The sequence below is a fragment of the Daucus carota genome, chromosome 1, assembly GCF_001625215.2.
Source record: "Daucus carota subsp. sativus chromosome 1, DH1 v3.0, whole genome shotgun sequence".
NCBI lineage: Eukaryota > Viridiplantae > Streptophyta > Magnoliopsida > Apiales > Apiaceae > Daucus > Daucus carota.
The window spans coordinates 18,640,356-18,700,153 of record NC_030381.2 but is presented as its reverse complement, the minus strand read 5'-3'; the positions used below and the strand labels follow the sequence as shown (position 1 = coordinate 18,700,153).

The 59,798-nt window shown below is 32.4% G+C and overlaps 3 protein-coding genes across 3 annotated transcripts; 2 read left to right on the top strand and 1 right to left on the bottom strand.

The window, feature by feature from the left end:
* The first annotated feature begins 26,828 nt into the window (after positions 1–26,828).
* Positions 26,829–29,126, top strand: LOC108218613 (protein FAR1-RELATED SEQUENCE 5-like). The gene is made up of 4 exons (XM_017391635.2): positions 26,829–27,100; positions 27,276–27,552; positions 27,628–28,191; positions 28,548–29,126. The coding sequence occupies exons 1-4, from the start codon at positions 26,829–26,831 to the stop codon at positions 29,124–29,126; spliced, it is 1,692 nt and encodes a 563-aa protein (XP_017247124.2).
* A 3,009-nt stretch (positions 29,127–32,135) lies between these two features.
* Positions 32,136–33,769, bottom strand: LOC135147265 (uncharacterized). The gene is made up of 4 exons (XM_064080182.1): positions 33,537–33,769; positions 33,222–33,425; positions 32,995–33,144; positions 32,136–32,747 (listed from the first exon to the last, which is right to left on the bottom strand). Exons 1-4 carry the CDS (start codon positions 33,726–33,728, stop codon positions 32,136–32,138), a joined length of 1,158 nt encoding a protein of 385 aa, XP_063936252.1. The 5' UTR covers positions 33,729–33,769.
* An 11,330-nt stretch (positions 33,770–45,099) lies between these two features.
* LOC108205120 (uncharacterized) lies at positions 45,100–54,005 on the top strand. Its single transcript, XM_017374919.2, has 3 exons — positions 45,100–45,467; positions 47,331–47,411; positions 53,267–54,005. Exons 1-3 carry the CDS (start codon positions 45,309–45,311, stop codon positions 53,627–53,629), a joined length of 603 nt encoding a protein of 200 aa, XP_017230408.1. The 5' UTR covers positions 45,100–45,308; the 3' UTR covers positions 53,630–54,005.
* Positions 54,006–59,798: the final 5,793 nt, after the last annotated feature.

The following is a 59,798-nucleotide window of genomic DNA, read 5'->3' as shown; positions in this document are numbered from 1 at the left end:
TTTATTATTGCATTTGAACAAAAAACTTTGTTTGATAAGAAACTCAAGTCGGATCGAGTTTTTTTTATTTAAAATAAATTGGGAGTCGAACCGGTGACCAAGAGGATATAAGTCCCCTCTTTAACGAGCTAAACCACAATTTGAACTTGACTCATACTAGAATCTAGCTCGACTTGTTAAACTCGAACTCGAATTAGCTAAAAATAAAATAAATGATGTTTATATATTTTTTCTACTTTATTTCTTGGACAGTCTTTTTCTTACATGTGCTAATATTAGATTAGAATTGATCTAGTCACGATTTTTTAAGTTTTTATAAAAAAAATTTAAATAAAATTAAACTAAGAAAATAAAATATTTTTTTTGAAATTGTTCGAGTTGTTCACAAGTGATTCGGACTCGACTCGTTTCATAACCAACTCGAATTCAAACAACATAAAAGATTAAACAAGATTAACACTAAATTTGATAATCGAAAATCCAACTCTGACTCATTTACATCTATTGATTATATGTTATAATATAAATTAATTTATATTATTTAAAAATTATAATTACATTTAAAAATATGATATGATGAGAGATGTTCCTTTATGTATTAAGATTTATATCTTATATATTTGAATTATAGTATTAAAAATTATAATAAAAAACAAAATTATAATATAATGAATGGTATTGTGTGATGTAAAAAGATTCCTACAACAACAATATTTATTCTATTTGTAGAAATAATTATAAAAAAGTGATAATTTTTTTTTTTAAATAATGACTCTTTTTGCCCATAGTCCTTTTTTAATATATACAAGAAAGATATATATAATATTAACCAGTATTATATTTTTTAAAAATTATAATAAAAAACAAGAGCATGTTACAAGATTTGTAGATTTATGTATTGAGATTTTGAAAATAATATCGCATATTAATTTTTAACTTAATGATTATAAATCAACTACCTTGATACTGTTTGTGTAAAAAAAATATTAGGCTTGTAAAAACTAACTTGTTATAGTGAATTATTCTTATTTCTGAAATTTGACTTTACAAAAATGAAGAAATAACTTCAAAAGATAATTTAAATAATTATTATACTTAATAAGTCATAAATATCAAATATGTATCCAAACACATAAATTAAAAATTACTTTTACTTATAATTAACTTCTCACTTGTGTATAAGTAATATACAAGTACTTCTTTTAAGCTAAGTCAAACGAACCTAAAGTCTTCCCCATCTTATAAATTATCAAAGCACCAACAAGATTAATGAGTAATGGGGTGTTTAGCTGAGTCTAAAAAATCCGATTTCTAAACTACACACCTCATAAGTATGCACATAGAAAAACTCGTATTAAGAGTGCAGTGTTAATCATTTTCCTGTAAATTACAACTTTACTATGCCTTATATGACAATCTTTATTTCCAAAACTCATATGTCTTTCATGTCTATTATGCCCAGTGTATCCTCCCAGCATTGCTAGTTCTTGGATGATTTTAGTGTTGGATTGAAGGGCGGATCCAGAATTTCTACCTCGCCCGGGCTAAAACACCGCAAGCCTGTCACCTATTTATCATACTTATATGTTATATATAACTAGCCTTAAACCGGGCGGCTATATAATTTTAAACTAATTATTAATTATCATATAATAATAATATATATTAATGATAGTAAATTTCTTTTTTTATTTTTTTAACTAATTATAAATTATATTTAAAAAAATAATGATGAAGTTTTTATCTTGTACTATATCAAATTGTTTAGAGATGTAAGACTATGGGAACTCTACGGGTAGCTAGTTATAAAGTAAATCATCAAACACTAAACCAAAGTTTTGTACGACGACAAATTATACCCATGTTGGCTTATTATAGTATAGTATTAGACATGTAAGACTATGAGAACTCTACGTGTAGCTAGCTATAAAATAAATCACCAAACACCAAACCAAAGTTTTGTACGACGACAAATTATACCCATGTTGGCTTATTATAGTATAGTATAGATAGATGCGTATATTTTTTTTTAAGGTTTGACTTTAGTTTCTGGTATAGTCAAATAGGTCTTATATTTGTTCTATGTTTTAATTTTATATTTGTTTTATGTTTTGATTTGTTTATATTTTGTTTGAAGCCCACTAATTTTGTTTGAAACCCGCTAATTATGAAAGTCCGTATAAAAGAATCAAATTTTTAATGTTTCGATTTTAGTAGTATAGTACTCCCTCCGTCCCCTTTTACATGTCCATTTTGGAATAAAAAACACACACCAAGGAATAATTGATTGTATAAACTTTTTCATTAAATACCTCTAATTAATATCTTGAAAATAGTGGAATATCCTTACTTTATGTCTTGAAAACATGAATTCAACCAAATTTTAAATAAGTCAAGCCTTGAAATTTGAAATTATGGGGATATATTTGAAAAACTATCATTAAATTAGTTTTGAAAGTATAAATAGACATTTAAATAGGGACAAAAAATATTTTGAAAATGGACATGTAAATGGGACGGAGGGAGTACTTTTTTAAGGTTTGACTTTAGTTTTGGTATAGTCAAATAGGTTTTATATTTGTTTTATGTTTTGATCGTATATTTGTTTTATATTTTGATTTGTTTATATTTTATTTGAAATCCACTAATTTTGTTTAAAGCCCACTAATTATAAAAGTCCGTATAAAAGCCCGCGTACCGACCGACCAAACTTTTAATGTTTCGGCTTTAATAGTATAGTATAGATAGATAGGTATGTGAAATTATTCATGTTATTTTTTACGGACACTTTGTGAAAATAAGTTTCGAGTTCATAATATTTATGTCACATGAACTACATAGATTATATATATATATATATATATATATATATATATATATATATATATATATATTCATTTATAAATGCTAAATCACAATTAATAATTTTATATTTAACATAAAATTATAAGAATAAATCATAAAAAAAATTACAAATAAAATACAAACATAAAATTAGTCCATTTTGTTGAATATAGTTCAGGTACATAAATAATAAGATTACATCCAACATCGTAGCTAACATATACGTTATCCTAGTCCAACATTGTTTTAGAAATCTGTGATTAATTATAATTAATCACCAGTTAGTCCCTATTTCGTACACTTCAAATTAATTAAATCTGTAATTATGTTTTTTTATTAATTATTGGTTAATTAGATTTTTTTTTCAAAAATAAATTAGATTATTTCTTATTTCATGTGCTCATCGATTAAGTACAGTTTTACAATCTCTATAATATTAGACTCCGCCATTAATATGACCTCAATTAAATAGAGTTATATTAAAATCACAAGATTAGATTATATATATAAAATAACATAAAAATATTAAAGTGAAGAGACTAACTTGAAATAGTGTAGTTGGAAACCCAAAACTGTGAAAGAGAGTTGGGCTTTTAAAGTTTTTGTACGGGGCTAAAGGTTAGTAAATTGGTATCATGACTAGTAAACTTTTAAATACCGAAAAATTTACCCAGGCTCCGCCCCTAATTGAAATTTTATATGTTTCTAACACTATACTATATATGCATGTGGAAGCAGGGGCGGATGCAGAAGGGGGGCTCAGGGGGCTTGAGCCCACCCCTGAGTCCATACCACCTTCATTTTATTTTTAAAATCTGTCTATTTATGCAATGAGCCCACCCCAACTGAAATGAGTGCATACATTTTCATATTGAGCCCAGCCCATTAACTAAAACTATTTACATTATATATACCAGACTTGGATGTCGTGAAGTGAAAAGATTAAAAAAAATTGCTCTCTCATTGTTCTGCTGCCTCCTGCTCTGCCTCCAAACCTCAGTCTTTAGTGTGCTTCCCCTTCGGCAATTTTTTTTAATACTAATTAAGCCCCCTCCTTAGTAAAATTCTGGATCCGCCACTGTGTGGAAGATATTAAAGAAAAACAAGCAAATATAAAATTTAAACTCAATATATACTGAATATAAAGATGTTATCGTCCGAGAAAAATTCAGAAATTTCTCCGCCACTCTTCTTGGAGAAATACAAAAGGATGTTTATTGAGCAATACAAACGTAAAATATAACTAATAAAATTAAATCAATGTGGTTTTATGTTAGGCTAAATCTATTGTAAAAAGCGGTTGAATTTAGTGATACAATCAATTTGATAGTCAAAACATAGTTATATCAAAAACAATTTTATATATCCGTCAAAAAAAAAAACAATTTCATATAGATTGATAAAAACTGGGTACATAGAAAACAACCACTCTCTCAAAGATGAACAAATACCTTTGAGAGCTGTTAGGTTACACAAATGATAACTATGTTGCTTAACACATATAGTGTAAACCCATTCTCTACTTCTATACTGCACAACTATAATATCAATTATAGATATAATAAACATGATTTATGCATTACAATACGTATCCTATAATTGATAAACGTAAATTCCCAGAACTAACATATCTCTACAAATATATTCTTTTGAATAGAATCAATCAGCTCACGAAAACTAGTCTTCTGACGATAAACTCTGATATAGTTTGCGCTTGACAAATGTTGATCTTAGATAACTGATCTTCATCTTTTAATAATAAATACTAATATCGTCAAATATCTTCAGTATATACAAGTTTCTTATTTGATGATGTCAAAAACTCAAAATATAGATGCAGAGTTGAAAATAACTTAAGTCACATATGTCAGTTTACCAGACTTAATTCTCAATCTTCAATCTCTAAATGACAAGGAACTTTGCCAATAAAATCAAGTAGGGAATTCCTTTCAGCAGTTGTAAGAGTTTGGATCATCCGAGTCTTGATTCTCTTTAGTTCATCATCACCCGTTTGATAGATGGCAGCCCTTAGATCATAAATTTTGTTTCTGCCAATGCTATCTCCTAGTTTGATGAGTCTAGTCTTCTTTCCATTCTCATTGAATACTAGATGCCTTATACCCACGAAGGATCTAATTTAGCATTGTCTTTAAATCTTTGTCATCATTTGATACATACTTAGAAATGTATGTACCATCAGACTTTACTCCAAACTCTGTTTTCTTTTCAGCAACAATTTTCTTCAAAATATCAGCCCATCTTCTGGTAGCATCATTCTTAACTTAAAGTAAATAAAGAATGTACTCAAGTTCTTTTCAGGATTTTCAGATAATATCCATATTAGTCATCTTGTACACTCTTCCATTCTCCAAAAAGTAAGTCAGCTTTTGCTTATTATCCTCACCATCAAAAGAATCTATTGGAATTTGAACAAAGATGACCCTATCAAGATGTTTCTATGGTATTTCCTCATCAAATCTATCAACATGAGGATAAGGGTCTCTGATGTAACTTCTTCTCCAATATAAACTCTGGCTCTGAAACATCCAAGACCATGTTTTTCCCAAAGTTTTCTAATTGTGGGCTTTTGCTTTAGAAATTCTTGTAAACTCACTTTCATTGACAAGGGTTGGATTTCTGAATAACAGCTTTATCTTCTGTCAAAATATGATACTTTCTCTAACTCCTTTTCTGCAGAAAGTGAAATTTTACCATTCAGTACCCATTCTAACATGATTATACAATTATATATTAGTCTAAATGTCTCAATCAAATATGAGCTTAGCAGGTTTATGTGTCTTTTGTGGTCTCCTAACAGCATGAGTAGTATCAGAGGTTGTTTTATCTGGTGTATCAGACTTTGCATTCTCTGATGGATGAGTAGTTGGAGATTCCTTAACTTGAGCGTTGTCGGAGGTTAAATTGATGCTTTTGTTATTTCCACATCCTTAGAGTCATGAATCCTTTTCCTTTTCTTAGTTGTTTCCATCAGCTCCTCTTTTTCAACATTTATATCATCAAAATTATAATTAACTGTCATGAGATGATCAATTATTACGTTTGTCAGTTTTGGGGCTGGTGGCTCTTCAAGCTTCCCTTTTCCTTTATTTTTTATGTCAGCATCTGTGATTGTCTGAGATCTGGTTCTTGGCCTTTCCACCTCAAATATGCTGACATCTTTAATCACAATCCCTTTTATTTTAGTTTGGGAGGCTTGGAAGAATTTTCAGACTTTGATTTTTCTTCAAGAGGAACAAATCTTCCTTCCTCTTTCGTTATATTTACCAGGTCAACTTCAGGAGATGAGAAACAATATCTTGTCCACTTCAGCATCAAATTCTTGAAGGTTTGGATATTTTTAGTATAGAGTAGCCTTTTTCCCTTTAAGCTTCAAGGTCTGGATATACTTGTCAGTTTCAGTACCAGTTTCAAGAATCTTCTCAGTCTGGTCATTAGCATTTGTATCAGAATTTGTAAGTAGCAAGACTTGTTTAACAGGAATCAGAGTTTGATTGTCAGATCTTGGTGTCTATCATTTCACCATTCTTTCCACCTTTGCTTTGGTTTGTAGGCTTATCAGAAGCTTTACCAAGGCTTATAAGTCCCCCCTTGTTACTCCCGGATGTATTGCCACCCTTATTTCCTCCATCACTAGCATCATCTCTTCTAGACAGCATAGTCTGAGGAGTGCATTTGTATTTTGGTACTATCTCCCCCTTTTAGGCATCATCACCAAGTAAGAGAGAGACTAGTAACTCCATAAATGATTGCATCCGTGTTAGTTGTGTCTTCATATCCTCATGTGTAAGTCTAAATGTAAAGACAACCCTATCTGTTACATAGGGATGATAACTCAACAATAGAACAGGACAAGTAAATAACACTACGCCTGCACCGGAATCGGAAGATACGAAGACAAAGGTTGAAGAAGCCATCTACAGTCTTGAAGGAATAAGTTCACTAGAAGAAGTTCATTAATATGTTCATGCCTCAGTGAAGAATAAAGATTGAAGTATTCAAGATTGTGGAAGCAATGAAGATGTTGTCCAAGTACTCGAAAGATTTCAGTGCAACCCCTGAAGCAAGATATGTCTATATCTTGGTTGGTTAATTATAATCAACAAACTGAAGCATAAACTAACCCGGAATCGACTGATCAATGTTTGCTGACAAAGACGGTACAATGTTTAACTTCAGTGTTAGTCGCTTGTGAACCAGACCAGTGCACTAAGCGTCAGCACGTACGGAGCTTTGCAAAGTATTTATCGATCGAAGAATTGATCCAGTCATATTAAGTCATTTGTTCCACAGCCAAGCCAAGCCAAATGCCAGCTATGCCAAAGCTTACTGCTCAAATGCCATATGTCAAAGCTTCCACAGAAAGCCATATCAGGAAGTGACATTTTATATATGTGTGCACTTATATATTTGTATATGTACAAATATAATTATATATGTATATATGTATATTTAATTAAATATAATATATATAATATATATGTATATGTTTTTAACATATGTATATGTATATTTATATGTATATATATTTAAATAAATATATATGTATACAGTATATGTATTTATATTTTACATAAACATTTATATATTTAAGTGTATATATATATATTATATTATGTGCATAAATATATGTATATTTATATCTATAGGTAATTATATATATGTCTATATATATATTTATATTTATTTTTACATATAATTATATGTATATTATATATATTTATATGTATATCTTTATTTATACATATATTTATATAATATTATGAATAATATATATATATATATATATATATATATATATATATATATATTATATATATATATATATAGGCAAGTGCTCAAATACAAACTCCTTAGTGTACAAACGTACAAACAATCACTAAATGACTTGAACACAATCACTAAATGATTGAACATAATCACTAAATCTACCAGGAGGGTCTGATGGAGAGATAAGGGGAGGGGAGCACTTACGGGGCGGCATAGCCGAGTGGTGGTGCAGCGCGGCCGGCGGCCGCCGCGACGCCGGCGCAAGGGCAGTGCTAGAAACACGATTGAGGGATAGAGACACGATTGAGGGAGATGAGAAAAGCAGTGGTGAATGTGTGTGTTTGTGTGTGTATAGCACTAATCAGTGAGGGAACAACCAGAGAGAGAGAGCCGCTAGCAGTGGTGGTGGTTGGTGGTGGTGGGTGGTGATAGGTGGTGGGTGGTGGTGAGAGAGAGAGAGGCGCTGGGCAGTGGTGGTTGGTGGTGGATGGTGGAGAGAGAGAGAGTGTGGCGCTGGGCAGTCGTGGTGGTGGTGGGTGGGGTGGTCGTGGTGGTGATGATTGGAGGTGATTGTGGTGGCGGTGGTGATGAATGTATGTATGTATTTGTTAAATTAAAATATGCTAATCACTAAATATTATTGTTATAATCACTGGTTTGTACGTTTGTACAGTAAGGAGTTTGTACTGGAGTAAGACCCTATATATATATATATATATATATATATATATATATATATATATATATGATTTGTGCCAACTCAAGATTTGAGCTAATTTGGCTAAGTAGGGAGAGGAGCAAACTCAAGTCAATCTCAGTCAAAGGAGTGATAACAAGGGAAGCATTACAATGGTGGAGCAAGTTCATATTTGCCTTAGAATTTCTCTAAGTCACCAAGTACCTCTTGTACACTCTGTGGCGCAACATTTGACCAGGGCGCAAGGTTTGACCCGGGCGCAACATTTGACCAAGGCGCAAGGTTTGACCCGGGCGCAACATTTGACCCAGGCGCAAGGTTTGACCTTGGCGCAACATTTGACCGGTCAAATGTTGCTCCTCTAACCAACAACTCTTGGCACAAACTCCTTGTAACTTAGAATAATTTCTAAGTCACAAACTCTACAAGGGAAGCACTATATTGGAACAACATTTGACCGGTCAAATGTTGCTCCTCTAACCAACAACTCAAGTCACAAACTCCTTGTAACTTAGAATAATTTTTAAGTCACAAACTCTACAAGGGAAGCACTATATTGGAACAACATTTGACCTGGTCAAATGTTGCTCCTCTAATCAACAGCTGTGGCGCAACTTTGTTTTGGAGTTAGATTTATTTTGGATATCTGAATCCGTCCAGGACGAACTCAAGTCGTCCAGGATGAACTCGTTAACCATGGTTAGTTTATGAAAGCCTATAAATATGTGATTGTGGTTCTCACAATTCACAACATCCTTCGGGATGGATGACCAAGTGCTATGCACAAACTCTCTCAAATATACACACACCCTAGCCTAGTTTTGTACCGTAAATATTTGTAGTGGATAAAGCTTGTAATATTTAGAGGAGTGGTCATTGTAGCCAACCTTCGGGTTTGGATTTATAGCACCCTTCGAGGTATTTATCAATATACAGATATACCTTGGAAAATATTGTGTGTTGGTTTAATATTTTCATATCCTCGGAAACCGACCCAATAAATATCTGGAACACGAAACCCATTACAGAACTGCAATTTGTTTATCCGCAAGATTCGAAAGAATTTTAAATTGTAGTGAGTATCGTATTCAACCCCCCTTTTACGATACTTTGGACCTAACAATTGGTATCAGAGCCAGGCTGATTGATATACAAATCAGGATCCTTATCATACGGAAAATCAAGAACCTAGCTTTTGATATTTGATTAGGGGAAATGTTCTTCCGGTTTGTTTTGCTGAATTTGTCCGTAGGCCTAAGCAAGGATTATCTGTCGGATACTGAACTTTGGACCGGGACTTATAAATTTTAAAAAGTTTATTTTATAAATTTGACTTAATTTATTTTAAACTTATTAATTGAGTTTATTATGAATTAATTAAATTTATCTTATAAACTTAATTAAATTTACTTTATAAACTTTACTAAATTCATTTAATAAATTTGCTTAAATTTATTTTAGACTTGTAAAGTTTACTCTTAGACTTTATCAAGTTTATCATAAATTTTTATAAATTTATTATTTAAATTTGTATAGTTTATGATTTAAATTTAAGTTAAAATATAAAATATAAATTTAAGAGAATTTAACTGATTATGGATATAAGTTCAAGTTCAAGGGTTCAATTTAGTTTGTTCTGGAAACAATGATTTAATTGGAGACGAGACACTTGAATATTTTCAAAAATTAAATTTATCTAATAAATTTTAATATATTTACTAAATGAATTTGAAATAAATTTATTCTAAACTTATTCAGTTTATTATAAATTTATTTGAATTTATTTTTTAAATATAATTAAATTTATTTTATAGATTTGACTAAGTTTATTTTATACTTTATTTTCTTTTATCTTTTAAAACTTATTTTTAAATTTATTTTCTCTATAATTTAAACTTAGTTTAAATAATCAAGTGTCCCGTAACTTTTTTAATTGCTCTACTCCAAGACAAATTAGATTGACATTTAGTTGAGACATATAAGACTGACAGATTACAAGACAAACACCGGCCTTTCAAAATACCAGAGTCTCAGAACCGGTAATGGAAGTACATTGATGACCCAATTCAACTGATTACTCAAAGGATTATTAGAGGCAGTTTTTCTATATTCAACAAAGATGATTGTGATTCGAAGAAGATTATATTGAAGACTGATTGGACACTACTAACAGTGGATTTTGAAGAAGGTACTTCAGGCCTTGATCTGAGTAATTACTCCGACTTGATTATCAGATCACCAGATCAGGATGGGAATTTGCTACATCTGCAATGAAGCATCTTTCCAGGGCTCGGAATGTCAACTTTGAATGGTACCACTAGATGTAGGAAAAGAGAAGTTTTTACGAACAAATCTTCAAGGGAATTCAATCTAACTCAGTGATTCAGGGATATACAATTACACAGTGAATTGTATCAATGCTAAATCCATCCAGAATCAACTGAACCAAAGACAGAGAACTGTGGAGGTTTAAGGATATAATTATCGAGTTACTACCGCACCAAATCAGTTTCGTGCATTTATGTCAGAACCTTAGGATTGAACAGAAGAGTTTGTAACTGCTGAATTTGAGGAAGCTCAAGTCGACGAAAGTTAACACTTTTGAAGAATGTGAGGACATAACTTCAAGGATTAGCATAACACTGTCTGAGAGGTTTAGTCATGGCAGATTCAGATGGAATCCATTGGTTTCAAGTGGTGACTCTTCGGGGTTCAGTTCGACAGGTTGTTTGAAAACTGAGTTGGTCTGTACACACAATATTGATTGGTATCTTTAGCAAAGAAGGGTTGCTATATATATTGAAGCCTCGACAAACAAGGATGATAAGGCTTGTCTGAAATTCAAATGGATGTTTTGAAAGAAACATCACAACAAGTTCTTATGCTATTTTAGGAAAGGTGTGAGCTGGATCAGTTGCTGATGAGAAGGATGATTATGGTTATCTGGCTATCCAAGCATTCTCTGAAGATGATTCACTTTGCACATCTCAGGTATGAATTCTTTCTAACTTTTCAATACTTATTTCATTATATTCAAAGCATGTTATAAATCTCTGAGTAGAATTGTTTAACACACAAGCACAAGCATGATAGCATCACAATAGATAATGTTAAACTAGTATGCTAGATGACTATTCTGGTAACTAGGATTGATGATAATCTTGTGCATGTGTCTTTAGCAGATTCTTAACATGTGTATGAATATTTAGGATATGATTATTTGCAATGGTGAGATTAGAAGCTTTCCTTTGGAACACGACTCTTAGTTTTAGGGGTTATGATCCTAGCATATATAACGTTGTTAAAACACTTACTTTCAGATTCCCTAGTACAATTAGATTTGCTTATCTAATCTGAATTGTTTGTTAAGGAATTTGTTTGTTCTATGATGGAATGTCTACCTTGTGTCAGTAGAACTTTTAGAACTTCATGTTAGATCTAAAACTGACTTAAGTAATAGAGATAGTATAATGCCATATATCAATAGAGTGGGATTAGTATGAATTGATAATGTGATTATTAATTTGTCTATGATCATTATGCTTTTAGGGGATTATTGAATATCTGTAATTCTGCTTTCTACCTGTTACACTTGTGTTAATTGGTTTAAGTAGAGAGTACTGAATCTTTTGAATTGCATAATTGCCTGTCTTGCTCTTGTCTTATCTTTGATTATTTGCCATGTGTATTCAACATCATGTCTGCTTATTTTCTTGTCATGAAGGCATGTCTTTGTACTTGCATTGATTTTAGAAAAGCATGTTTGGGAATCACATTAGGGCAATGTCTAGATAAGAATTAGCATGTTAAGGTTGCTTCTGTTGTTACCATTGTTAAAGAAAAATCTCTAATCCATCCGGACCCAGTTATGATTGGGGACCATAGAACTCTTTCCATTTGTGATTGCAGGTTACATATGATCCATTTGATTTTTGGTGCACTCTGTTTGCTGAGTAGCTGAAATCATATATTCACCAAAAGTACCCTGTTAGCAAATGTGATCATGTGAGTAGTTCCGTCAATAATCTTTGAAAGATGACAACAAAGATTCTCTTGTGGGACATGCCTATTTTCCTGGAATGTCATCATGGAAGCATATCTTTCTTGGAAGAGTCAAAGCACACAAATTCCTAGTATCAGACTGTTCTCTAACAAATGACGGTATGTCAGTTCATGGAATAGTGTTTTATCTCAAATCAGGAAGGATGTGAATTTTGGTCGTAGCTAATATGGAACTTCAACTGAAGATGGAGTGAGCTGTTTTGATAGTGACGCCTCATCGGATGAGTATTAGCTATGGCACTTGAAGCTCTCAAACTTGTATGTCAAAACAAGGAGCTCTTTTTATTAGTAAGAGAAGAATTGGTGAGAGGACTACCTCATCTGGAATTCATTATTGGATGAAGAATATGAGTTATGTCAAAATAGGGAAGTCGAAGGAGCATCGCACAGAAGCAAAGATATGATCAACATTACTGAGCCGCTTCAGATGATACGTATGGATTTCTACGGATCAGCTAATGTCATGTCTGCAAACAAAGCTAGATATCTTTTTGCGATGATCATTGACTACTCTAGATTCTTTCGTGTTGTTCGTATGTGTTCGAAGGACAAGACGTCACAAATGAGGGTTGATCAAGATGAACCCTGATCATTGATAAATCCAGAAAGACACCATTTTTGTAAGTGGCCAATCAGAAGCAAACACTAACTCTTGGTATGTGTTTGGAGGAAAATGCCTCTTTGCAACTCTTGCATTTGAAGCTCAAAGAATATTTTCCTCGGCTACTCTATGAAGTCTACAATCTACAGGGTGATTGTGATTGATCAATAGAAGGTGATTGTAAGTCTAGACGGAACATTGAACGACACTTTGCTCCAAGCTGTTAAAGGTGATAGTATTAGTTTAATAATGATTCAGATCCAAGCAGAATCTCTTTGCAAGGATAAGGATTATTAAAGAAATCCCAGCAACAGCTTAGGGGGAGCATTTGGTGGATCCACTAGTCAAACTCTACACCACGTTGGAGATGAACAGGACATATCAAGAACGTATCTGCTTAGACAAAGGGTTTGAAGTCAATATCATTCCCGGGTTCTAGCTCTTAAATGTTCCTAATGGTGAAGTGAAGACTGAGAGAGCTATTGTCAAAGAATGTTGTTTCTTTAGGTTTCAATCTGAAGTGAAACTTGAGGAATATTCAGAAGCTCTTAAAGGGATCCAGATTGAGTGATTGCACAGCAAGATGATCTCAATCAGTTTGAAAACATATTGTGCGGATTCTGATACCCTGACCTAAAGACAATTCAGTACTTAGTACTTGTCGGGTATTTAGATTCCAACTGGATGTTTTTGGCTATGTTACGAGGGACAAGCCAATTTGGTTGCTTAGAGTTACTTCAAAAGAGAAGGTTATGAAGATGATGGAAATGGAATCTTCAAGTTCAGGACTCTACATCTTAGGGTACTCAACGACCTTCATGATTGAACTAAAGCACCATTGACGAGACTCGGGTTCAGGATATTACAGTGAGCTAGAAGATGAATCTTCATGCAACATTTCAAGGACTTTGCAGTTGCAGATCCAACGGAATTTGTATATCTCTTTCTTCACCAGCTCTCTATGAGTTACTCTCCAACGCCTGATGATCGTCACGGACATGGTATGACTTCTGACTAGCATATTATTTTAATATCTGTTTGCTAGAGTCATATTTGGTATCCAAATTATTACCTCTCATGATATAAGGCACACACAATACAACTATCTGTGCTGTGATACCATGATTATATTATATGTGGACTAACGTCACTTGTGCAAGATAATTGCTAAGTGAATGCAGATTAGTGATATGATGAGTTTGTTGGAAAGTTGCAATTCTTTATGGTCTACTAGTTAGCCTAAAGAATGATGGCAATAAAAGGAAGTCAAGGATATTTTAAATATGCGCATTTTGGAAGATTTTAGACCTGCCAAGACTTATGCCAACAACCACTGGACTTGATCAGTACAAGAAAGGTACATCAACTGAAATGTCAATTCTCAGAGGCATTCAACTCATCACTTTACTCAACTGCAAGTGGATCACATACTATATTTTTCATAAGGTATTACTTCTTTCATGAGCATGTCTATCGTATTTCTTGAATGAATTCATGAGTATTAAATTGTCTATACATAGGACTTGTGAATTTATTTAAAATCCAGTACCTCGTGCTTTTTGCTATTATATATGATTGCCATGTTTATTGTTTTGCATGCTTTGATGGTGATCATATGTTTTAGCATGAGTATTTGTTATTTCAAATTATTTAAATTATGGTGCATGACAATTAAGTGACTTATTTGTTCATGATTTAAATGATTAGAGATGACATGAAGCATGACTTAATTATGTTATTTTTCTTGATCTATACCTCTTCAACAATTGGTATCTAGTAGAGAACTTTGTCATAATGTGGTCGTGATATATCTGTATTTGTGAACATACTTAGGATTATTTTCTAGGTCGAATTCACTTTTATAGGTATAAAATCTGAAGCATGACTTATTTGTTTCTAGACTTGTGACTTGTATCAGTAATTGGTATGTGGTTAGAATCTAGTTAGAATTTAGTCATGATATACTAGTATTCGTGGAGTTACTTAGATTCTCTCTAGGCTGAATCCATTTATATTAGTGTATATATGTGAAGCATAGCTATTTGTGTTAGATATTTGATGATTTATTAATTGGTATTTTATTTCATATCTAACTGCATATAGGTGTGATACTTTTAGTGTTAGTGATATTTTGCATGCTTATATGTAGATCACTAATATTAATTGTTAATATTTTCTGCGAGGAGTTGTGTGAGTTTACTTGTACTCAATGCTTACATGTATAGGACTTGTGAACTTTTCTTCAACTTTCCCTCGGGCTTGCGAATATCTTTGTATGATTGTCATGATTTTAGTTGTTATATGCTGATCTGATAATTATATGATATTGCGTAGGTAATTATTATTTTATCTTAGTTAAATTTTGATCCATGACAATTATATGCTTATTTGTTTCATGATTGACTTTGATAGAATAATAGATGCATGATTAATTCTTTTTTGAAATATTTAATTGGTACCTATTTTCGATGCTTTATTGATGTTTTATTTGTGAATTGATTGTGATGTATTGGCACTCGTGAAATATTGTTGCATATTTCTTAAAACCACTGGTGCTAATATATTTTAGGTGTTTAATATTCTGAGTACAAGGGAGACAACATAATCTTTATTCTGTCTCATATTTATGTTCTGGAGTGGTGAGTTTCTTCAAAGAAATTTTCTTATCAATTGATTTCAACAATTGGTATCCACTACTCTATTTCATAAATACTTCTTAGAATATTTTGCATCTATACATGTAGCGTCATAGGACGAGACATTGATTATCTTGTATTTGTGTACTTGGTGATCTTTGTCACTTGCAGCGTCTGTTTTGACGATGTGCTAGTATGAGGCCTTTTCACTAATTAGTGTGGCGAGTGCTTTATACACTATAGCGCATAAATTTTCTTGTTTCCTTTTTAAATTATAGTGAGAAACAGGAGTCTGTGTCTTTTTCAAAGACAAGTTCATTTAAACTTTTTATGCATAGATTCAGACTCTCGTACTCAAAATAGTTTGTAAAGAAAAATCTTGATTCTTTCATCGTTGTGATTGTCATTCTTTATGCAAATCATTTTTTTTACAACCACAACTGATTCATTCTTCCTCAAAAGATTAAATGCAATTACTTTCATTCAAAATCATAGATTTTCTAAAATGCATTACATCTCATTCTGTTCTTCGGAACTTAATCAGCCTCTTGGCTTTCCTAGATAGTCATAAGGTTGAAAAACCAACAATCTTTATCCCAGACTATAAAACCAAATTCAGAACACTTCCCAACTTTCCCCCTGGAGTGATAAGGAATAACTTATTAGACTAAAAGTCGATGAGGGAGAAACTGTACTCGTTGCAGCAAATAAGGATGTGAGGGATAGTGTACCCACAGCTCTACCTCTCAAGAAGAAAAGGTGTTTTTGAACTTGAGGTAACTGTTGCTCATCTATATTTTCTCAAAAGAATATAGAGCTGAAAAGGCAATAAAACAGTCTCTGGAATCATTCTCTCAACAGGATGAGTCCATTGAAATTCGCTCGTCAGCCAGAGCATCTTGTATTGAGTCAAGCACATCATCAGTAATCACTCAGATGAAGAGCCTAAACAAAAATCTTATGGACACAATACAAGAGAGTGCACAGTAAGGTTAAAGGTTTTGTTCTAGAAGCAACTTCTTCATTTACCATTTTACGGTAGATAAGATGGTTGATGCCTTTACAGGTGTAAGGAGGAAACGAGGATCTCAATTGCCAAATCTTCAGGATTCTCGTCTCCCTCCCCAGATAAGAACAGATCTGGATCCAATCGGAATGGATTTCCTATTTATAGGAGATCGGTAACTCTCTGACTATAAGTCAATTTATTGATGAGTCGGTTGAGGATCGGGGATTTACGAAACCCCATTGCACCGCCAGTGACCTCTCTTGAAGGGGCTATGGTGATTTTCTCATGCAGGTACAGAAGACCATACTTTGAGTGCTGAGAGAAACACTGTGAGCCAAACACTGAGAGTTAAACACTTGGTGGGCTTCTGAGAAGAACCAGTGAGATATCAGAATGAGAAATATGTGAGCATGAGTGAGTGCAAACACATAGGAAATTGAGAAGAGTGAAACACTTGTGAGGTACATATTATAATATTTAGTATCGAAAACTCACATGTTGTTGAAAGAATTGACGGAAGCAACTACGGTTCATTCCATTTCACGGTGTGAACTTATGGTTGATGATTCTCTTGAATCACAGACATTGAGGAGGACTTAGGCCTTTGCCATAATTAAGCCTTTGTCTAACCTTCCAGAGCAAACAACTCTGGATCCTTAACTGGATAAGCCACTTAGTGGTTGGCAACTTATGGACCATGATTCAGATTTATCTGATGAGTCTGCAAGGACTGGGAATTACGAACTCCCATTGCACCACCGGTGACCCCCTACAAGGGCGGCTAAGGTGATTTTCTTGCAGGTACTCAGCATTTTGGAAGCTCAGTATTTGTGTGGAGGGATACAGTTACAGAACTCGTGAGTGACACCCTTACCCAAAAATCGAGAGAAATTTGAGTGTTGAGTGATACACCTGCAGAACATTTTAGTGAGACACCTACTAATTATCAAATTTATACCTAAAGACAAAGTGGATGTTGTTACTAGAATGTCAATTTTACTCATTACTTTTCCGTTTGGAACCTATTCTTTCAGCATAGGGACCAACCCAATCAAAGTAAATCCTTCTTCTGAACTCTTTCTTCGACCCCAACTTTAGCGTTGTTTAGTTCTCTATGGGGAGATTATCTTTTGGTACAGGAAGTATTGTACTCGTTCCTTGACCATATTTGATACCACATATCCTCGGAGGATTCCACAACTAAGGGGGAGAATATATTTAGGGGGAGAATATATGAAAAAGGGAAGAAAAAGTGAGTTAGCTTTCTTTAGCTATCTACAACTAAGGGGGATTAAACTACTCTTTAGCTGTGTATTACTGAGGGGGAGATTCTTCTTTCAACTAAGGAGGAGGATTGATCTTTCATCTAAGGGGAGACAACTACTTATCACTAAGGGGAACCTGATCAAGGAAACGGGAGGAGAAGTATAAGGTGATACAATTATTCTTCAGTAAGTGGTAGACATGAACTTATTCATTACCACTGAAGAATTCAATGAAGCTGCTGATTATTCTTTGCATAATGGAATGTTTTGAATTCTCTTCAAGATAGACTATGAGGATTATCTGGCAGGTAAGCTAGAACCAGAGAAATAAAGGTGATATGCACATCTGTTATTTCTATTCATGAAATCTGGAAATGTATTATATGATCCAGAAACTTTGTAGCATTATTTACTAGTCCAGGACTTTACTTTTTCTAGTGTTAGTTGAGTTATCCTCCAGAGGATTTGCTTGTTATGATTAACAAACAAATAGGGGGAGATTGTAAGTCTAAATGTAAATACAACCCTATCTGTTACATAGGGATGATAACTCAACAATAGAACAGGACAAGTAAATAACACTACGCCTGCACCGGAATCGGAAGATACGAAGACAAAGGTTGAAGAAGCCATCTACAGTCTTGAAGGAATAAGTTCACTGGAAGAAGTTCATTAATATGTTCATGCCTCAGTGAAGAATAAAGATTGAAGTATTCAAGATTGTGGAAGCAATGAAGATGTTGTCCAAGTACTCGAAAGATTTCAGTGCAACCCCTGAAGCAAGATATGTCTATATCTTGGTTGGTTAATTATAATCAACAAACTGAAGCATAAACTAACCCGGAATCGACTGATCAATGTTTGCTGACAAAGACGGTACAATGTTTAACTTCAGTGTTAGTCGCTTGTGAACCAGACCAGTGCACTAAGCGTCAACACGTACGGAGCTTTGCAAAGTATTTATCGATCGAAGAATTGATCCAGTCATATTAAGTCATTTGTTCCACAGCCAAGCCAAGCCAAATGCCAACTATGCCAAAGCTTACTGCTCAAATGCCATATGTCAAAGCTTCCACAGAAAGCCATATCAGGAAGTGACATTTTATATATGTGTGCACTTATATATTTGTATATGTACAAATATAATTATATATGTATATATGTATATTTAATTAAATATAATATATATAATATATATGTATATATGTTTTTAAACATATGTATATGTATATTTATATGTATATATATTTAAATAAATATATATGTATATAGTATATGTATTTATATTTTACATAAACATTTATATATTTAAGTGTATATATATATATATATATATATTATATTATGTGCATAAATATATGTATATTTATATCTATAGGTAATTATATATATGTCTATATATATATATATATATATTTATATTTATATTTACATATAATTATATGTATATTATATATATTTAAATATATGAGAATATATTTAAATATATGTATATATATATTACTATATGTTTATATAAATATTATTTATATATATTTATATGTATATCTTTATTTATACATATATTTATATAATATTATGAATATATATATATATATATATATATATATATATATATATATATAAATAAGAGAGAGAGAGAGAGAGAGTAAAGTTCTATGGAGACCACTTATTTTGGAGATCGTGGAGACCACTTATGTTCTGCAAGTAAAATATTGTATAAAAATATTGCAAAACTCATAATTTTGCAAATCAAAATACTGTAGAATACATTATTTTGTGAAGTAAATTCTACAAATATCACCAATTCATTAAAATTATTGAAGAACATCTATGTTTAATAAGTAGAATGTGTATGTTTTGCAAATTGAATAGATGTTCTGCAAACTAAACATATTGCGCAAGATAAAATATTTTATAATATTCTACATGCAAAACATACATGATAATCAAAATTTTAAATGATATAATGATCTTTGTACAACATTATTTGCAAAATTATGAGTTTTGCAATGTTTTTATGCATATTTTACTTGCTGAACATAAACGGTCTCCACGGTCTCCAAAAAAAGTGGTCTCCATATATATGATTTGTGCCAACTCAAGATTTGAGCTAATTTGGCTAAGTAGGGAGAGGAGCAAACTCAAGTCAATCTCAGTCAAAGGAGTGATAACAAGGGAAGCATTACAATGGTGGAGCAAGTTCATATTTGCCTTAGAATTTCTCTAAGTCACCAAGTACCTCTTGTACACTCTGTGGCGCAACATTTGACCAAGGCGCAAGGTTTGACCCGGGCGCAACATTTGAGCAAGGCGCAAGGTTTGACCCGGGCGCAACATTTGACCCAGGCGCAAGATTTGACCTTGGCGCAACATTTGACCGGTCAAATGTTGCTCCTCTAACCAACAACTCTTGGCACAAACTCCTTGTAACTTAGAATAATTTCTAAGTCACAAACTCTACAAGAGAAGCACTATATTGGAACAACATTTGACCGGTCAAATGTTGCTCCTCTAACCAACAACTTAAGTCACAAACTCCTTGTAACTTAGAATAATTTCTAAGTCACAAACTCTACAAGGGAAGCACTATATTGGAACAACATTTGACCTGGTCAAATGTTGCTCCTCTAATCAACAGCTGTGGCGCAACTTTGTTTTGGAGTTAGATTTATTTTGGATATCTGAATCCGTCCAGGACGAACTCAAGTCGTCCAGGATGAACTCGTTAACCATGGTTAGTTATGAAAGCCTATGAATATGTGATTGCGGTTCTCACAATTCACAACATCCTTCGGGATGGATGGCCAAGTGCTATGCACAAACTCTCTCAAATATACACACACCCTAGCCTAGTTTTGTAGCTTAAATATTTGTAGTGGATAAGGCTTGTAATATTTAGAGGAGTGGTCATTGTAGCCAACCTTCGGGTTTGGATTTATAGCACCCTTCGAGGTATTTATCAATATACAGATATACCTTGGAAAATATTGTGTGTTGGTTTAATATTTTCATATCCTCAGAAACCGACCCAATAAATATCTGGAACACGAAACCCATTACAGCACTGCAATTTGTTTATCCGCAAGATTCGAAAGAATTTTAAATTGTAGTGAGTATCGTATTCAACCCCCCCTTCTACGATACTTTGGACCTAACATCATGTGACTTCTTCAGCTTAGTCATTCTTTCAGAGAGGTTTGTGAACACTCTTGTGATAAGATCATGATTGGTCTTCATTTCAGTAAACTTGTATGTTAGGTCCAGATACGATTGTAGAAGGGGGGGGGGGGTTGAATACAATCGTCACAAAATAATCGCGGCGGAATAATCTGATTGGAGTTTAACTTGTTAATCAGATTTAAATTAATTGATATAACAATTTTTAAGTCGTTATATAATTAATATGGTTCGTTTTAATGTCCACTAGTTCATAGAATAAATTTGACAGGAAGTATTCTAACTTAGCGGAATAAAACAACCGAGTGATCAAAGCACTAAAAACTGTGGATATAACGAATAGGTTACTAACAACTTGAAAGGTTACAATGCAATGAACAAGAACAAATGAAGAGGTTGAAGCCATATTTATAGGCAACACCATTGAACTAGTATGACAAACCATGGTATGACCATGCTACAAAGTGCTATGACAATCACATGGATCAGTATGACAATCTGAGCTAATGTCATGCTATAATTGAATTAGTATGACAAACTGAAGCATTGTCATACCATACAAAATTCGGTATGACAATCCAGTATGACATAAGACTTGGTGGCTAAGTATGAAGCGGTATGACAATGCAGAGTAATGTCATACTACTTTACTTCAGTATGACAAACTATGACATTGTCATGCCATGTCAAATTCGGTATGACAAATATAGGTTATGTCATGCCACTTGACACGGTATGACAAACTGAACATTGTCATGCCAACTGGTAAAAGAAACCTTCCGGGTGCGGTATGACAATCTATATGATTGTCATACCGTGCTTAAAATCAATATAAATTGATTTTCCTTTAATATAATTAATTCAATAATTATTCACTTAATTATATTAATCATATAAATTCATAAATTAAACTAATTCAAGTGTGAATCAATTTAATAAATAAATTACATAACTTATATAATTATTTTGAGATGTGAATAAATTAAAAGAATAATTATATTGAGCACATTCTTCAGCAGCAGGTCTTCTGACTTCCTTTAAAAGATCTGATTCTTTGTCTTGATTGAACGACCACCTATTGTTGATGCAGAATATTTAATTGGAGTAGCTGACACACAAATGTACTGTCTGGTTCATCTGTATCTAGCTGAATCAAATATTCTTTATCAATTAAACATTTGAGAAGTGGCTTGTTCGTCGAGTCTTTGTCTTCGTAGTTCTTCTTCATAAGTAGAAATAGTTTGTAATGTTCTGAATAAATAAAGTATTAAAACTTTATACCTTCTGGACTTCTGGACGTGCTACAAATATTATTTGTACACTGAGGCTTGAACATATTAATGAACTTCTTTCAGTGGTGTGCAGCAGCATCCTGAAATTCTTCAGACATATGATTTTAATAAATCACTTGACGTTCTTCGTACGGATTCCTTCAGTAGAGCTTGCTAATTTACTTTCTTTCTTATCAGAGTTGAGTTAATACTCTTAAATACAAATAGGCTTAACATATGCCTTTCATTCTATTTGAGTGAGTTGACTCATTCCTAAGTAATTTTATTGGCACCTATGTCCCTGAGCTAGAGTTGGCTTCATTTGCATCTATAGGCTGAATAACATGTTTAGTGTTTTCAACAACTGCTGTTGAGATAGGTGCTTGAGTAGAAATTATAACATTCTGTGCTACTTCTTCTCCTACATCAAAATTTAGAAAAAATCCTCAAAAGGAGTAGTATGGGAGGCCACTTCTTCTTTATCCTCTAGAGCATTTTCATTAATCAGAGCTCCATCAGTGTTAAACACCATATCCCCTGCAGGAATCTCCAACAATTAAAGCACAACATGCGGTCTTATCTTCTTCTTCTTCAAAAAAAAAAAGGATATGTGGAAGTAGACCTTGTAGGTGAATGATTAGAATGAATAGAAGGTTCATCAGAGTTTGTTTGTGTTGGAGGCATACATCAGAGCCTGTAACCTGCAAAATTTGAGGACTTGCGAAAACAAATATAGGAACACTTAAATCTATATTTTCTTTTAAAATGGTCTCACCACTTCTCACATCACACATGTCATGACTTTTAATAGTCAGAGCTTGCTCACTAGGATCAAGTACACCATTTCTTAAATCTACCTCACCTTTTGCCAGACTAGGAATCTACCTCTCACTATTTCTTTTTTTTTACTCTAAATCTTTCTCTTATTTTCACGTGAAAGGCTATGAATTCTATGTCCCACAGAAATAAGTGTTGGCCGTGGAGAGTGCACTGTGGTCATATGAGTAGTTGGTTCCTCTATTAGAGGACTATCAACAATCATACCATCAATATATGTAGCAAAAGTATTAACAAAATTTGAAAAGGAAATTCTGATAAAGAAGAGTCAGTATTTATTCCTTGAGCTGGAGGGATTTGTCAGAAATTGAACATCCAAGAGAACAATGAGTGGTAACTCTATAGCTTATCCTTCAGGGAATGAACAACTTCCTCTATGTCCTTTTCAAGAATAGGATCTGAACTGTGAGAATCAGAGTTTGAGTCCTGATCGTAAGGAATAGCAGCTGGAGTGAAATAGTGAGTAAGACCATGTTGATCAATTATCAGAGTTTGGGGATCATCTATTTTCTTATCAAAGTTTGGTTTTACAGGAGAAATTTGAGAAATGTCTACTCCATAACTTTGATGTGGAAGTCCTTGTGTGAGTAGATCTAATATAGCTACTTCAACCTTTTGAGACGAAGGTTCTTGTGTGCAAGATCTTTTCTCCTGCCGTCATGGATTTTCAGTGATGACTGTAGCTGTAGCATCCTTATTTCTCCTTGGTTGTGTATCTAGAGCTACAACATCGGTTTTTAGCTTCTTGAATTTTGAGGACAATGGAGCAGTGTCCTGATCATCATCATCATCTAAATATTGTGACAAAGGCATTCATCTGTTATTGTTGTTCTAGTCTGAACACCACTATGATATTTTTCGATCAAATTATTAATGTTTCATGAGCTATTATCGTTGTCCCATGTCAAATACTTTACTTTTTTATTAGATTTTAGGGAAAATTAATTCTAAAGTCCCTGAACTATATGCACTTTGTTTTCTAGGTCCCTGAACTATAAATGTTAATTCATAAGTAATTCAACTCTTGATTTTTTCCTACATGGGTCCTTCCGTTAGATCTGGTTTGACGTCGTTAGTTTTTCCGGCGAACTTGGTCGGAAAAGCTCAAATCCGCTGAGCTCGAATTTTCCGACGAGGCTAATTTGAACATTAAAAATCACGAAAATTATATGAACATGCTCATAATCACACAATCTATCAATCTACATCATTATAATTCAAATAAAAGCTATTAAAATGAAAACTAATATTCAACTCAAAATTCGGAAATTACCAAACTAAATTTTGATGGTATAGATGGATAGGGGATTGAAGAACGAGCAATTTGATTACTCAAACTTCAAATTTGGATACGAATCACCTTCAAAGTTATCTTTTTTTTGTCAGGGTCTACATACTCGTAGATGAGTTGTATCATAGATACAATAAGCTGCAACAGAGATTTCTTTCATCCATCAAAGTTTATCATCTAACCGAAAGATACGCAAGATACTCCGGACGTTTAGATAATAAGACTTTAAAGTTTGAATAAGAAAACCCATGAAGTCTCTTTTCATGATTCTGAAAATTAAAACAAGCAAAAAGAAACATAAGAATGATAATTTAAGTAAAAAAGTATATATTATGTGAAAAATTTAAATCCGATAATGACATATATGTCTTTACAAAAAAACATAATATATTATTTAACCATAAAAATAGAACTTATAAAGAATATTAGACAATTATGAAAACTTATAATGTCTAACCAAAGCGAGAACTTTGGTTAGACACACAAATACTAAAATATTCATAATTCATATTAATCTTTTCTTGTTTGAACAAATAACATTAAAAAAAATTTATATTTTTGTCAGGAAGATAAACAAAAGAATTAATCACACTCTTTATCAAAAAATATATGATATAAAAATATGTTACTAATATTTAACCTCTAAATTGCAAAAATACCGACATTATATATATATATATAGGCATTTGATCAAATAGAAACTCAAAATAAATCTAGAAACTAGAAACTAAATCTGACCATTCATCTATATCACTTGCTTTTAATCTCAGCCACTGATTTTTTTAATTTTAAAAAAATGAAAAAGACAGAAATCCTGGGTACATTAATTCACTTCTTTCGTCATAATTTTATTCTCCTTTCTCTCTCTACTTTCTCTCTCTGGATTTTTTCTCCGCAACAGTTGCTTATACAAACCAAATCCGAATAGGAATTTGTTCGATTCTATACAGTTTGTTTATTTGTCCGAATCGGATTTGTTCGAATCCACTAATTCTTAGATGCTGTTGCCGATTAATAGCTGATTTGGAGAGGTGATATTTACTTGTTCAATCCTATACAATCGGTGATTTTCGTTGAAGCTAGAGTGCTGTTGTGATAAAAAAGCATGATTTCGAAAGATTTGTTGAAGATTAGTGATAATCAAGGTACACTTTCATTAGATTTTTAGTCTAAAATCATTTTATGCGAATAATTTTATGTTTGAGGTTGAAATTTTATACAAAATATATTTTCATTTGTAGTGTAGTGATGTTTGCTATTTGAAATCTGTTAGTTTAGTTCATTAGTTATGTATATACTTGAGTTTGTGATTTATATTTGTTTTAGTGTTGTTTTAGGCATTCATGAGTTTTAAATATAAGTCCTCTGTTGATATATGAGTTTTAGTGTGATTTTGTTGTTGTTGATATGAGATAAGTGATTATGATTATTAGGCTGTATAACAGTAATCATATAAGTATATGAATTCTGTTTTGTTGTTTGAATGTTTTTGTAGGTTCTAATTGTGGTGATTCATCTCGTGTTAGCGTTATTGATTGTACTGGTGATGGATATTCAAGTGAAACAGAGAGTGCTATAACAAGTTACTCCCTCCGTCCCCCTGAGTAGTATACATTGGGGGACGGGGACGCGGCACGGACTTTAATGCTCCTGTAAAGTGTAGGTGTAATTTATTTTTAAATTTTTTTTTTCTGAATTAAAGTTTGGATGTTATATTTTTATTCAAAAAAAGAAAATCTCAAAAATAAGTTACAGAACTATATTTTATAAGAGCATTGAAATGCGTGTCGAGCAGTTGAAAAGAAACGTATACAATTAAATGGGACAGAGGGAGTATAGTTTAACACCGGGTGGTAGTCGCGTTTATGTGCCTAAGGATGTAGATTTAGAGCATATTCCGTCTTTAAATCAGATTTTTGAGAGCTTGGATATTGGTTATAAGTTTTATAAAAATTATGGGAGGTTGGGAGGGTTTGATATTCGAAAGACAACAGAGAAACGGGATGATGACGGGACTGTGATACGAAAACATTATGTATGTAGCTCTGAAGGTTTTAATGATGTTGATATTGGTAGTTTAGAAAGCAATAATTGGAAAAATGGTAAAGAAAGAAGGACAGCTTCGCGGAGGTGTGGTTGTAAAGCCAAAATGGTTCTGAAGTATACAAGTGGAAATAGATATTACGTGTTTAGTTTTGTTGAACAACATAATCATCCTTTGGCTAGTAAGACTGGTAGGCAGTTTCTAAGAGTAAGTCGGGATATGGGAATTAGTTCAAGAAACTTTGTTTTTGCAGCTGGAAAAGCTAATATTGGGTGAAGCAAGGCTTTTGGCTTAATGAAAGAGATGGTAGGCAGCTATGCTAATGTTGGTGCTACTTTGCGAGATTTTCGAAATTTTAACCGTGATTTGAAGTGCTTTGTTGGAGTGCGAGATGGACAAATGCTTATTGACAAATTCAAAGTTACAAAGGAGAGTTCTAAAACATTTTATTTTGCTTATGAGGTTGATAGTGAAGGACACTTGACGAAGCTTTTCTGGTCTGATGTGATTGGACAAAGGAATTTTGAATTATATGGTGATGCTGTATCGTTTGATGCCACTTTTGATACAAATAAGTAAGTTACAATTGAATATGTATTTTTGTAACTATTTTAGAGTTATTTGTGAATACTGTCTTTGTGCTTTAGTGATATATGTTTGTAATAATAGTGATTGGTTTAACAGAAACTATTGATTATAGTTGTTATTTGTTGTAGTTAATAAATGTTATTGTTTGTGTCTTTTTGTTAGGTACAATATGATTTTTGCTCCATTCACCGGTGTAGATAAACATGACAGATGTGTTACGTTTGGTGCTTGTCTTTTATCAAAAGAAGATGTTACGCACTATAGCTGGGCTTTTGATCATTTTGTTAAAGTAATGGGTAGAAATCCAGTGGTGATAATAACAGATCAGTGCCCTGCCATGAAAATTGCTGTACCTGCGTCATTCAATTCTAATAATGGATTGGTCTCAACTAAACATCGTTTATGCATGTGGCATATTATGGAAAAATTCCCGGCAAAGGTAAAAATTCAATTTCTATAACTGAAATAATTTTTGTTAACCATGATTATAATTTGATTTTCAATAATTTTGCAGCTTGGTAATCGTTTATGCAAGGAAACTGATTTCATGGAAAAAATGAAAACTTATATATGGGCTTCTCATTTAGAAATTGCTGAGTTTGAGGAAGGTTGGGAGGCAGTATTTAAAGAATTCAAGTTGGAGTCGAACAAGTGGCTGTTAGATATGTATGAAATAAGATCGTCTTGGATTCCTGCTTATTTTAGAGATGAACCAATGTTTGGCTTAATGAGGACTACGTCACGATCAGAGAGTGAGAACTCTTTCTTTGGTCAGTTTCACAAACAGGGTGACACTCTTTGCGAGTTTTGGTTGCGATTTCAGAGTGCTATGGAGAGACAACGTAATGAGACAGAGAGGTTGGATCACGAGTCAGATTCATTCACTCCAAATATACTGTCAAGGTGGTTTATTGAGGATGATGCAGCAGCCATATTCACAAGGGAGATATTTTATAAAATTCAGGAAGAAATACTTGCAGGATGCTTGGATATGCAAATAAAACGTATGAGTGAAGAGATTGATGGTGTTACTGCTTTGGAAATCAAGGACGTGAAAATCAAAGATAAAGTTTTTAAGGTATTGTTATTATTTTAATTCTTAGTTTAATTTAAAAAGTAGCTAAAATCATAGTTAGAATTTATCTACTTTACTCACTGCAATGCAGTCCACTATGGTGTTTATATTTAACTCACATATCATCATACTTAGTGAATTACATAATATAAATTAGTTATCGATATACTATAGCTTAGTGAAAAGTCTAGTATATGTTAGTGATAAACATAATTCTGCTCAGTGAAAAATATTATATATTTTAGTAATTAGTAGTATAACTGTTTATTATTTATTGTACTTATTGTTAAAATAACTGATTAGTGACTAATATTATTGTGACAATTGTTCTGTAATTGTTATTTGTTTATTATTGGCAGGTGTCTGTTAGTAAAAATCATGCTGTTTGTTCTTGCAAGAAATTCGTTATGTGTGGAATAGTATGCAGACATGCTTTTTGCGGCTTGAAACAAATAGGGGTGACAAAGTTTCCTAGGAGCCTTGTGTTGAATAGATGGATGAAAATAGCAGAAAGTGGTACTTCCTCTGCTGCGCTTTCAGTATCAGAAGATTATTTGAAGATGGAGAAGGTTTCGTTAAAAATAACAGATATTTGGTTTGATTTTCGAGAATTGGTTAACAAGGCTGGTTTTCATTTGGAGAAGCTTGATGTTGTTCATCAAACCGTATTGCAGTTGACAGCTGATCTTGAGAGTTCTAATGAACATGCTGAATTTACTAAACGAGATCATTTGGCAGCTATGGTTGGTGACCAACCTAGTGGACCTATTGAAGTTCTTGCGCCGAATGTTTGTAAGAATAAAGGAAATTTTTTCAAGAGGTTGATTAGTGATAGGGAGAAGGCGATTAATAAATCTAAGAAGAGAACGCGAAAATGCAAGTTATGTTCGGCAACAACTCATGATTCAAGGACATGTGCAAAGAGGCAGAAAGTGTGATTATTGTTTTTACATTAATATATGCAGGGGTATAAAACAATTTAAGCATTGTAAATATTTTGATATTCATTATTGTTTAGAACTGTATTATGTCCAGAGCTATAAAACAATTGAAGGTTTTTTAATATTTTGATATTCAGTATTGTTGAGAAATTAACAATTTTATGGTTTACATTTGAGTTTTAGAATTAGTACTAGTTACTATTCACTGATGTTAGGAATCATGATGTTAGTAATCAGCATAATAAATAATAACAAGTTATACTACTAACATATACTAGGATTTTCACTAAGATATAGTATGTATATCACTAATTTTGATTATGTAATTCACTAAATATGGTGTAAGATGCGCGCATCGCTTTAAATTACTCGAAGGCCGAAGGCCCTGAAGCCGAGACGCCGACGGAATAAATTAATTTACAATCGTTAACATTTAGGGTTTAGGTTTGGGTTGCAGAAAGATTAATTCGTACTGTATATTGAATTGGCCGACGGTTAGGGTTTAGGATTGAGGGTGTAGGGCCGGTAGGCCCTACTCCCTCGAGCCTAAACCCTAATTAAGGCGAGGCTGAAGGGCCGAAGGCCCTGAAGCCGAGACGCCGGCGGAATAAATTAATTTACAATCGTTAACATTTAGGGTTTAGGTTTGGGTTGCAGAAAGATTAATTCGTACCTCAATCCTAAACCCTAATTAAGGCGAGGTTGAAGGGCCGGTGGAATAAATTAATTTATAATCGTTAACATTGTGTTTTTGAATGATTTTTAGAATTATTCAAAATTTAAAGTAAAATACTTGACGGTTCATGAGACCACTTTGTGAAAGATAGTGATTAGCCTATGCCTAAATCCTTCAAAAAATATCATATATTATGACATAGCTAAATTTTAAATAGTAAAAATGGTCACTAGTTTAACCAGCTATATATCTACCTTCAAGAATATGTAAATATGGTATCTATTTTAAGGAAACCAAACCCCTTCAGCATACAACTGAATATAGAAAATGAAAACACTAGTTATCATTAAGTTGACAACAGTTTTGCAAACTTAAAACACTAGTATGTTTAAGCTGACATCTGAATCTGTTTTACAAGCAATCATAGAAGATAGAACCATTCATTGGCAAAAGAATATGATTTACTAGTCTGCTAAATTCATAGAGAAATAAAACCATTCATTGGCAAAAGATTTAAATTCTGAGTTACAGTAACTCGCAAATGTCTAATTATCATTGTCTTGTTCTTCTTGTGTGCCCTGTTCTTCTGCTGCAGCTTCAAATATAGTGTTCAAATTAGTTGCAAAAATAACTTTCTTCTTTGCTGAAGTTGATGTGTTCTTTAAAATTGATTTAGGAAATGTTGGATTCTTTTCGAAAGCTGCAACTTTGAAATCTTTGTAAGTTGCTGCTTTTTCAGCTAGCTTGGCTGCCTCATCCACAATCCCTTTTTGAAATGCATTTAGACCAGAAGAGAGAATGGCAGTGTTATATTTAATGCGAAGTCTTCTGAGTTGATGATCTTGGATAATCTGCATAATATTTTGAAATAAAGTTAAAATATTGGCACATGCGGATGAATATTACAATATGCTAGATAATTATTTAAATCACTAACCCCTTCCTCTGCAAGTCCAGAATCCCACTTCTTAGGGTCTCCTTTAAAAGTTTCCATATGCCTCATAACAAATATTCCACAATCCGTGGAATTCCAACTAGTCTGCCAAGGCATGGTCAAGTATGTTCGCTTGAATCTGCGAATTCTTCTAGATAAAGGAAGATTGCCTTTTATTTGTATATAGTTGCAGAAGTGAGAATGTTGTCACAAAGATAAAAATATAAAGCAATTATGGTATATCCAACTACGATACAAATAGAAAGTAATTATAATGATACAAATAAAAAGCAATTACAATATACACCATTGGTGATCACTAGTTTTTTAAGTGATAATCAGAAATAACACTGACATAATTCACAAGTTTAAAACACTAATATTTAAAATACTAGTGTAATCACTAGTATTCAAAGTAATAATCACAAATCACACCGACATAATTCACAAATTTAAACCAGTAGTATTTTGAATATTAGTTGTAATCGAAAGTATTTAAAGTGATTTATAATCGCAGAAGTTGATAGTCACAGTCATAGAACTTGATAATCACAGAACGTAAGTTGATAGTGACAGTCATAGAACTTTATAATCACATAAGTTGATAATGACATATGTTTATAGTCATCAAGTTGCATATAATCACAATTTATCAATGGTTCCTAGTAATTCTGAGTTCACTTGTAATTAAATAAGGAAATAAACTCTTACCAATATATCAGGGACCCTCATATAGAATTGCTTTGGATTGCCTTCCCGCTTGATATTGTCAATAATGAAGTGTCCTTGGTTTCTGATGTAGTAACAAATCAAGTAGAAGTGCTCTGACTTGGTGATTGGAAAGAAAACCTACAATTACATAAGAAAAAATTATAAAGATATTGATTTAAGTGTTATACATCTAAAACATGAATTATATAAGCAACACTATATTTTAATACCATATCTACGTCTTCAACTTTTGATACATCAAATGTATCAAGAATCTTATCCATGCCTTCAGAGAAGAGAGTAAAAGTTTCTGAAACTTTTTTGTTTGGATCAAGGGTGAAAGCCTGAATTAAAGATAAACTGATTAGTTTCCAAAATTATATGTATAGAATATAAGAACAGTATAAGACATATATTACCAAATGTCCAATGTTGCAAAACAGCCTCATTGGTGATTCATCAGATTTGTATTTTTCACAATCATTTAAAATTGTGACCCACACATCAATAACTGAATAGTACAAGCTGGTTTTGATCTTCAAAGTTTGAAGACGCTCCTTAATAATTTCAACACCTTTCCAACTGTATACCATTTCCCTAGAATAATAAGATTTACTAATTGTTAAATTGATGTTTAAGAAACGTAAAATGACTTAAAAACATAATGTACTGAAGGTGAGTAGTCTTACAGCATATCTTTTTTCTGGACCAAGAAGAGCCACAATCCCATGTCTGTTTTGTCAAGTTTTGTCTTAATATCGATCACTCTGTTGATGAATGGTGATTTCCCATAAGGACCGACTTTTTTGTCCCTTGCGCTCTTTTTCCTTTGTGCTGGTTCTGGGGTGATAAAAGAATTTTGATTTTCCACAGTCGCATTTGTTAAATCTTTTGATTCTTCTATTCCAAGGGAAAAAGATGGTATGACATCTTGGTTGTTTTTGGCAACTGGAAGCTTTGTGCTGGACTTAGCAATATCTGTATCTTGATTACTTTCCAGATTCTCATCTTGAATGATTTGATCATCTTTTTCTGGAATTATTTGATCATGTTGATCATCTTGAATGATCGTATCATCTTGTTGATCATTAAAAAAAGGATCCTCTGCCCAAAGTTGTTCATCATCTTCCACATCACTTGTTTTTCTTTGGTGAAAATGCTCATCCATCACTTCAACAATGAAGTGTAGGCTGTCATTATCTGGGTACATCTCTAGAGCTTTCTTCAGGTCATCATCAAATTTTAACTTTGAAGCCACCAAGTCTTGTGCTCTTGTAAGTAATTTTTCAATAACATCCTATAATAAAGTATCATCATGCATCATATGTCACAAACAAGAATCATTATATGCATCATGTTTATCCAATTACACCTTAAATAAATTATTCTTCTATTGACAATAAAAGACAGTTGAATAATTAGTATTGATTAATTATATAATAATTTATCATTTGTGACAATAAAATAGGATAGATATGATTGATGGATGATAGTGATAAATTATTGATTAGTGTGTGATTATTAAATTAGAGTTTAGTGATTACCTCTGTTGGAGGTTCTTCATCTGTATTATCTTCAGCCATGTCATCTCTTTGTTGTGTTGTTTTTGAATTCTTCTTCTCTTTGTGAATTTTCACTACTTCATCCATCTGTTTCCATACTTCAGGATCATCCCAATCATCTTCATATTCATTCTGCTGAAGTTAATTCATAAAAATTAGACATAATGCAATGATGTAGTAAATCAATATATCATTTCAAATAAAAGTACCTTTGTTTGATCTGCTTTGCAACAATCAGTTTCTTTTAAAATTTCCCTAATAGGAGGGACAAGTGATCCGACTCCAAAAATGCCATCAATTACTTCCATCCTTTGCCTTTCCTTTAGCTCATCGTGTGTCCAGCCAATATAAGAAGGCAATGTTCTCTCAACTAGTTTTATACCCATATGCCTTACACGGTCAACATATAACAACTGTATAAATTTAAGAAAAGAAAAGAGTTTAAGCATTAGTGAATAATATGCAAATTTTGATAATTAACAATTAGAATATAGTTTTAACTAGTTAGCTATATAAAGTCTTACAGTGAGAAAAACCAAAGATCCACGGAAAAAAGTAGAAGCTGTCCTATTCCAGGCTTCTGTTGCTATCACAAGGTAGTGGAGAAGATATTCTGACCAATTGTATCTTTGTAAATGGTCCAGATCATCATCAATCCTAAGAAGCTGCTTGTCAACATAGGATGAGCTTGTTGTCCCAATCAATGCATTTGACATGACTATCAAGAAGTTCAGTTTGAAAGTATCACTAACTCTTTGTTTTCTCATTTTCTGAACAAGCATTTGAGCTGTTATTTGCTCTCTCTCTTTTTCAGTGGAGAACTGTGCATTCCAACATTCTTCTCTTTGTTTGAACTTTGTTTCATCAGCAAGTTGAATTTTGAGACCTCCATATGGTAGTCCAAGTACATCAAAGACATCATCTTCTGTGATTTGGATGTCTAAGCTTTTCAGTTTTAGTGACACTGAGTTGTGGTCAAAAATCTGAAGAACATTGTATGCCAATTTTGCAGGCAACATCTCCAACTCAAAATTCAACAACAAACCAAAACCTGATCGGTGTACCCATTTTCTTTGTTCATCTGTTAAATGGAATATCATCTCACTAAGAATTCTTGGAGAAACCCTTAGTTTGACTTCATCCTTTCGTACATTCAAGTGTTTAGCTCCTTCAATTTTCTGTAAATATGAAATACATATAGAATTATATTGCTATATAAAAATAAAAACCAAATTTGAATATAGAAAAACATAGAATATTAATGAAATATAATTAAGTACCTGAATATTATCCTTAGTATATTTCACTAAAGGACATACTGTGATGATCTTCTTCTTTCTTATTGCCTCATTTTCATCATCAATTTCCTGGTACATCATTGATATGTTAGTGATAAACAGAGGAAATATTAGTGATATTTGTGCCATATATTAGTGATATTAGTTATATTTTTAGTAGTATTTAGAAATTTTTACCTTTTTCCTTTTGAATTTTGTCACCTTTGGCTTTTTATTCTGCAAAGCTTCCTGATCTTCCTCATTGTTAGTAGTTGTATGAGCAACATTTTCGGCAACCTCATAATTGGTAACTGCATCAGCAATGTCTTCATCACCATCATTGTCCCCAACAGTTGTTTGATTATCCTCAGTAGTTGTTTCAGGAACATTTTGTGGAATATCCTTTTCATGCACAATTATAATTGTTTCAGGAACACATTGATCACTCTCAGTGTCCTGTAGAACATAAAACGACTAATAAATATGGAGAACCATTATAATTAAAAAATGATAAATAAGAAATAAGACCTGATCATTGGAGATGGAATGTGGTGGTCTTTTTGCAGTTTCCTTTGGGATGTTGTTTGATTTTCGAGAGAATTTGAGCTCCATCTTTTTCCATAGTTTCACTGGTGTGTTATCTTCCTTGTTATTCTCAGTGTTTTGATTTCCATCTTGTTCCATAGTTTCACTGTCAGATTCCACTAAGTCAATAGGCTCAGCTATGCTTGTTTTAGGGAAACTCAGTTGTCTAAGTCTTGAACTTCTTCTCAGCTGGATTCTGTATCCTGCATTCATAAACAAGAAACTCGAGAAAAACATTATGTAATGAACTGTATGTTAGCGTATAAATATCACTAATATATCTAGAAGTGATGACAAAATTGATAACAATTCTTTGCATATCACTGACTTAGATCACTAAAGTATTTTAAAGTGTTCAATTATAAGTTCATTATTCCTTTGCATATCGTGTAAGTTAAATGAAATAAACACTGAAAGAACTCATATTACGATTTAAGTTCTTTATATCTTTCTTATTAATTCAAATCAAATTACAGCAGCTATTTATTTCAAACTAAAGTCCTAGTGACTTGGAGCAATCTGTAAAAATGAAGAACTATTCTTTGCACATCACTGACTTAGATCACTAAAGTGTTCTAAAGTGTTCAACTATAAGTACAATATTCTCTGTTTTGCAACTTCTTTTGCGTATCGTGTAAGTTTATCTACAGCAGCTATTTGTTATAAATTAATGTCCTACTGACTTGTATCACTAAAGTCATAGTGACAATTCTATATACAACAACAACAATTTCTTGTAAACTAAAGTACTATTGACTTGGAAGACTAAACCTACAATTTTATGCCACAAACTCAAGCCCTGAGTTCTACAAAACTAGCAAGATTAAGCCCCAAGTACTACAAGACTAGAAACAACACAAAATACAGAACTCAAGCCCTTAGTATTTCAAACTTATTTATCTTCATAATACAATGCACATTAGTACAGATCACTACACCACAAACAAAATTGCATACCAGAACTCTGTTCAAAAAAATACATCACAATCAAAAAAATACAAAATTACACATCACTACAGATAAAAAATAGATCAAAATTTTAACAAATTTCAAATATCTACAAGTGATGACAAAATTGATAACAATTGTTTGCATTTCACTGACTTAGATCACTAAAGTATTTTAAAGTGTTCAATTATAAGTTCATTATTCATTTGCATATCGTGTAAGTTATATGAAATAAACACTGAAAGAACTCATATTACGATTTAAGTTCTTTATATCTTTCTTATTAATTCAAATCAAATTACAGCAGCTATTTATTTCAAACTAAAGTCCTACTGACTTGGAGCAATCTGTAAAAATGGAGAACTATTCTTTGCACATCACTGACTTAGATCACTAAAGTGTTCTAAAGTGTTCAACTATAAGTACAATATTCTCTGTTTTGCAACTTCTTTTGCGTATCGTGTAAGTTTACCTACAGCAGCTATTTGTTATAAATTAATGTCCTACTGACTTGTATCACTAAAGTCATAGTGACAATTCTATATACAACAACAACAATTTCTTGTAAACTAAAGTACTATTGACTTGGAAGACTAAACCTACAATTTTATGCCACAAACTCAAGCCCTGAGTTCTACAAAACTAGCAAGATTAAGCCCCAAGTACTACAAGACTAGAAACAACACAAAATACAGAACTCAAGCCCTTAGTATTTCAAACTTATTTATCTTCATAATACAATGCATATTAGTACAGATCAATACACCACAAACAAAATTGCATACCAGAACTCTGTTCAAAAAAATACATCACAATCAAAAAAATACAAAATTACACATCAATACAGATAAAAAATAGATCAAAATTTTAACAAATTTCAAATATCTACAAGTGATGACAAAATTGATAACAATTGTTTGCATTTCACTAACTTAGATCACTAAAGTATTTTAAAGTGTTCAATTATAAGTTCATTATTCATTTGCATATCGTGTAAGTTATATGAAATAAACACTGAAAGAACTCATATTACGATTTAAGTTCTTTATATCTTTCTTATTAATTCAAATCAAATTACAGCAGCTATTTATTTCAAACTAAAGTCCTACTGACTTGGAGCAATCTGTAAAAATGGAGAACTATTCTTTGCACATCACTGACTTAGATCACTAAAGTGTTCTAAAGTGTTCAACTATAAGTACAATATTCTCTGTTTTGCAACTTCTTTTGCGTATCGTGTAAGTTTACCTACAGCAGCTATTTGTTATAAATTAATGTCCTACTGACTTGTATCACTAAAGTCATAGTGACAATTCTATATACAACAACAACAATTTCTTGTAAACTAAAGTACTATTGACTTGGAAGACTAAACCTACAATTTTATGCCACAAACTCAAGCCCTGAGTTCTACAAAACTAGCAAGATTAAGCCCCAAGTACTACAAGACTAGAAACAACACAAAATACAGAACTCAAGCCCTTAGTATTTCAAACTTATTTATCTTCATAATACAATGCATATTAGTACAGATCAATACACCACAAACAAAATTGCATACCAGAACTTTGTTCAAAAAAATACATCACAATCAAAAAAATACAAAATTACACATCAATACAGATAAAAAATAGATCAAAATTTTAACAAATTTCAAATATACTCTGTTCATATCACCACATGCTAAATCACAATTTTAACAAATGCTAATAAAACAAAAAAATATTAAAACACTATAAAACCCTAAATCGACATACCTCCTCTAGTTCTAGCCATAACTTAGTAGCTTTCACAGTGAAATAAGCTAAATAAGTGCTGTTATGAAACAATATCATCAATATAATGTTAGTTATCACTATAAACCCTAAAAAACAAACGGAAAAATGACACGCAATGAATATCGTAAATATATGTATCATATTTTTTGCTAAATCTGTAATTAGAAGTGATCTAGTACCTATTGCGACTGATTTTGGTGATTTTTCCTTGCTTCAACTTCAACAACAAAACCAGATCTGATATTGACGCCAAATTTAACCGGAAAGTTTGTAAAATCACTAATTAGAAGTGAAGAAGACAGAAAATCACTAGAAATTTGAAGAAAAGCACGAACATTACCTGTGATTTTCGGAGGAGAAGATGAACTAGTGAAGAGTGAAGAAGAAAATGGTAGTAATGGCCAACTGTAACCGTTGTGTATTTATGTGTAAGTATATTTTCTTTTATTTTTTAAAATAAGCGCGGCTAATGGACTAATTGGGCTGCTGTTTTTAATCTGGGCTGGGCTGTTAGTAATGGACTGGGTTGGAGTTTCTAGTTTCTATTTTTTTTAGTTTCTAGTAGAGTAGCCCTATATATATATATATATATATATATATATATATATATATATATATATATATATATATATGAGTAAGGTTCCAGAGAAAACTCCGTTATCAAGAAAACCGAGAAACCCTCTTAGATGCCGTTGATTATAAAATAGAATAATAAATTTAATTTAAAATTTAGAAGGGCAATCTTGGACATAATCTTATTTATATATCAGCATATCTTCTATTCTTGGTATGCTGCACAACTCAATAATGTCAACTCAATAATGTCAATCTAATATCAATCAAATTCTACCCGAATCAGAAAATCTAGACAATCTTGGACGGAATCTTATTCAAATATTTGCATATCTTTTATTTATGATATCTTGCACAACTCAATATCTTTTATTTTTTTCAAAAATCTGCATAAAATACTTAATGGAATCTAGTTATATTTTATTATTATGAATATAAACATCTAAAGGAATTCAATTAGATCTTATACATTTAAAAAATTGAATTCAGTAATTTTATACATTTAAAAAGTATAATGAAATTTTTATTAGGTGTTTTTTTATTTTGCTTGTACTATAAATTTGTTGACAAAAAATATTAATTTAGAAAAAATTAAATTTGGTCAATTAAACTTAGAAGGACCAACCCACATCAAGTAACTATGGAAATATTTTACTGAAAGATTCTTTAAGAGGAAGATCTCGTTAAATATGAAATTAATGTCATTAATTTAATGTATTTTTATGTTACAAAAAGATTTCATATATACTAGATTTGATTGATATCATCAAATATCACAATATAGATCACTATTCTACAAATTTGAGTGAACATCTATCGGAATCTCATAATATTATAATATTTTAATATTTAACTAAGTGTTCACGTGTATTTTAATATTTAATATTTTATTATATTCAACCAAACATTTTAAAGAATCTTCATATAAAAAAATGATATCTTTAATAAAATCATGATCTAATTGTACTTTCTAATATGAAATAAATATTCAGAGTAATGTACAAGTGAACATCTACAAGAATCTCTACATACTGTTATGAGATAGAAGTAAGTAAAATTATAACTTAAGTCATTGTATACAATTTTTAGTAAATTTGTAATATTAATATTATAATATTAATTAGTAGAATCTTAATTAATTATCACTTAATTAAATAAATTATGTTAATTTAATTATTTTTTTATTTAAAAAGAACACATATTATATATGATCAATAAACGGAACACCTAACAACTTCCAATTTAGTTATAATTTTACTTAAATCTATCTATCTCATAATAGTATGTTGAGATTCTAGTAGATGTTGACTTATACATTACTCTAAATATTAATTTCATTATCATTTTTTTTCGCTCAATCATTAAAGTAATATTAAATTATTATTTTTATTACAGATTAAAAAAAATAATTAGATTATGATTTTATTAAAGATACCATTTTTTTATATGGAGATTCTTAAAAATGTTTGGTTGAATACAACAAAATAATAAAGATTAAAAGACACGTGAACACTTAGTTGAACATGAAAATATCATAATATTATGAGATTCCGATAAATGTTCACTCAAATTTGTAGAATAATATATAGTAGAATAGTTAAATTGATATTTTAATAAATTTATATTATTGTGAAATGTTTGCTCAAATATAATCGAATAATATATAGTCGAATTTTTAAAAGAATCCTCATACAAAATTATAATAATATCTAAAGGAACACTTAAAGAAACCTCCTACGTCAAAAAATTATAGATAAAAATAAATACCTAAATAAAGGTGAATCTTTTGAAATTTAAATTTTGAAATTCAAATTTAAGACACACTAAATGCTCTGGCTAATTGATTGAGATACGAATAATATAGAAAACGAAATCAATTAATTGCATAACTTATTATTTATGTTAGTCAAATAATGTGTATATTTTAAAATTATATCTATCTCATAATAGTATGTTGAGATTCTAGTAGATGTTCACTTATACACTACTCTAAATATTAATTTCATTATCATTTTTTTCGCTCAATCATTAAAGTAATATTAAATTATTATTATTATTATTATAGATTAAAAAGAATAATTAGATTATGATTTTATTAAAGATACCCTTTTTTATATGGAGATTCTTTAAAATGTTTGGTTGAATACAACAAAATAATAAAGATTAAAAGACACGTGAACACTTAGTTGAACATTGAAATATTATAATATTATGAGATTCCGATAAATGTTCACTCACATTTGTAGAATAATATATAGTAGAATCTTTAAATTGATATTTTAATAAATTTATATTATTATGAAATGTTTGCTCAAATATAATCGAATAATATATAGTCGAATTTTTAAAAGAATCCTGATACAAAATATAATATTATCTAAAGGAACACTTAAAGAAACTTCCTACGTCAGATAATCATAGATAAAAATAAATACCTAAATAAAGGTGAATCTTTTGAAATTTAAAATTTGAAATTCAAATTTAAGACACAATAAATGCCTGGCGGATTGATTAGGATACGAATAATATAGAAAAGGAAATTAATTAATTGCATAACTTATTATTTATGTTAGTCAAATAATGTGTATATTTTAAAATTATAATCAGTATATAGAAGTTTGATTGCTGTAGTGTGAATACCAAAGTAAGATTTGGTACAAATTTTTTCGGAGAAGGAAATGTATTGATTATATGCATTAAATACACACAGCATTGATTGAATGCATTAAATATAGGTAGAAGATTACCATACTATCCTTATTAATTATATTTGATTAATTTTTCTGATAAATTATAATTTATAAAATCAACGGTGATTAAGTGGGTTTCTCGGTTTTCTTGATAAGCTGGGTTTTCTTAGGATCTTCCTCATATATATATATATATATATATATATATATATATATATATATATATATATATATATATATATATATATATATATATTAAAATAAATATTTCATAAGAAATGGATATAAGCTCATTAATTATGGAAATTTTTGATATGTATATGTATATAAAAATTGAGTTAGAGCTAACAAGCGGTAAATACAATTAAATACAATGAATAATACTATAAATAATTTTCAATAAAATAATATAATGATATTAACTAGTCATCAATTATGACACCAAAATACCTCTTAAAAGCACAATTATGCCATCAATTATGACCCTCCCCCCCCCCCCCCCCCAAAAAAAAAATGGTACTCAGACTATTAAAAGTCACTAAACAAGCCCTAAGGCTTGAGCACCAAAAAATGGTATTCAAATATCTATCAATCTCCACTAAAACAAAACACACAAATTCACGAATTATATGAATATTAAGAATCATTTATGAATAAAATTATATGGTATTTATAACACATTTGAACTAAAATATTTCTCTTTAGTAATTGATACAAGAAATAAAATCACATAAGCTAAGAAACAAAATGTAACCATGATTAGAGTACAAATTGAAGGCTAATAAATATTCTATATAAAGAGTCACTAGAACGTACTTTACCAAATTTGAAAATCGTAACCGAAAATTAATGATGACATTAACGACTAATAAATATTCTACATAAAGTCAAATAATTAGCACATAAAGGAATGACAGATATGGAAAGTCTAAAATAAAAATGAGAGGTATTAAACAACTAATCCTTCAAAGAGGAATACAAAGTCATGAACTAGTCAACTAGACGATGCAAAAGTTTTACAACAAATCGAGTAAAACTCAAGATCGAGGAAAACTCAAAATGTAACTGATATCCATGAGAAATCTCTAAAAACTAATCTGGCATCAATAAGAACAAAACAATCGGCACTCACATCATCTAGCTAGTAAAAAACTGGTTAAAATAAACTGACAACATGACCATTTTCCACTAATCAAAATCGGTATCTGTAACACATATAATCATTTTACTCACAAATAAATGATAAGAAATACAAGATGTCATAAACTGCAAATTGTAATTACGAGTATTTCAGATGTACGAACTAGAATAAGAATTACGAAAATAAAATAAAGCACCAACTTGACGTCACAACTTTTGAATTTAGGGAAGTAAGAGAAAATGAAAATAGAGAAAAACAAAGTTTGCTCTTAGGAACACAACACTACGAACAAATATAAACTTTTTAATCAACATCCAAATACTATTAGATTTGTCGAAACTAGCACACTAAATCTCAAGATTCATAAATTCAATCTAAAAAAGTACATAATAAATCAAACGAATAAATTAACTCACAAATTTAGAAGAGAAAATCGAAAATACGAGAGAGTTATAATCATACCATTGCTATACGGTGGATATCACATATAGATCTTACCTCTTATGAATATTACAAAACCATTTGATTCTTCATACACCATTCTCATAATATTTGAACTGTGGCATACCCATTAAAGCTTCGGAACCGAGACCGGTGCCGAATCCGATGAAGCGCCGAAGATTTCGGACCCAAAGCATGAAAGTCGCCGGCGGGATCTTCTTGGAAGCTGATGCTTCGCCGTCGCCAGAGCCATTGAAAACCGTCTTCTTTTGTTTCTCTGTTCGGCCAGATACATTTGATTTTGACAGTGTGTTAAAAGAAATACCAATCTTCATGGTGCCTATGCTGTGACTCTCACGTAATTGGAGTTTTGGTAATACATATTCTTTCATACTTCCTCCGTCCCATACATTTCTATACAATTTCCTTTTTGAGATGTCCCATCATTTCCTGCAATTCTTGCCCCCAGTAATATCTCCAGCTAAATAGTGTAATCCAACCTTGCACACAGAGAGATAGCTTTTTCCTTCAAAGTTATCTCTGATTCTCATGAACTTAAGAAGAACTAACGGCGTCAAACCAGATCTAACGGAAGGACCCATATAGGAAAAAATCAAGAGTTGAATTACTTATGATTTGACATTTATAGTACAGGAACATAGAAAAAAAAGTGTCTATAGTTCAGGGAATTTAGAATTAATTTTCCCTAGATTTTACGGTGCTCAAAAGACAAAATATTTGTAATCTGTACTAAAATATTTAGTTGTTACTGTTACTTCTGCTATATTGACAAGAAATATATTATTTACTGTAAATTTTGATTGATACCTAAATCTCTGAATTCTCGCAGGGATACTCGTTCGCCTTTTAAACTAGAGATGGGGAATGAAATATAACAATCAACATAAACCAGGCCGAGGACAAAAATTAGATTTAAATTTGGGGAATGGGACGGGATAACACTCCGAGATCCTGAAGTGAGCCAATGATCGTCATTGTCGACTATCCAACGTGTTGTGCTAGCCTCCTTTGTAATTGTTGTCGCATACAACAACAATAGCTTTTTACCAAATAGCAAATTAAAAACTGTTTGATAAATCTAAAATCAGTTTTTTGGACAACAAATTTTGGCTCAAAAGCTGCCTTTAGAAAAACTGGGGCCTTACTTTTGGAAAAAAGTTACTTTTCAGTTTTTGCAGGGAGCTGTTATAAATTTCACTATCAAACCTTATTAAAGACATTGGGGCTGTTTGTGCAAACTTAAAAAAGTGACTTTTTGCTTAAAGTGCAGAAGTGGATTAGAAGCGAGAAATAAAAAAGTTAATAAAGTGTTTGGAAAAAAAAGCAAAAGCTCTGAGAGAGAAGCTAGCATTCTCAACTTCTTAAAAGTGCTTCTGCTTATTTACACAAACGGGTCAAGAAAAGCAGAAGTCAGAAGCAGTTTCTGCTCCTTGGAAACAGACAACCCATTATTTTCTTAACCCCCAAGAGGTGGCCTAATGGTTGCGGAGATTGTTTGAAAATTTGTGGCTAGGGGTTCGCTCCCCGTGAGCGGCATACATTTCTTAGATGGTCTGCACCTGGGGTTTAATTCTAAAGGTTCCCCATAAAAAAATATTATGTATATTATAACTCAAAATATGTAAATTTCAAAAAATTTACCAATAGTAATCTGATTTCTACAACAAAATTCTTTACCAACACTGTTTCTAACTACGAACTAGTTTTGATCAGGACTCCAAAATAGATGTGTTAGTCCTTTGTATCACAATTTGGAGAAATAAAGTCCTAAATTACAACTAGAAATATGACCCTAAATATCACTTTATAACTATATATCATTTGTCATTTATCATTTTTTAAAAGAAAATACACAAATGCTATGTCGTGTAGTGCTTATAATCTTTTTTTTACCAAATAAAGAGGTCCATAGAAAAGCGGCTAGAGATTTTAATGACCTTTTCGCCAGACGGTGTAACTTCTTGAACTAATATTATTATCTGATGTTTGTGAAGCCCAAACAAAGAGAACCCATATGAAAGTGTCTAATAAACCCTACATGGTGTAGCGTTTGAAATTCTTAGTTTCTCAAGAATCCTAAGGCTACACGATGTAGCATTTGAATATGATATTCGATGTCATTTCTTTTGAAAATGTGATATTTAGGTTCTGTATACCCCAAATTATAATTTTAAAGGCCTTTTGGAGGAGAGACACTTTAATATATGTTGTATCAACATGATTTTATATTATACTTTCATAAGAGTATCTCTAACGATATTGTTTAAAAATAGTTGGTTAAATTGGACCTGTAAATATTACGTAAAAATTGCTGGACCTGAAACACTTTATTTTGATGGTACCGACCATAATTTAAAAATGATACGTTATTATTGTTTGAATTTGTTATAAATGAAATATATAATTTTACGATGATAACAAATAATGTAAAATCTTATTAAAAATATTTAAAGATTGACAAATATAACTAACATCAATAAGTTGCTTATAATTATAATTATAATTAGGAATAATGCACGATGGGAGTGAACAAAATTTTATTTATGATATGATTAATGATTAATTGAAATTTAGATGAGCGTCGGAGATGTTATCAAACTAAATATAAGGAGAAACAAATAAAAAGAAAATAGCGTGTGAGCTGCGCAAAAAAGAAAAAAAGGAAACAGGAAAGGGGGGTGCGTTCCCTTGGGCTGGCCGTTTCATTACCATAACTCATGCTATGTAATCTCCTCTTGTGTCATCATCTCAAAGTCCTCTTCAATCTCATCCCTCTCTCTCCCTTAGGGTTTTCCTCAGATCAAAAAACACCCCCAAATAAATTATTCACACACAGACCCAGATGGGTAAGAAGAGAAAGTCTCTTGCATCAAGCCTAGACGAGGTAGATCGAAGCATGTACTCCACTTTTTGCAACGGCGCTAACGCTATTTCCCAGCTTTATTCTCAGGCTATGAATCATCAGAAGATCTCTTTTCAATCTGGGGAGCGTCATGGCTTGGTATACACATGTTTTTTTATCATCTTTTTATGTTTATATTCATGGCTTGTTGTTTTTTGTATGTGGGTTGGTGTTTGAGAAGTGATTTTAATGTTTTTGGTGACATGTTTTGTGGGTTTTGTTGGGTCTGCTGTTTTAGTTGGGTTTATGGTGTGGAATTTGATGTGTGGTGGTTTTTTGGGGGTTTGATTGTGGTTTTGGTTTGGGGTTGATGGTAAATGGACTTATTTGGTGTTTTTTTTTAGGGTTTTCGGGTTGAGGTTGTTGGAGTGTTTGATAGTTAGGTGCGTAGATGTTTTGTTTGTTGGGTGTTAAATATGCGATATGATGTAATTAAGTCGGGGGATGGGAGCTGGTTACTTATTAACATGCTGTTAGAGGTCTGGTATGTGTTTGTATAATCTTATTGTCCTATGCCCAGTATACACATTTCTCAATATGTAGTTGTGGTTTGTTGTTTTAGTTGGGTTTATGGTGTGGAATATGATGTTTGGGAGCTTTTGTGGGGTTTGTGATTTTGGTTTTGGTTTTTGTTTGGGTTGATGGTTATTGGACTTTTTGGGTGATATTTGATCAGGATTTGTGTCAGTTTCTTGATTAAGTAGCAGGGTTCGGGTAGTTGGAATATTAGTTTGGTTTCATAGATGTTTTGTTTGTTGGGTGTGAGATATCTGATATGTTGTAATTATGTCCTGGCACTTGAGTTGGTTACTTAAAACGCTATCAGAGTTGTGGTATCTGTTCGTATTGTCCTACCCCCAGTATTCTCTTCTCTCAATATTTAATTTGGACGCTAACATCGATTATTGCTCTAAAGACGGTCTTCAGGTAAGGGAGGTTTTATTTTTGGTGGGGTGGGGTGGGGTGGGGTGGGGTGGGGTGGGATGGGGGGCTTATTTAATTAAGACCTCCTACGAATAACGTAAGGTTTTATCCTTTACGAAGTTGGTGACTTCACACTGTGAGCTATTTAACTTATGAGTTACGTATGAGCATATTTTAGGAACAAGTGACTATTTTATGTGGACAGATTACTTTCTGTGGTGATAAAAGTAATTCTATGTTGATTTTCAGAATCCCAAAATGCAGGAAGCACCTCGAAATTTCTTGTGAGGATTATTTAATTAACATTTGATACCATATTATCTGCCACATGTTTACCGCTTTAATTTTTACCTTCTTTAAGTAATATTTTTGATTAATTTATCAATGTATTTTACACTGTCATAGCAAGACTTAACAAATCAGATTGGCCAGTAATGTGTGCAATTTCAAGTGTTGAGCGTAACATTATGGATTAATTTTTCTATGTTAAATGATCTAAGGCTAGAGGTTGTCTTTGTCTACATTGATGGTTTTGGTTAGTGTTAGATTTATATTTCCAGTAATTGATTTCTTTTTAGTGTTTTGGAACCTTGGGCTTTTAGTTGGACTTGCTGATAGTGTCTCTCTGCATTTTTATTTAATATATGGGGCTGTTTGTTTGACAAAAGCAGAAGCTGCTTTTGGCTTCTGCTTCTCTTGACCCGTTTGTGTAAATTAGTAGAAGCACTTTTAAGAAGCTGAGAATGTTAGCTTCTCTCCCACGGCTTCTACTTCTTTTCCAAACAGTTTATTAACTTATTTACTTCTCAGTCCTACTCCACTTCTTTAGTTTAAGCAAGAAGTCGCTTCTTTTAAGCTAACCCAAACGGCCCCTGTAACTCTTTTCAACTTGACTTTGATTTCGAGAATCATTGTTTTATATAATTTGCCGTTTTGTTTAGACAGATGAATGCATTATATTTATCTTGCAAAATTTATATAAACATAAAATTGGACTCTATTTGTGAACAGAACCTTGACTGATATCATGTTATGCAGGAAAAACTTTATCAATGGATATTGAGACAACAAGAGGGAGGATCAAGAGTGACTACAGCTGACATACTCTCATACATACAGGTGTTCTAATCTATTCAGTTTGCTATTATTACTGTGTGCTGGTGTACTACTAAGGATCAAGAGTTTTATTGAAGATTTGGAAATTACATAAGGATTCTTTTCTTAATTAGAAAATTAGAACTAATACAAAAAGAACTTAATACAAGGAGAACAAGGAATGCATTCTTAAGTGTAATAGATTCAGAGTAGTGGAGCAAAACACATAATAACACACCTCTATTATTCAAATATTTTAAGGATCAAGGGATGGCTTGATGGCAAAAGTGTATCCCCTTTAATAACCAGAGCATGGGTTCAAATCATATCATAATTCTCACATCCCTTGATAAAGAACAATATATTTTAAAATGGTCACCTTTTATGACTTTTCATTGACCAGTTAAGGAACTACTCCTTCCTAAGATTTTTGGATTTCTAAATCAATACCTCATATGAATACGAAGATTCACCTAGTGTAGAATTCTTAGCGAGCTTTAAACATTTCTCCTTTCTACAAATTGTGTTGTGGTTAAATATTGACACGATAATATTTTTGAAATTCTTATATATTTGCAAATCAATTAGTTACCCATCATAATACCAATCTATGTCCAAGGGTCGAGTTCGGTATTTTTGAAAAGTTAGGATACTTTTGAGAATTAAGGACATGACACTGTTCAAATTTCGGACACGGGTACGGGGATACGACATAGGTTTACAATAAATTAATATATGTGATTAAAATTTTTGAAATTTATTACTTTATTCTATAGTGCAATATAATCTTTATACAATGTTTGTTGATGTTCGTTAATATATTTAAATTTACAAAGAAAATTACTTGAAAAGAGCAATGGGTGGTAGACTTTTCTAAACACTAGTACATCACTAGTAATTAATAAATGAATCTAGACTACATAGAGATACATTGACCACGTAAAGTACACTAAATTCCTATATATTATATTATCATTGCTCAAACCTGACCTATCAAAAGCCCCGACTTGAATTCATGAGGACCATTAGGGCATCTGCAACCGTGATCCAAAAATCCAAATTTGGGATAGTTTTGGTCGAAACCACTCCAACCGTGGCCTAAAAAGTGATCCAAATTTGGATCCGGTCCAAATTTGGATCACTATTATTCACTGATCCAAATCTTTTTAACATTAAAATATCATTACTTTTGTTATTTGATGATTTTGTTAATGTTATTTAAGATTGATTAATTAAGATCAGAATATAAATAAAACAACGATTAATTATAAATTAAAATTTCAAAATAAATAAAATTTCAAAATATATAAAATTTCAACAATTTATCAATCGTTACAGAAAAATCAAAGATAAATATCGCCCATGTTGAACTTTGAAATGCACTAATTGAGCATTCGTGAGAAAAATATACTAATTCTGAAAATTAGTATTTTAATGTAATATTTTAATATTTTTTATTTATTTTTATGTACCGTTTTAAATTTTTCGAATTATTTTGTAATATATTATCTTCTGTCTAGTCATTAATTATATTATTATAATTGATGATGAAATTAGTTAATTATTTAAAAAAAAATAAAATCAAAGTATATGAATACTTTGAATATTATAAGGATGGATGAATTTGGATCACATAGTTGGAATAGAATTTGGATCCCGCCCCAAATTTAGATCATTGGGTGATCCAAATTTGGATCTATGGTTGGAGTTCCTTCGACCTTTCTTCCCGTCAAATCGTAGTAGTTGGTTCAAAACATATTTGTATCTTCTCTTTCTTATCATCTTCACCGGCTTCTCCTCGCTTTATCTTCTTCCTTTATTTTCTTTCTCTTTTCAAGTACTTCTTCATATGTAAACTTTCGTATCCTAACACGAAATTTTTACGCGACCTTGAAATACTTCCAGCCATAGGAAAGAAGTGTCTTGATTGCGTAGTGCGTATTTCGTGTCGTGTTGTGTCGACAACGCGGGTTAAAAGTGCTAGGTCGGAGTAACATAGGTACCAATAGCGGAAGTGACACTCCTCTTGTGGAACAAACTCAACAAAGGGTGTGTCAGATAGAACTCTTCTCGTGGTTGGAGTCATTGCTTATTATCTGTTTTAAAAATTCAAGATGAGATTAGTAACTTAGGGGCCGTTTTGCTGGGTTTAAAAGAAGTGACTTATTGATTAAAATAAAGAAGTTGATTATAAGTGAGAAGTTGGTTTGGATGTATAAGTTATTAAATGTGCTTGGATACCGGACTTATAAAGTAGATAATACAAGTAAAAAGAAGCTGCGGTCCCAGAATAAGCTAGGTTTCCCAACCTTTTTTTTTTGGCTTATGAAACATCAATATAAGTGCTTCTAATAACTTGCCAAACAGGTCCAATTAATTAGAAGCTCACTTTTGTATCATAAAAGCTGAGAAGCCCGTCAATCAAACACCTACCTAGGTGCCTCACTATTGATGCTTGGTGTGTAGACTTAGTAATTATGGGTTGAGGCATCTATTGAAGAAAATGATACCAAATTCTAAATCTTTTTTAGAAGGCACTATATTTAAATATACCAAGTATATATTATTATTTATCTTAAAATAGCTAGGGTAGTTTATAAATGTAAATTAAGTTACTTAAGCATTTTAGATTCAATATGACAATACACGCGCGCGCGCACACACACACATAAATATATATAGACAATTGCTCAAATACAAACCACTAAAATACAAATCAAGCGAAATCAGCCTTAAACGACGTCACCCACCCTTTATATGTCATTACCCACTCCCTACATGTCACACCCACCTAAAGCCCACCCCTGCCCACTCTCAATCCATTCGGGCACACTAGAGCCTCGCCAAGGCTCCAAACAACCCTAAGAGCCAAAACTTGGCTCCACCACGATCCCACTAAGTCGCACATGGACCCATTAAGGCCCATCTCGGGGTCTATCCCTGACCCAAAAGCCCTTGGCATTCTACTTGCATTGGTTTGCATTTACTTTGTATTTTAAGAAACGTATTGGAGTAGGACCTAGGACCTTATATATAAAGTCTTATTCTACTAAAAACTTCCTTATTCTGCAAACTAAAAATCCAGCTGAAATATCACTAAAATCTAAATAGAATATCACTAATTCCTCCACCTCCACCTTCGCTACCTCCATGCACGCCGCCTCCGTCTCCACTTCCGGCATCTCCACCACCCCCTCCATGCCCGCCGCCCCCCTCCATGCCTGCCGACCCTTCCAAGTCCACCACCAACAAATACACCGCCCCCAATGTCCACCACCGCCAAATCTAACACATCTAAATTGACTCAGACTCTTCCATCTCTTTATAATCAGCTGCCCCAACTCCAATGGTAAGGATCGACAAGGGCAGATCGGATGCCTTCACAAGATCATCTTTTTTTTCCCGGATATTTGTTATAACTCCATCCTGGAAGAGTCTAAAAAGGTTAGTTTCCAGAAGGTAAAAATGTAACACTAAAAATACATAGTTGAAGAATAAAATCTCGTTTGTACCAAATACATTACTGGTTTCATACTTTAAAGGAATAATTTGATTTAATTCCATATCAAGAATATACAGCTTATCAAATATTGATAGTATTGCATCCACCAAATCCCATGAAGACCTATCTATATGAACTAGCCCCGCAAAGATATGATGCTGCTACTTGAACGAATCACTAAATTCTGCAACACAAATCATTATTTTTTAAAGTGAATATAACAAAATTGTACCGGTTTATAGTTTATATTTGAGGGGTGGTTTGTATTTGATCACTAGCATATATATATATATATATATATATATATATATATATATATATATATATATATATAGGCTAGTGATCAAATAGAAACCAATTTTATTCTAGAAACTAGAAACCCTTCCTTGAATCACTGTTTATAACCACATACACCACTAGTTTCTATGCTGTTAATCACTATTTTATACAGTATATTCATCAGTTTATAAATATAATAATTGAGAAAATTTACTTATGATTGACATTGGTGGTTGATCATTGATGATCAATTATAGTTGTCAAAGGTCTATGATGGTAGAAGTTGACGGGATGAGGTGTGTGGTGATGGTAGATAGTCATTAGTAGTGGCAAGTTATGATGACAAACGGTGATTGACAAATCATGTTTATAAGTGAAGGCGGCAATAGTGGAAGGGGTTGATAATGATGCCGGGAGTTTCATCAATGTAATATGATTGAAGATGATAATGATATACGTTGTATATCATGTATTTATATATCTATATTTGTCAGATTTTGCATATATAAATTTGTGATTTCTGATATACAAATGAGTGATTTTTGTAGTTAAGAACAATGATTAAAAACTGATCAGGGACTGGTTTCTAGTTTCTAGGCTAATTTAGTTTCTAGTGGAGTAAGCCCCCTATATATATATATATAGAGAGTATTACTCCAATAGAAACCTCCTTCTCCATGTTCACCAACCCCACCTCCACATCCGCCACTGCCTCCTCCATAACCACCACCACCTCTATGCCGCTCGTCCCCTCCATAACCACCACCTCCATCTTCACCTCTATTATTTATCTAACAACACAATCTCCACCTCCATCTTCACCAACCCATCTTAATCGCTGCTTCAACCTCCTTCAGCCCCATTCACACTTCTTTCTCCACCTCGACTCAACTTCAAAACGCGGCGGAGCCGCCACTATTCCGGCAACACTCCAACCCCCTACTTCAAGCCGCCCATATCTCCGCTACAGTCATCTTTCTTTTTTCTCCACCTTCACCTCCACCATCTCCACCACTGTCACCACCATCTGAATCGGAAACGTGAACAAATCTGGAGATTCTGAGCAGTTTCTAGAACATATCTTGATATTCTGGGCAGTTTCTGCAAGTTTTCACTAATTCCTGCAACACTGATCACTAAATCCTAAAGAGAATATCACTAAATTATACTGAGAATATCACTAACTTGTATTGGTTTCTAGTTTTTATTTTAAGAGTGGTTTCTATTTGATCATGAGCCTATATATATATATACACACACCAATAGATCAGTTTAATATATATAAATGGGAATTTTAATAAGATCAGCACTTTAGATATAATTTGTATATGCCAAAAGTTCAGTTTAATATGTATAAGTTGTAATGTTAAGAAGATCATGGCGGAGGTAAGGTGTGAGTACTTCATAGTTCATACCCTCCCCAACCCTTGAGAAGATTAGGGTAGAGGTAAGGTACTAAGGTCTGCTTACATCATACCGTATTCGCTTTACAAATGGGATTTGTTTATTATGTTTGACTTGGTCATGTTAGGAATATTGGTGTCTGGAAATTAATAATTTTAGTGCGCTGAATCTATATGACTGTAAAATTCTTTTTATATGAATCTGTTTTTTGCATTTCTGTCTACTTATCTAGCATGAAGTATTCATTAAACTTTATACATGTCTTTATTTAATTTCTTTCTACATATATTTATAGACAACTCAAGTAAAGTAATATCTTAATTGGATGAAAATAGTACTCAATAATATACAGCTTTGATCAATATAGTCTGATTGTGTATATATGAAATTAATATCGTCTCAAATATACAAATAATGTACAGCACGAATTATTATAGTAATCAATGTAGTCTGATTGTGTATATCAATATTGCATGTTAGACATCCAAAAAAGTGAGATAGAATTCAAAATGATGTCTATTTTATCTACTTTCATCACCGGTGCTTCACAAGTTTGATAACTGATATAGAGCTAATATTAAAGATTAAACAACCAACTGGGCATTATAATTGTTCAGTGGACTAACTTAGTGGCATTTCTTGATCTTTTGCAAGTTAATTTATTGCTCTATTTCCTCACTTTTGGATGAAGCAGGCTGATTTGGACTATTGTGGAGAGGAGCCATCTTTATCACCTAGAGCTCCACTGCAGAACCAACTGCAAGCTGCATCTTCTGGCCTCTCTGGTGGACCAACGGCTGGACAGGTTTTCCGATCAGAACACAACGATCAACAGTCCAAGAGTTATGTTTTCTCTAATGCTCTTTCAAGCCCTGTTCGTAGGAGCCTTCAAAACTATCATATTTCTCAAGGAGAATTTGACCCAAATGGCGTACAACACCCTACTACTGGAACTCGGAATAACAGGCCCAATTCCGCTCAACTGCAGAACAGCAACTCAAATGATTCCTCTATGGACATGCATTCGGATAGTCCTGGTCATGAATCAACTTTTTGAGTACTGAAGTAGTTTCAGTCAGAAGATGCTTGCCATGTGTTAAACAGAAGTGTTGGAATGGCTGTTTCGGCTCCATTATTTATCTGGAAGGAAGCACAATGTGGGATTGATTGCTTCATACAAAGGTGACTCGAGTGTCAAAAGTAAAGTGGATACATTGTGTAATGTGTTTTCACTTGGTTAAAGGCATTGTGGTGATCACAAAACCTTTTCAAGTGTGGCTTTCTTTTTTTATATTGTTATCCATTTTGGATGAATCAACCAAGTTCTTTTACCCTTCTATTTCTGTGTAAAGAGTCTGTCATGGGATTGTGATGTATTAGTTATTGACTAAGTTGGTTGCTTATTTCATATGGTCGGTGCACCATGTTTGGCATGACTAACAGTTTAGTTTGTTGGTATGTGTTGCTCTGCATGTTAAGACGTAGATGTAAACATCTAGAAGGTAAATCATATACACAAGTAACCTTACCTAGGAAGGATTCTCAAGTCTCACTTCCATTTGTTTAACCCCTTGCAACTTGTGACCCAAAACTTCTAAATATTTGAAGGCTGTTTAAGTTGCTGCTGTGGTTTCTGCTTAGGGCCCTCTAGTCTAGATATACAGATATACTGGGAAGTCATATGGTTCACTCCTATCTCTTCTTGGGGGGGGGGGGGGGGGGGGGGGGGGGGGGGTTTGTTTAACTGCTATTAAAACAACCTGACTTGGTCCTTAGGACCGAAATTTTGGTTTCTTGCAGGAACCTTAACCCAGTATATAAGTGAGTTTGTATGTGAGCTATTTGCCATGCATAAATTGGCGTAAATTAATGAAAGTGAAGTAAAAGAGTTACAGGGGCCAACTTATAATTTCAGATATGCCCCAAGGTTAAATATTATTGATTTGTCATTTTATATTTTTTTGGAATGGATTGCATTAATTTCTCAATCAATGTTCGGAGTCCAATCTATGACTAGTGGATAAAGGACATGAATTATATGATTGAAGTATAATCACTTTGTATATAAATGTGCTTAAAGATTTGTACCTCACACTTTAAAACATAAATTAAATCATTCTTTCCACTATTTCCTTTGAATACTCTGCATAGAGTCCATAAATGAGAAAGTTATACTTCCCAAAGGCCCAATGGCAGTGGACCATATTTGGCCCTCTTAAAGATTGTGTCTCTTCACTTTTGTTTGGTGGATTTTATTTTTCTTAGATGTTTTATGTTTTATTTTAGCATTTTGAAAAACTTTTGTAAGTGTTAAAAGGAAAAGGTGACTTGTTTAAACATCAGAAAAGAAAAGAGAAGGTGACTTGTTTGACAGCCCCACTATACCTTCTAGTGGATAATAAAATGACAAACATGAAATAGGACACCATATTTGAATTTGCATAGTCAGCCTAATTAGAAAATTATGATCATCACATGAAGATATGCTTCTTAAATCATTAGTATAGGAGTTTAGAATACCTAATTCTTGTTATTATAGTCACTAAACCAAGTACCTAATTATATAATCAAATAAATCTTCAATCATCATTTGTGTGCGTATTGAGAAAGTTTGGGACCATGTCATTTCCATTTCCCGTGTTATGTATAAAAAAAATTGCAAACACCTTGGTGTTTTTTTGAAAGGGTTCCTATTAATGATCATGGACAACAGTTTCTGCTTGTTGGATAATGAGCGGAGATTAAAAAAAGTTATTCATCCTGACTCTCAATATGCACGCAAATCATCTTAGTATTTTTTAAAAGGGTTCAAATTATTGTTCATGGTACAACAAACAGTTTTTACTTGTTGGATATTGAGGGAGATTAGAAAAGGGTTATTTAATCACAGTACTCATGACAATTTTCAATTAATCTACCGAGTGAAAAATGCTTTCAGTTAACTAATTACTCCTTCTGACCCTTCTATTTTTTTACACTTTCCTTTTCGGGGTGTCTCATCCAATTCTTTACATTTCAAAACTCGCCAAATATAGTCAATGGATCCCACTACTTCTCCACTTTTCTTTTGACACTACTTTTACTCCACTATCTTTTTTTATACATTAAAAATCAATGGGTCCCACCACTTCACCCACTTTTCTTTCTCTTTTCCACTACTTTATACATATTTTATAACCTCCGTGTCCAACACATTTGATAAGAAATGAGAGGGACGGAGGGAGTATATTATTAAATTCTGCAGAAAGGTTATTTCGTTAGTTTCAATTAAAAAATTTAATAGAGACATCCTAATTGGATTAAAAATAGACATACACCCGTCTCTATTAGTCATCTTAAACAAGCTGAAATAACTTAATTTTATGTGACACAAAATTCTTTGACATGAAGAAAAATTCAATTGAAAACAGAAAATAACACAAAAACTAGCACATGTCATTGATATAAATTTTCCTGCCTATAATTATAAGTGTGTAGTTACAAAAGATTAGACATGGTCCTTACCTTACATATAAAAATATTTTGAAACAAATGTCATTGTCAAGTGTTAATGCTATACAAATACACAACACATGTAAATAATAAATGTTTGTACCCGTGTTCATAGTTGACTAGCTTGTGGGGGTGGTGTGAATATCTCATCTGCATTCATTCTCGGAGCTTCCTCCATCAATCCAGTTTCCCTACTCTAGACCTCTTCTTTATTTCTTTCCAACTCTTTTTCAACCTCCAACTCTTCTTCCTTTATAACCTTTTCTTTTCCTACACCTCTTATGCTTTACTTGTTTAACATAGTCTTTTGGCTTATTAGGATAATTGTCTCTATTATTTCCATTCTATCTACATAGAGCACAGTGTATAATCCTTCCTAACCTAATCATGCTTGTAAATTTCGTGGTCGATGTGTTGCATCTCCGTCAGTCTCTTCCCGAAATGGCTCTCTCGCCAACAGTTCCGAGTCATATTGATATGTCTTCATATAAGTCTCATTTTTATACTAATGCGAGACAAAATCATAAGAATTTTGTCTCATCTTTTGAATAACACAGATTCATGACTACACGGGATACCAGCAAGATCCCACATCCCACAAGAACAACTATGTTGTTGAAGGTTCACACAAAATTCAATCCCTCTCCACTTGACTTGAAAATTCTGCTTACCATCCCACAAAACAGAGCACTGAGCATTTTGATTTATATTTTCATTTAAAATTTCTTTAATTTTTGGCAAAATTATGTAGTCGACATTAGCCATGGCATCTTTTTTTTTTTTTCATGCATCCTTACCATTATCAAATCATGTATCTCAGTTAGCTTATCACATATATGCATAAATCTAGTTTTCAAAATCCAAGAATTAAACCACTCTGACACGTTCTCAGTGCTATTTGTTTCTGGATGAGTATCAAAAAATAACTTTGACTAAACTTTGAGATCAAATTGTTCTAACCTTTCCGCAGCTTTCTTTAATATTTTGCAGATTTGAAAGCTTATAGACGAGTGGCCATAGCTGCTTCCCAAAAGGCAATTCTTCAAATTAGAATAATTGTGTATAATGTAATTCATGTGCTCCACATGTGGTAGCAACTCCTTAACAGTTTTGTTCAATCCCTATAAGACATTTACAACCAATAAAAATAAGTAGAAATATAGAATGTGAAAAAAGACATGTTCAAGTATTTACCTTTTGTTGGTCGAATATGAAGGTGGAATAGCCATAACCATTTCCCAAGTCCAAGTCATAACCAATAGCATTAGAAACCACTTCAAGCTATCATAACATTAATTCTCCACTAAAGCCATAACAACTGATAGAATGCAATTGTTTCCATCCTTCTAATTGTACTAAGCACTTTTCCACCACAATCAATTTTTAAAAAACACCAATCAAGACCTACAATAGGTCTATAACCTATTTTCTAAAACTTATTCAATCCATCATAGCACACATAAAACCATTTAAAATAAAAGACATCTCCTAAGAATTTCGCTGGCAAACCTTCTTAAACTAGCATAATGTTTGTTCATTTGTTCTTACACCCGTGATAATGTCATTTGTCTTACGTTGCAAGCTTTAGCCTCACAAATCTAAATCTTGAGAACTTGTTTAATTTCTTCTTGCCTTTCTGACAACTTTTTATTAGGATTTTTCCTTATCTTATCTCCATACAAGTCTGCCAAGTTTTCACTATCACCACCTTATTATCAGAATGATAAATAAAATTGTGTTCATTAGTGTCTTGACTTGTCAACCCTCCAATTCTTTCATGTATAATATCCATATTCTGAAAGGACACCCATTAGCACAGACAACTTAAAGTCTATGTAGATCATCCACACCATATTTCAATCGTCTCCTAGTAACGATTGAAAACTCACTCACTGCACCCTTTATTTATTTTTTTTATCTTAAAATATCAAGCCAACTTTCCGCTTGATATCCCTTCTAGCTTTTTTTTTTGTTAGAAATATCATTCACCCATGCTTTATTCTTTTGTGCTACTATTGGCTCTACATAAGCAAATTTTTCTTCTTGCTCTGACTCTTCAACATAAACTGACTCTTCAAGAAAGCTAGAGTTAGTGTTCTTCCCCTTAAACCCTTTTAAAGAATCTCTTATTTACTGATTTTTCTCTTTCTCTAGTCCATCATTTTTTTTTCTAATTTGTGTTGTCATTCTTCACATATCAACTAGCTCATTGTCACTACATGCTCTTTCATCATCATCTACTTGCTCATACCCACTATCATCATCAACTATTTCCACAACATAGTCTTCATCACTTTCATCCTCTTCTTCACTCACTACTATTTTTACTTCACCTTTTCTGGATTGTTGCTCCCAGATTACTTATAAACTCTCTTCCTTGTTGTACTTTTTACCTTACCCTTATTATAAGTAGTTGATTTATTACCACCAACTTCAACATCCTCAAGTGATGCATTCTCCCATTCTTTATCAGCTTTCCCCTAAAGCTTATATCCCTCCTTAAAAGATCATAAACAGACTCTCATTCTCTACTTTCACCAACATTGCAACCCCCTCCATTACATCCTCCACATCCTTCTAAAGTTCTCACCCTAGACTTGTCCCTTGATATGCATGATACACATATAACTTAGCCACTCTAGTCAATCTTGAAAACGTAGCCCACTCTACAATTTGTTCATCTGAAGTCAATGATTGATACCATTTATTTGGAATTACATTATATTTAATGTAATAAATTGTATCATTTTCACCTGCAACAACACCAGCCTTAGCACTAATTTCCTCAGCTGCCATTACTAGAATATCAATATTATTATTCCACAACTTCTTAAATTTTTCACAATAATATTATATTCAGTAGAAGTCATAAATCCATCTCCATAATACAATACTAGCGTATAGGGTATATTGAAAAATAGATATTAACCAAGCAAAATCCAAACACTCAACATTCAAACACTAATGTGTATATTTACATGACAATATACTTACAAACAGAACATGCAACTTCAAACTTTGATTGTGAGTATATACATTTATCGATTCTTTGGATCGTTAATATCCAATAGCTCGAGGTTCCACATCGTCATGAAATCCATCTCCAATAGCTCGTTTTTTGATTATTTGGTCGATGTGCTCTAATCCGGTAGCTCGGTTATTTATTTGTCTTGTCGAATGCACTCGATCTCTGGTAGCACAGTTGCTTGATTATGGGTTTTAACGGTAATAAATGTATTAGGGTATTTTAGGGTCAGGCCATTTGTGAATGTGTTGGGTTAATAACGGTGTGGGTCGAAAACCAACCAAGTCGGGGACAACGCGGTAGACAAAATCACAAAGTTAACGTCTACACATTAAAGTCAAATATAACTTAACGACATTGAAAGTTAATTTAATCTTAATCTCGTAATTGTGAGTTTTTATATGTTTAATTATTTAATTGAAAGTTTTTTTTCACTCGGTAGGTTAATTGAAATTTGTGGTAGAGTACAATGATGAAATATAGTATTAACCCCATTAAAAAATATGTACTGTTACATGCACAAAATTGGATACAACTTTTTGTAAAAAATACATGGCAGTTTAGGTGGGATGTTTTAGTTGGTGCTATTTATGTGAACACAGAGGACCCATTCCAATCAATACTTAACACACGTCATTTGCTAAAAGTTTTTGTACCCAATTTTATGCATGAAGTACTTTCCTTAAAAAATTTATCATAAACTGATTAC

Coding starts and splice junctions, on each gene's coding strand:
- LOC108218613 (XM_017391635.2), top strand. CDS start 26,829: ATGGTAGGCAGCTATGCTAATGTTGGTGCTACTTTGCGAGATTTTCGA. Junction 27,553..27,627: donor TGGAAAAATTCCCGGCAAAG/GTAAAAATTCAA, acceptor ATAATTTTGCAG/CTTGGTAATCGTTTATGCAA. Junction 28,192..28,547: donor TCAAAGATAAAGTTTTTAAG/GTATTGTTATTA, acceptor TATTATTGGCAG/GTGTCTGTTAGTAAAAATCA.
- LOC135147265 (XM_064080182.1), bottom strand. CDS start 33,728: ATGTCAAATGCATTGATTGGGACAACAAGCTCATCCTATGTTGACAAG. Junction 33,145..33,221: donor GCAAAGCAGATCAAACAAAG/GTACTTTTATTT, acceptor TAACTTCAGCAG/AATGAATATGAAGATGATTG. Junction 32,748..32,994: donor ATGAAGAACCTCCAACAGAG/GTAATCACTAAA, acceptor ACTTTATTATAG/GATGTTATTGAAAAATTACT.
- LOC108205120 (XM_017374919.2), top strand. CDS start 45,309: ATGGGTAAGAAGAGAAAGTCTCTTGCATCAAGCCTAGACGAGGTAGAT. Junction 45,468..47,330: donor CTGGGGAGCGTCATGGCTTG/GTATACACATGT, acceptor CATGTTATGCAG/GAAAAACTTTATCAATGGAT. Junction 47,412..53,266: donor ACATACTCTCATACATACAG/GTGTTCTAATCT, acceptor TGGATGAAGCAG/GCTGATTTGGACTATTGTGG.